The sequence below is a fragment of the Oreochromis niloticus genome, linkage group LG3, assembly GCF_001858045.2.
Source record: "Oreochromis niloticus isolate F11D_XX linkage group LG3, O_niloticus_UMD_NMBU, whole genome shotgun sequence".
NCBI lineage: Eukaryota > Metazoa > Chordata > Actinopteri > Cichliformes > Cichlidae > Oreochromis > Oreochromis niloticus.
In genome coordinates, this window is record NC_031967.2 from 60,635,687 (window position 1) to 60,707,775 (window position 72,089).

At 40.8% G+C, this 72,089-nt stretch overlaps 1 protein-coding gene and 1 long non-coding RNA gene across 9 annotated transcripts; one reads left to right on the forward strand and one right to left on the reverse strand.

Moving 5' to 3' along the window:
- Positions 1-215: 215 nt before the first annotated feature.
- Positions 216-36,814, reverse strand: LOC102082785 (uncharacterized). Of its 8 annotated transcripts, XR_003219201.1 has the most exons (4): positions 34,299-36,814; positions 28,055-28,147; positions 27,548-27,639; positions 216-703 (listed from the first exon to the last, which is right to left on the reverse strand). It is a non-coding gene; the product is annotated as an uncharacterized LOC102082785 (long non-coding RNA). The 8 variants fall into 8 exon arrangements; XR_003219207.1 differs by lacking the exons at positions 28,055-28,147; positions 34,299-36,814 and adding an exon at positions 27,785-27,803; XR_003219206.1 differs by lacking the exons at positions 27,548-27,639; positions 28,055-28,147; positions 34,299-36,814 and adding exons at positions 1,046-1,493; positions 5,445-5,476.
- Positions 36,815-48,380: 11,566 nt separating this feature from the next.
- Positions 48,381-50,054, forward strand: LOC112846318 (butyrophilin-like protein 8). Its single transcript, XM_025905836.1, has 2 exons — positions 48,381-48,472; positions 49,658-50,054. Exons 1-2 carry the CDS (start codon positions 48,397-48,399, stop codon positions 50,002-50,004), a joined length of 423 nt encoding a protein of 140 aa, XP_025761621.1. The 5' UTR covers positions 48,381-48,396; the 3' UTR covers positions 50,005-50,054.
- Positions 50,055-72,089: the final 22,035 nt, after the last annotated feature.

Genomic DNA, 72,089 nt, shown 5'->3' on the forward strand with positions numbered 1-72,089 from the left:
AGAAAATAAATAACTTGGTCATAAAAAGGTGTCGGTGTAACTGGCTCAACCAGGAAATGCACGAGGGCTCAGACAGCTGTGTTCATGGTCGTACCTCAGTATTTATAGAGACAGTGACCAATCTAGGACTGGTTCTATGTTCCCATCAGGAAAAGAAAACAACTCACGTTTTCCATCAGACATCTTTGTGAAACCCACAGAAGCACACGAGAAGATCAAGTGAGACCAAAGTTTATTGAACCTGCAGAGAAACCAGATCACTGCTGTGGAGACGACAGCACACTTAGAAATAACATAAATAACAGCAAAGTTACTGAAGACATGAAAACATGGATTACATCTACATTTTAGACATTTATTACTGTTTATGTATAAATCATGTCTTGGTCATGCTTTTATTCTGAAAGGCCTGGTGTAGAAAATGTTATTTTTTAATATAAAAAGTTTAAGAAAGTTAAATTTTCCCAGCTCCTTTCTAAAAGAAAATAATAATAATTCTCCATTTGAACTTTCTGGCCTCAGTGGTTGTGTGAGGTTTCCTTCATGAGGAGAACAAACAGAATATAAACCAGTGTGTTTACAGTGAATGTGTCAGGTCTGAGCTGCTGTGTGGACCAGTTAGAGAGCAGCAGCTGGATCCCAGTGGTTGGACTGGTGGACGAGTTCAGTGAGGAGTCGATGACATTTGGCTCTGGTAGAAACTCTGCACACACAAACACACAGGAGGAGAATATCAGCACAAAGCAGAGCCTCTCTGTTCTCTTTATATACAGCAAAGCATGAGGACATGTCAGTGAACGCATCACAGTTACAATAATGTAACTTATTGAACTTTGACACATTTTGTGCTGCTGTGTCAGATCACACAGCATCTGCAGAGACACACAATCTTGTTTTGACACATTTTAACTGCAGGATGAAAAATAAACTGATTAAATAAGATTAAATTGCTCCATCTTAACAGTTTACTGGCACCAGAATATTTACTGGAACTGGTGCTTGTGTCCCAGTCAGTGTGTACATCCTGAGATGCTGCAGCACAAACCTGTTCACTGTTCCCAGCTCACACTTAAAGACGACTGAATGTTTGCTGTGAGGACTCCTCGATCCTGGGATGACCTGCCTGAAGAAATCTGGCTCGCCTCATCAGTGTCTTCTTTTAAATCATTGTTAAAGACTAATATATAAACTTTAACTCATCTTATTCATCCAGCTGTTGGAAGTTATTCACTACATGACACTTGAGTCTGTGTGGCCGTAGTTTGATTCATAATTTACTCTCTGCTCTTTCACTCATCGTCTCTGGGAAGCACTCGTAACCATGGTTTGAAAAGTGACACAAACTTAAAAATAAAGGAAAAGTTTGATTGTGAGCAACAGATTTATGGTGTTTGTACTGAAAGAAGAGCAGCTGTACCTCTCAGCTCTGACTGTTTTTCCTTCTCTTTGACTGACGTCTTCAGTTCTCACTGCTGAGCAGACTGCAGCTGCATCTGCACAATAAAACACACACAGAGGACGTCAGTGCACGATGGACTTTTCCCAGAATCCTCTGCAGGAGAAAATGGAAGGTACTCATGTTTAGCTGGATAGAGAAAAGTTACAGGAAGTCATGATGTCGCTCTGATGTTGTTCAGTTTGTCTTGTACAACATTTTTCTGAAGTCTCATATAAAGACGGTCGTTTCTCTGTTTTCTTAACAAAGTGGATTTTCTACAACAGTTTCAATGATAAGAAACAAAATGAATGACATTAGTTATGGAGCCCTTTGGTAAAATATTTAGAGAACAAGATGGAAAAACAATCAGTTACAGGAGCAAACATCATGTTGGCTTGAACACATATTTGTTGTTGAAGCTTCTCAGTATTTGAATCATGAAGATTTGTTAGTGTTTTTTAATGAGTTCATCTTTTAAAGCATTTTAGCTTTGATTGTCCTGTTAAACACTATTTAAACTTCTGTCTCTATAATGCAACAAAGAGTCAAGTTGAGCCTTTCTGGTAACTTGAGGATAAAAACACTGATGACCTCCAACGCTGCCCCTCAGCCTCCTGGTAGAGGCTCCTATGGACCCAGCAGGGTGACAACAACACCCCATCACAGGGACAAAGACACTGAGCAGCATGCAAAGAAGTCCACTCACTATAAACATCATGTAACAAATAAGAACTACAATGGGATCATTGATGGAGCTGGACTGTTGTCAGAGTGCAGCTTAGAGGAGAGTCTGAGTTTAAAAAACCTCCTCATGGCTTAAAAAGTATAACAAGTGTTAAGATTTCCTGTGAATATTACTGTGAACACTGACACGCTCACCTGTTTTCAGAGCAGCTCACTTTGCTATTGTTACTCAGATAAAATTAAATAAAATATTCAAATAAAAAGTGTAAATATAGACTTTAATCAGCCAGTTTGTTACGCTGCACAGAACAAACGCACTACTCTCACATCTGGTGTGAGTGACGGCTGTGACGGGACACGAGCTCCAGCTCAGCCTCTGACTTTACTGATGAACGAGTGAAAGTGAATTCCTTTGTTTAATATTAGAATATGTTTGTGTGTTAGAATGTGTTATAGATGCTATGTTATGTCCTACAGAGCAAATATTTCATATTCAGCCTTCATGAAGCAACCAGTTCAGTATTAAATCTTCTATATCAATAATTCATCTTTGAAGTTACATTATTTATGTCATTTCAATGTATTCTTCATTTCACACATTTACATTGTTCAAAATATAATGTTTAAATAATTTCATTAACCTGTGTTCTTAATATAGTGTCCTATTAATATATTTGGTACCATGTATTTACAACATTTTAATATGTATGCAGTGTAAGTTACATGAATCTATTTGCCATGTCCAACAGGATTAGGTGAGGACAGTTCAGGTAAGAATGCTGTGCTGACATTATAACAGAAGGGTCACAATCATGGCCGCAGCAAAGATGAAGATGAGGCTCAATCAATATCAAATACAAACAATATTTAAAGTGACTTACTGACTCTTAAACGTGTAACTTTATTCAGTAAAAACTGTTTATTCTACCAGTGTTGTAATAAAATAAGTTGTGACATTAATAAATAAACAGTTGCTGAGGACTCGTTGGTGCAGCTAAGGACTAATGTCCTAAAGAGTAATCTAGTACACACTCCTTCCTGAGACGACTGAAGGAGGTGCGCCTCCACAAACTCATCCTTAACACCTTCTACAGAGGCTCCATAGAGAGCATCCTAACCAGCTGCATCACAGTCTCTATGGAAACTGTCACACGTCCGACCACAGAGCCCTGCAGAGGATTGTGGGAACCACTGAGCGCATTGTTGGCAGCTCTCTGCCCCGTCTGCAGGATATTTACACCTCACCCTGCATTCAGAAAGCCACTAACATCATGGCTGACCCACATCACCCTCCCACAGACTGTTTACTCCTCCTTCCGTCCAGAAGACGACTCTGCAGCAACAGGAGCAGCACCTGCTGCCCTCCTCCACACTGGACTCTCTCCACACACTTCTTGGACTACATAACACTCTCCTCTCATTTCCAACACTTGCACTGTTGACTCTGTCTGTGTTGCACACTGCTCAAAAATAAGAATCCCAGATCTGAATGAATGAAATATTCTTATTAAATACTTTACATAGTTGAATGTGGTGACAACAAAATCACACAAAAATGATGAGTGGAAATCAAATGTAGCAACCCATGGAGGTCTGGATTTGGAGTCACACTCAAAGAGGAAAAACACACTACAGTAATGTCCTTACAACAAGTCAAAGTGAAGCTCGGCAGTGTGTGTGGCCTCCACGTGTCTGTATGACCTACAACACCTGGACATGCTCCTGATGAGGTGGTGGATGGTCTCCTGAGGGACCTCCTCTCAGACCTGCACTGAAGCATCTGCCAACTCCTGGACAGTCTGTGGTGCAGTTGGTGGATGGAGCGAAACATCATGTCCCAGATGTGCTGGGTTGATTCAGGTCTGGGGAACAGCTGGACCAGTCCACAGCATCAATGCCTTCGTCCTGCAGGAAATGCTGACACACTGCAGCCACATGAGGTTCAGCATCGTCTTGCATTAGGAGGAAACCAGAGCTACCCGCACCAACATATGATCTCACAAGGGGGGTCTGAGGATCTCATCTCAGTACCTAATGGCAATCAGGCTCCCTCTGATGAACACATGGAGGGCTGTGCAGCCCTCCAAAGAAATGCCACCCCACACCATTACTGACCCACTGTCAAACCATCATGCTGGAGGGTGTTGGAGGCAGCAGAAGGTTCTCCACGCTGTGTCCAAACTCTGTCACGTCTGTCACATGTGCTCAGTGTGATTCTGCTTTCATTGCCAGTGGCAAAGTTGCCATCTTGGTGTTCTCTGGCAAATGCCAAACGTCCTGCACGGTGCTGGGCTGTAAACACAACCTCCACCTGTGGACGTCGGGCCCTCATGCCACCCTCATGGAGTCTGTTTGTAACCATTTGAGCAGACACGTGTACATTTGTGGCCTGCTGGAGGTCATTTTGCAGACTCTGGCAGTGCTACTCCTGATCCTCCTTCCACAAAGGTGGAGGTAGCGGTCCTGCTGCTGGGTTGTTGCCCTCCTCCAACCTTCTGATGTAGCGGCCTGTCTCCTGGTAGCGCCTCCATGCTCTGGACACTACACTGACAGACACAGCAAACCTTCTTACCACAGCTCACATTGATGTGATCCTGAATGAGCTGCACTACCTGAGCCACTTGTGTGGATTGTAGACTTCGTCTCAATCTATCACTAGAGTGAAATCACTGCCAGCATTGAAAAGTGACCAAAACATGAGCCAGAAAGCATCAGCACAGAGAAGGTCTGTGGTCACCACCTGCAGAAACACTCCTTTATTGGGATGTCTTGCTAATAATTTCCACCTGTTGTTTAATCCATGTGCACAACAGTGTGTGGCATTGATTGTCAATCAGTGTTGCTTCCTAAGTGGACAGTTTGATTTCAAGAAGTGTGATTGACTTGGAGTTACATTGTGTTGTTTAAGTTTTCCCTTTGGTTTTTGAGCAGTGCATTTATTCTGTGTACTATTGTATTTATGTATTATCATTCTTTTCCATCCTTACTAAGGCTGTGCGATATGACCAAACTCTCATATCCTGATATAAAACATTTATCGTCCGATAACGATATAAATCACAAAAATGTAACATTTTCTGTAAATTCTGTGAATCTCGTGCAGCTCGACTTGCGTGAAGTGTTTATCCATAACTGTATGAAAACAGCACATGTGGAGGTGCAGGGAGGGAAACCCGAGTTAACTGAGTGAGTTTTATCAACTCATATCAGCTTCATATGACAGAATATCCTGATCACCAATGTTAGCGTAAACTAATCTGAACAACAGAAATATACACTGGGTATAATAAACCTGCTCTGTAGTGCAGGAGATTCTACTTACAGAGCAGACACAGCACAGATGTTTCCTTCATCTCACTCATTTCAGCTTTTTCTCATTTCTGTCTCTGACACCAAGTAAAGTCGCCCTCTTCCTCCTTCCTGTTGGAACAAAGAGAGTCGAGGTCAGATAAAGTAAAAATATATACAACTATTAACACACTGTAATGGTTACTTTCTTATAACACGTGGTATGAACGCCCTGTTACTCAAAGTTGGTACAAAACACACAGATAGTTTTTTAAACAATATTTCAAAGATGGACGTCTGATCGACATCACGAATGTTACTCCAGTGTCCGCTCGATGAACCTCTTCAGCATCACCTGGGTACTCCTGTTAGACTTTCTAACAAGGAAATCTTTGTGTTTATGAATCGTTTTCTCAAAGAATAAAACATTTAAATATTAAGAATTTGAGTAAAAGGAGAAAAAAGAAGAAAATGCAGCAGTCCTCCAACAATTTCTTATCCTACTAGTGAAAAAGTTCCATCCCTGGATTTATAATGCTGATGTCAGGAACAGAGAAGTGACATTTGTACAAAGCCAACATGCTGATGTCTCCAAGAAACGATACAGAGTCCACATATACAGATGAACATATGAAAAGTGTTGTTTACTTCTTTAAATAACAGGCTGTGGTCTCTGCTCTGCATCCATGAAGAAGACATGGTGCTGCTTTCGCTTCACAATCACATTAGATGATAAAACTAAAATAAACCCATCCACTGTTACGACTCATCAAGCGATGCCACCGACAGCCAATCGGTGACATCACAGTTTAGTACCTGCTCAGATCTCTTGGAAACCCGGCCGAGCAGGTACTAAAGAAATACCTGGTACCAGGTACTGATGACCATTCACACTCACATTCACACCTCTGGGCGATTCAGAATCACCAGTGAACTTATCCCCACTGACTTCATGTCTGTGGACTGTGGGAGGAAGCTGGAGTACCCGAAGAGAACCCACACAAACACAAGGGGAACATGCAAACCCCACACAGAGACCCCGACCAGGCGGTGGATGCAAACGCTCACTGACACCATGTTGCCCTCTTAAAAATGTATTTAGGTACTTCAAATATACACAACATGTAAACTATACAAAATAATAAATAAAAGTTATAATGCTACTTATGTCAGCTGTAACTCTCATCTGGACTCTAATTTTTACAGTTTTGTTTTTATTATTAAGTGTCAGTGCACTTATGTTAACGATAGTGAATCCTTAAGCTGTCATCATCCATTTTCACCTGTCAGTCTCATTCTGTCCTTTCTGAAAGTCTTTAACAAATCAATTATGATGTGACTGAAAACACATTGAAGACAAAATATTAGGTATAAAATAACTGACTAGAATATTTATTCTGTTTTATCAGCATATATAAACACATTTAAGGATCTGACTGTTGACTAGCATGCAATGTAAAAAAACTAAAAAACAACAACAAATGAACAGTTATAAATAAATATACCAAACATACAGTTTTATACAAAGTAGAGCCGATCAATGCATTTATGAATTTATGAATTTAAACAGAAGTAATTTCCAATGTTTCTATTTATTTCTATGTGTAATGTCTTTACTTATATTGGGAAGTAGAGTTTAGTGAACATGATTTATTACAAGTTATATATAAAATTTAGAAATGAGCTGTTTAGCAAAGTATCTTAAATACTACGTTATATGACACGTTTCACATATAATACACCAACAAGTCATTTACAGCAGTGTCAATACGGCCAATCATTTTTATGCAAATACCGGAAACCAGTCGGGGGCACAACCGTATTTGGCACCGTTATGGGCGAAGGCTATTACACCGGGGACCGGACAAGATGGGTACCGGAGTTCGTACGTCGCTCTTCGGGATTCTTCTCCTCTGTTATTTCGCGTTTGCATCAACAGGTGAGATGTTACTCTTAGATTGCTGCTGAATTAATTTGCCGTTAGAGCCACCGAGACTTGCCGGACATCGTTTTTCGGCTGAAACCTCACAAAACAGAAAACATTCACTTCGCTCAAAGTACGGCTAGCGATAGCTAAGCGACACGTAACGTTAGCATGGCGGTGCAAACCAGAGTAGCCGGCAAAAGCGGACTGGTCCCGGATTACTTTCACATTTATAACAGGGGATTTTAGTCCGGGAAACCTGAAGTCTGTAGTAATATAATTGTATTAACATGTGCAGTGTCCTACAACGGGAGAAATTTACGGATAAAAAAAACTAGAAAGATACTTTTCGACACGGTGTCGCACTGCCGTAGCGCGCCTGTGCTAGCGATCAGTAGCGAAGGAGAGAAGCGCTACCGCGAGGCTTAATGTTCGCGGCGGGTCGGCTGGCTTCACCCCTGGCTGCACAAATCACGGTTCACTTGACCGCGTTATGTCAGGAGAACAACAAAGCCACTAAAGAAGCACTAAAACTCGAGGAGACGCACAGCTGTAGCACTGTTTGCTTATATTGTGTGTGGTTGATTTAAACATCAGAGCCTGCTAAGGTAACAGCCATTTTTTCTCTTGCATCAAGTACCTGCTGAGAACATCACTGTGGTGAAGTTTATCTGGGTCCCCATCCAGAAACCCTGGCAAGGTCGGGGGCAGATCTAGAAGGGTGGCATGTGCCACCCTAAAGTAATCTCCTGCCACCCCGAGTGCCACCCTAGTTTTGCACATGACAATGTTGTTTACTAAAATAAGATAGCACTTTGAGCCTGGCTACAGTTATCAGTCAATATAAGTTCTAAAACTGAATATATTGCTTAGTGTTACCCAATGTTCCCTCTAATGTTTCATGTGTCTGAGCGAACACACAAACTCCCTGAGCGGTCCCTTGGACCACTGTGAGCAACAGCAGACGTGTGCACTGTGGTCACACCGGCATCGAATCCATGCAAGTTACATGGTTTATTAAAATAATCAAATTACAACATTCACATTTATGTTAGACTACTTTTAATTAACTGCTTTAGAAAGAAATTTAAAAAAAAATCTTGTTCATGGTGTAGTATGTTAACACTATTGAAAGTAAAAATAACTTGAACTCCAATTTTGAAAACACAACTTCATTTTTTTTTTTTTAAACAGCTCTGACTTGTATTATGAGTCTGTGGTCTGGGAGAGAGTCCTGTAACTCTGTGTGCAAAATACAGCATATAATGACCAATGTTGGGCAATTAATAATATAGTTACTTCTTCAAAAAAGTTACTGAGTTTTGCAAACAACAAAGTTTTTTGCAGCTGTTTACCTAAAAATGCAGCCAAGGAATTTTTTTAAATAAACATTTCAAACTATTTACAGAACAATCAGCTGTTCTGCATCAAATCTGATGCCACAGAAATTATTTGTGCCCCTCCAAAAAATAATTTCTGTCCACTAAGATAAATGAGAACATCACAAACCTGATACCTGCAGGCCTGACAACAGGAGATGTATCACTCCTGTAACACCTGTAACATTCAACAGTCGCCTCATTGTTCTGACACACACAACAAAACTATTGACTACACTAGGGCTGTACGATATGACCACAATTTCATATCCTGATATAAGACATTTATCGTTATTAACCCTCTGGGGTCCACGGACACGCTGCACCTCCAAATCACATGACTAATTTAAGCTGACATAACAACAAGCTGCAGCCACGCTGAGTCTCTATTTCAGACAGTGTTAAAACTTATTGCAACACCTGATTGTTCTCTCATTTTAGTGATAGTAGTATTTTTAAATGGTTGTACAAAATAAAAAACAGCAGGTGTATTGGCTGCATTTTTAGATAAATAGTTGAAAATGTTTACAAAATGAACAATATATATTTGCATTTAAAAAATAGTACTCGAATTTTATGTTTTTTGCGTGATTTCAGATGAGTTGTGTTAATACAGTATGCCAATTTAAAAAAAAAGAAAGAAGCTAAATTCAGACACATGAGGTTGAGCTGAGAAGAATGATACCAAGCAAGACACGGGGAAAAATAAACATTTTAAAGGTGAAATACACATGTTAAATCAACAGCAGTTAAAATGGCCAGTTATATGTTGGACCTCAGAGGGTGAACACAACAAATCATGAAAAATTAGGTTTAAATCTTTGTTCATGACAATGCAGATTTCTGACATTTTGTGTAAATTCAAGGTTCTTCATTAGTCAGATGCATAGTTATACAAGTATAACACAGTGAAATGTAAACCTGACACGCTCCTTGACTTGTGCAAAAGGGGGGAGAGGAAGAACATTATAAATAAATATATATACATTTGGTGAATGTGCAGTAGTAGCATGTATGCAGCAAGCATCTCGCAGTGGGGATAATCTCCTCCGTGAAACATACTGCTTCTTCCGTAAACTCGTTGATGTCGACTGCGCATGCTCAGTCTACATCGTTGAGTGCGTCCTGTAGCGTAGCTTCTGATTGGGCAGACCAACGTTTCACCTCCCTCGTGGTTACTTCTTCCCTCCGTATGTTTTGTTTATACTGGGGGATGAGGAAGATGGCGTTGTGGTCAGACTTCCCGAAAGCCGAGTGTGAGACAGCTTTGTCGCCCTGCTTGTACGGCATGTAGCAGTGGTCCAAAATCCGATCCCCCCTCGTTGGACACGAGACATGCTGGTAGAAATTCAGCATGACTTGTCCGAGGTTCGCTTTATTAAAGTCTCCCGCTTCAATGAGGGCTGCGCCCGGGTCCTTGTTTTGAAGCGAACTCAGCACATCGTGTAGTTCGGACAAAGCCATACCTGTGTCCGCTTGGGGTGGGATGTAGACCGCCGTGGCGATGACCGAGGTGAACTCACGGGGCAGATAGAAAGGGCAGCACTTAATGCTCAGGAATTCCAGATGTGGCGAGCAGCTGCTGGAAAGAGTAGAAATGCTCCTGGCATCACACCACTTTCTGTTTACCACACTCCTCCACCTTTGGTTTTGTTTGACTCTACCGTTCTGTACGCGTGGAGCACAAAGAATGAATCTGACGGAGTTACGGCCTGGTCCGGCACGGTGGGGGTTAACCATGTCTCCGTGAAGCACACAATGTTGCTGTCCCTCATGTCACGTTGGAAGGTGACTCTTGCTCTTAGGTCATCGAGTTTGTTCTCCAAAGCAGTCAGGAAGGAAAAATCGCCCCATGTTGTTAAGCTTTCAGGATTTTATATTTATTGGGCTACAGATTTATTCATTATACGGACTAAACTCAAAATTTCACGTGTTTATCTAAACTGTATAGTTATGGACTACAGAAAATAATTAAGCTGTAGACTATATTTATATGAATAGCATGTATATTGAATCATTTAACCATCCCTTTGTGTTTGAAAAAAAAGGCTTTGATTTTGCCGCACATTTGATTTCTTTGCCACCCTAAGAAAATTTCTCTAGATCCGCCCCTGGGCAGGGATAAAAGAAAATAGGTCCTGTTGATATTTGGGCTTCGTTCCGCCTGTTCTGATAGAAGTAATCCGTCACTAAGAGAATGCACTCAAACTTTACCATTTCCGCAGCAATTTGCTGAAACAACCTCTGAACCAACAACAAGGATGTAAGACTTCCCAAAACGATAACTTCTTTTTCTAGGAGCTTCCACTTTATGGTGATGTAACGACATCCATCTTTAACTTTGTCACCAAATTAAAACATCACTACTTGACTAGCTGGTTGTAAAGAAAGCGGAGTAACCTGGATCCTGACCAGTGCGCGCTCCCGACGCTGGGTAACGCTCCGTCGGCGATAGATGGCACAACGCTCGACTAGAGCAGCAGCCATGTTTCAGCGCTACAACCAGACGACCTTCTTATGACTCTGTGTCTGTGTTTGACTTACCCCGACATGCAGAGGCTCTAAAAACATACTAGCAGCTCCTTTGTGCCTGATCCCACACGTCAGCAAACATGAAGACGGTGAAAGCTGCTGATAAGCTTCATTTTTTCGACGTCACGATTAAAAACAGGCTCCAATATCCAAAGTTAAGCCCACGTCGTCTTCGAGTAAAGAGCATCCTTGTTTAAAGATCCCAGCAAAGCTGTTTTCCACCGTCCACGAACGATAACACAAACCTTAATAACACAAACAGCTTCTCTTCTCACGGAGAGAAACCGTGTAGCGAGCTCACAAAGACTGCAGCGGAAGTGCGTTCCCCGTGTGCCTGCAGAGTGAGCCGACGACCGATAGGGGGCAGTGTACAGTGTGGTACATACTACAGCGCCCCCACGGTCGGACACACACAGATGCAGGAATGTTAACTTCGTTATTTCTCTGGTGAAATGTCTGGTTTGGCATGCAGTTCTGCTTCCGCTGGACTGTAGTTATGGCTCCACCACCTCAGTTATGCGTTTTTATTGATGAGCTTTAAGTTCACAAGTTAACATTATGATTGAATCGATGATTTATCAATGATAAATCAAAGTTTTACTAATGAAACTTTGTAGGATCTACTCATAGCATTATTTAAAAAGGAAGGCATTCTCCCTCTCATACACACACTTTTTGTGCGCAACTGTAGTGTTGTACACTAGTGACACAAAACCCTATAGGCTAATATTATTATGTATGTTTTAAGTTGAGCATTTACACACATTTGGCCCAGATATTTTTTAGGTTCTCTATTTTAATTCATTAGTAGTAGTAGTACACATAGGCACATCCCAAAACATTGTCAATGTTAACTCTGACTGTGTGCCAGCTTAGGTGTAAACCACCACGAGTTTCACACGCATTGTTATTGGATCAGCCCAATGTCCTTCATACTTTTTTGGGTAAATTGTGACAGCCGGGGTTCAGTGGGCCTGGTGTATGAACTGGGAGCTTATTGCATCATTTAGTCAGCCCCGTCACCTGCATCTATCCAACACTGATTTCGCAGAGTGAGCAGTGAGCTTGGCCTTGTAGTAGCTGAAGAGCTGATGGTGAAATCAGGAGGAAAAACTCAGGAATGTTGGCCTTGTCAACACAAGTCCAGGAAGTTCATGTTGTGTTCACAAAGATGATCATTATGTGAACAGAGGTGGACCTACAACCTGCTCAGTGGCTTCATGTCTACAAACCCACAAAGTCTTACAGCAGTAAGGATGCACCCATGTCATCCATGTGTGGATTCAAACCCCTCACCTTCCCAATATAAACCTATTATCATTATTTCATTCTGTGGTCACTACTTCATAACCTGACAAACATTGCATATTTCTGAGCATAAAAACAAAGACGACAAATATGCAGCTGTTCAAAGGTGTTTGCAAAACATCTTTTTCTTAAATCCTTTCAAATTGCACTGAGATATGTTTAGACTTTGTTCTTTATCAAGAATTTATTGCTTTGTTGTTCGTCTGAATTCTGTGATTCCTTAACAGATTTTAACAGGTCTGTGGTCACGTTTGTGTGATTCAACCAGCATAAACCAGAGAGCAGTTGTGTCTGTTCCTCACTCTGATTGGCTGCTGTAGAAGTGACTGTTTCCTCTCTGCTCTGTTGTTACAGATCACTCTGGACGGATCATTCTGCACTGTCGAGCTCCAAACAAAAACTTCACACTTGTACAGTGGAGCAGAGCTGGTCTGGAGCCAGAAGATGTTGCTGTTTACAAGGGTGGACAGTTCCTTCCAGATCACCAGCATCCATCTTTTAAGAACCGGGTGGAGCTGCAGGACAGACAGATGAAGGATGGAGACGTGTCTCTGATTCTGAATAATGCGACGAGTGCTGATAGTGGAAAATATGAGTGTCGTGTGTTCAAGAGAGGAACAGTGCGCAGGAGGAGAACCCTGTCAAGGATTCCTCCCATCAGCATCATCACCCTGAGTGTTGTTGATCCTCCAGGTGAGTGAGTAGAGTTGAGTGTGTGTGTGATCAGAGGTGAAGCTGCTTCCTGGTTGTTGATGTTTGTTTCTAAAGATGTTGTTGATGAGACTTTGTAGAAAGCAGCTGGTCTGAGTGATGTGATCAGAGTGCAGTAGATAATGTCTGACAGCAGTTTGAAGAGGAAATGGATTCTGTTCTGTTCTTCACTCATCACCTACCTGACAGCTGACACCTCACACCTGTTTCTCACCTGCAGGTCAGACAGGAGGACACACAGAGGATGGAGAGAAGGAGGCTGGAGGGAAGGAGGCTGGAGGGAAGGAGGCTGGAGGGAAGGAGGATGGGCCGATACCTTCTGGGTTGTTACTTCTTGTGCTCGTTGTTGTTTTTGTGAAGAAGTTGTTGACAGTGGGAGCTAAAGTGATGGCGCTGGTGACTAGAGCGATAAAGTTGTTTAAGGAGTTGTTTGCGCTGGTGACTAGAGCGAGGGAGTTGCTTTGGGAGTTGGTGGAGGTGGTGTTTGACCTTTTGGAGTTGGTGTTTTGATCTACAGAAAGCTTAAACCACAGAAGCAGGGTTCATACCAGCTTCCATTTAAACTTGAGTCTGTTTTAAATGTTTCAGTTTTTTTCCAGCTGATCTGAGGTTTAATCATGAAACCTAAATGCCTATTAATTAATTTTAAGTTGTATACAAATTGTCCAAAGAAGAAGTTGTACCTTTAGCTCCTCATTGTCCGTCTAGTCTGTGCTGAACTGCGCCTTCCGCTTAGCCTTGTCAGGGTCACGGGGGCGCTGGAGCCTATCCCAGCTGTCTTAGGGCAAGAGACGGGTACACCGTGGACAGGTCACCAGTCTGTCAAAGGTCTAACACAGAGACAGAAAACCACTCGCACTAAAACCAATTAACCTAACTCTGGAAAGAAGCCTGAGGACTCGGGAGAACCTGCAAACTCCACACAGAAAGACCCCGACCTGATGGTGTCATCAGGGCCTTCTTGCTATGAAACAACAGTGCTAACCATCATGCTCCACACGTCTTAACTCTGTTACAGCACACTGTTTTTAATATATTTATTTCTAAAGCAGATTTTATGAGGGATGATTATTTATTTTGTAAAAGTGAATTTTTCATCAGAATCTTTCTGAATTGTTGGCTCAGTTCAGTTTTTAGGAGTTTGTGGTTCTAATGTTTCTACTGTAAAGATAAAGTGCCTTTTGATATGACTGTTGTTGTTTCCTGAATAAAACTGAGGCTGGAATCAAAGTGATCCATGTTTTGTTCTTCATGTTTGTTTCTGTTTTTCTTGCAGTTTTCAGACAATTTGACTACAAATATTATTTTACCAATGAATATTAAGAATACATAATGAATCCCATAAAGTGTGTGTTAAGGGTCCGAAATTGAGGACGAGAGTAAAACAATCATGGTCCAGAAAAGGTCAATCAAACAATTGATTTTAATGAATACACGCAGCGTGGGGAGATGTAAACTGGAAACCATCAGTTGTAAATCCCCAACCAAAAATACACTTCAGATTGCTTTTATAACATCAGGGTATTATGACGCCCCCTCATGCGTTTACAAGCACATAATTTGCATGTACAGAACATTATTTGCCTCTTCTACAGACACTGATCAATCTTAAGAGATAACTGCAGAGACAGGAGTTCCCCTTTCTGGCATCTTCTCCAAATAAGGCGATGGGGTCCCCATGGACTTGTCCTCCTCTCTGCGTCACCTGTTGCTAGGCAGACTCAAATGCAACAAGAAGCTGAATACATTCAGGCCTTCACTCAGCCACTATTTTTTACTGTAACAATATACTCAGCATATGAGTTATGATATATATATATATGTTTAACTCAATCATTTTAAAGTAGTTATAACTGCACCTGTAATAAACATGTTAATATTTGATTATGATAACCCCTATAATATAAATTATAACATAATGCCAGCAACTTCAATAAACACTTTGATGAAATGATAATTAATGCAATGATAAGATGATGGTTATGTAAAATAATCCCTGTAATTCCACAATTCCCTCTCTTGACGTCTTCCAAAGACGTCACTACACTATTCCCAGGTCCACTACCTTTGCTCTGACCCTCTCTTGCCGTCCCCTGACTCAGCAAATCAGACAATAACCTCATGTCATCTAGGTGGTCCAGTAATAAAAAACGCCAGCTCCCACTTGAAAACACTTCATGCTTAAGTGGTCTCTGCTCCTTTCCTGGGTCCCTCTCTAGTGGAAATTTAGTGGAATGGACCCTTGTCATCAATCACTAAGTAAACTGAATTGGCGCAGGTCTCAAATAAGAAGTAGAAGACACTTGGGCCCTCGCTCAGGCCTACTACTAGATTTATGTGTATTGTAAGCATGCATGCAATTAACCTGCTATGTTCTCATCTTCCCTCAACATGTATCACCTGGACACTCTCACCAGTGAAGCTTAAAACCCTCTTGGATAGAACATCAACTCTAAACAAGCACAGATATGCAATGTGTATAAAATGAACTAAACCTGTGAATAGAATGAATGTGATGACAAACATATTCAATGCAATATGAACCCTGTAAACAATATTACTGATAAACAATGCTGTAAAACATGTTCTTAATGCAATCATAATAATGCAGATTATATAGTAGGAATAAAAGAATTTCTGAATCCCCACATTCCCTCAGTGCCCACTGTAAAGTGTAAAAGATACAATTAGCTTTCTCCTGGTAAAAGGTCCTACATTATTTTCTCAACCTTTGGAAACATCCTCTATCGAGTTAACCCATTTCATTTTTCAAACTTAGGCCTGATTTCTTCGCCCCCTTTAACGGGTAGCGCATATCCGGTCTGAACACTGTGTTTGGGCAATTTACGAATTGTTGCAGGATTTCTATGTTATGTAAATTTCCTCTCATCCCTTTTATGCTTCCATTATAACCTGTGTCTAACAAGCTTTTGACCTTCTTTGTAACATAAACAACTAGGTGTATTTGTGCTCTGTTTTTCTCCTTTCTCTGGTTGGTTCCGTTCGATCTGGGGCTTCCAGGATTCTCGCCCCCCTATGGTCGCTGTGGTCCTGAAATCTTCTCCTGTAAAAGATAGAAAACAAAAAACCTCTCTCTGCTACACCTCACTAATCTACTGTGTTCATCCAATGTTCCTTTAATTATTCAAACTTGGTTCACAATATCATGTTCTGGGCTTTATCCTTTTTATTAACTTTACTTAATCTCAATACTCTTTATGTGTGTGAGCAACGCTTTTAGTTTTATTAAACACACCCCGGGTAAAATATACACCATCCCCATGTCAGCCTAAATCTGCGCTAGAAAGCACGCTTCAAAATTTCTATCAGGATTTACACCTCTTTTTGCTTCAGGCATATACAGTTAAGCCCAAAATTATTCATACCCCTGGCAAATTTTGACTTAAAGTTACTTTTATTCAACTAGCAAGTTATTTTTTGACTGGAAATGACACAGGCATCTCACAAAAGATAATAAGATGATGTACAAGACGCATCATTGTGGAAAAAAAATATTTCTCAGCTTTTATTTACATTTGAGCAAAAAGTATCATGTCCAGAATTATTCATACCCTTTACAAACTGTCACAGTCTCTGGGAAAATCCAAAGTTCCATACCATTCCAAATAGTCAAAGCTGTTCTAAAGCATCCTAATTACCCTGATTAATTGGAAATAGCTGTTTTGATCAACCCAACAGGTGAAAAACAGCAGCTCTCTGCAGGTGGTCTGTGGACATTCATGGCTAAGACAAAGGAACTCAGTGAGGACCTGCAGCTGTGCATTGTGGCTGCTCACAAGTGAGGAATGGGCTACAAGGCCATATCCAAATGTTTTCAAGTTCCAGTGGCTACAGTGCAAAGTATTATTAAAAAATACAAGATGTTCCGCACTGTGGAAAATCTCAGAGGACGTTGTCGGAGGCCAAAAGTGAAACCTGTGCTGGCCAGGGGATAGTGAGAGAGGTGAAAAAGAATCCAAGGATCACCACCAAGGCCATTCTGGTGAATCTGGGCTCTGCTGGTGGCAATGTCTCAAGGCAGACAGTCCAACGGACACTGTTGGGTTCCACGGATGTAGACCAAGGAAAACGCCACTTCTCCAGGCACTTCTAAGGCATGCAAAAGCTCATTTGGCCTTTGCAAATGCTCATCTGGACAAAGAAGAAGGTTTCTGGTCTTCAGTGTTATGGTCAGATGAAACAAAAATTGAATTATTTGGTCACAATGATGTTGCCTTCATTTGGCATAAAAATGGAGAAGCCTTCAACCCAAAGAACACCATCCCCACTGTCAAACATGGTGGTGGGAACCTAATGCTTTGGGGGTGTTTTTTAGCCAATGGACCAGGGAACCTAATCACAGTAAAAAGCACCATGAAAAAAGAGCAATACATGAAGATTCTCAACAACAACATCAGGCAGTCTGCAGAAAAACTTGGCCTTGGGAACCAGTGGACATTTTAGCACGACAATGACCCAAAACATACAGCAAACGTGGTGAAGAAATGGTTAGCAGACAACACCAGTAACGTTTTGCAGTGGCCTAGCCAGAGTCCTGACTTGAATCCAATTGAGAATCTGTGGAGGGAGCTAAAGATCAGGGTGATGGCAAGAAGACCCTCCAACCTGAAAGATTTGGAGCTCATTGCTAAAGATGAATGGGCAAAAATGCCTGTGGAGACATGCAGAAAGCTGGTCTGCAATTATAGGAAGCGTTTGATTGCTGTAATAGCCATAAAGGCTTTTTTCTATTGATTATTGAGAAGGGTATGAATAATTCTGGACATGATACTTTTTGCTAAAATATAAATAAAACCTGAGAAATATTTTTTTCCACAATGATGCCTCTTGTACATCGTCTTATTATCTTTGGGGAGACACCTGTGTCATTTCTGCTCAAAAAAGAACTTGCATATTGAACAAAAGTAACTTTAAGTCAATATTTGGCAGGGGTATGAATAATTATGGGCTTAACTGTACATAACATGCAAAAATGACTGTTAATGCCAGTTACACGAGTTTCCATTATTTACAACATTTTGTTTCACCCGTCTCAGCCTCACATGTTTCCTGTTCACTTATTACATACTTATCTTTAACACCGTCTGCCTCACTAGTTGCTTAGCAGAAACAAAGCACCATGTGTTCCACCTTTGCCCTATAAAATAAATCTATGTAATATCTGTATGTGTAAGCCTGCATTATAACCACTTATTCTAGAAATAAAAAGAAATCAAACATTTTCTACTCCTAAAATCTTCACTAGTTTTCCCCAAAGCATATCTTTTATTCAAAAATGTCCCACAATTTCCCTTTAAATTTGGTGTACAGCTTCTCATGAACACCGGCATTTTATCTTCTAAACAGGATTCACTTCATTTTACTTTAAAAATAACTTTATTTAAAAATAACAATTTCTGCCTCAATTTTACCATATCTAAATTATCAAAAACCCCAAAAGTCATATAATGATCCTAGAACCCATTTCAAATTACCTCTTAAATTCCCCCTTTATATTTGGACACACCAGATGTGTCCAAATAAATAAAAACTCAAAAACTCAAAATGCATCACCCTGGCTTAAGAAATTAAAGGAAAAAGGTTAGTCATATCATCTCTCAGAACAGCTCAGCAATCCTCCTCTCCGGTGGATCTGCTCCGGCCCTGAAAACCTGTGCTTAAGGAATAAAATCAATTTAATCATCATGTCAAATCTTCTCAAAGTCCTTGCTCCATGCAAAAGTCTGGATCCTTAGAATTTCCTGGAAACAAAACCTATACTTTACATTTCATACTCAACTCTCCCCAGTTATGATCCAATCTGTGTTACAACAAAGAAAACTTAAAACAGAACAGTTATCAATCATGTGTTTCTTCAGTTAATGGTAACATGAGCTATATCAAAAAATGTTTCCCTTTTAGCCTTTAGCATTTTATAATGTAATAACATAATCCAACCCCAGTAAATAAAACAAAAATTCCCTCCAAGCAAACATCAGCATCCCCAGAATTAAATCTTCCACTTGTCCTGCTCATGGCAAAAGCAAAACAAAGCATCCCCTTTCTTTTCCTCACATGGTAAATTGTCTGTCCACATTTACTCGTTCCCACCTTCGTCCAGTCATTCACATTCACTCACATGCATTCACACATGATATTTTTTGCTGATCTGCAGCCTTCCGCGCACGTCATCAGATGCTCCACATCAGCAAAATGAGCTCAATCATTTGTTTTATCTCGTTTTCCTTTTTAGGAAAATAGTTCTCTATACTTTTGACTGGATTGACTCGCTGCAATCCTTACTTGGTAATTTGTCCGCGCCGTCAGTTCACTCTCTTCCAGGCCTGCTTAGAGCAAAAATAAGAAAAAAGAGAGCTGATTGTTAGCTCATCAAAGTACAAAACAAAATCACCTGACAGGTTTTTTCTAAGTGCACTGTTATAAAAACTATGGGCCCTTTTAGACATGTCCATGTTTATCAAAACTCCCTCTATTAAAATGAAAACAACAGCCCCACAAAATTTCAAACAATCTTAAATTTCACCCATTCAACTCACTGAAAACCTTGTCCAAACTGCACCGTTTTACACACAACCATGTCCCCTTAGACACTTCACCATACTTAGATTCAGCCTAAAACCTTACAACAATGTGTCAACACTAAATTATAAATTTCCTGTCCAAATCTGCACCTCTGAACAGTCCACTTTGCTTCCTTTCCTCAAGGCCTCAATCACACACACACAGCAAGCTCCTCTGTCGTCACTCACTCGAGCTAATTTGCATAGTGACTCACAGCTCAACAGCCAACTTGACAAGAGAAATACATGTTTAAACTTATCATATTATTCAATTATTTTCATTTTCTTTCTATACTAATCACTTACTTTGATCAATCAGTGCAAAAGCACTCCTAAGTCACCCTTTTAAAAACTGCTTTAATAGTTTTCTTGTGTTTTTCCATCTATTTTAAATCTTTCCATCAATTTTATTAACCATTCACACCATTCTCTCACTCATACAAGCAGCAAGCAGATCTTCATTGCATATGCTTATGTTCTTAGCCAGGTTTTAAATCAATATCTCTATGCATTAAGCTTTGATTAGACAAGCTTCATGAGCTTGTCTTTGTACGGTTAATACATTTTCTGTTTGTGTGTGGTATTTTGCATCTATGGCTTCGCAGTCTGTCAGACACCTTTCCAATTCTCCAGTTAAGCAGTCAGTTTTCTTTTTCCCCGAATTACTAACCCTCTGTTTTGATTTCCCACCTTAAATAAAGCACTCCTAGTCTTCAGCCAGGAGCTAGGGCCTGTTTTCCAGGTTCATGGACACATGATTCTGTGAACAATTCAACCAGAAACTTGCCTTAACTTATCCAGTGATGTTAACTTCTAACTTTCTTCCGACTGCTGCTGTGGAGAGTTGGTACGGTTCTGCTTTACCCCTGAAAATAACAAAACTAAGACATTTTCATTATTACCACAAGTACTTAAATGACCCATTTCTCTGTCTCTAGTCAGAAATACCAATTATGCCATGCATGTAAGCGTGTTCTTCCTTGCATTTTACGTTAATTGAGTGTAAACTGCTTCTTCATTGAATTAATTCATTGAGTTTCTCATTGCATTTCTATGTATTCATGTTAATGTACACTACGTGTCAGCTGTTTCTTCATTGCATCCTATATATTCATATTTAATTTATGCATTTCACCACTGAGCTTTAGATTCAAACTATCTCACTTCTGATTCATTTCAAAAATAATCTCACATGTAACAATTTGTATGTGTGTTTTCTATTCATTAAGGTAATGACAATTATTTTCTTTCATTATTCTCACCTTTTCTAATGTTTACCTCTTTGTTATGCTGTGGTGGACATCCCTAAACAATTCATGAGTTCAGGTTTCAATTTTCAATCCAATTATATCCTATATTCTCGCAGTCAAACTCGTCCAGCTTCATCTCTCACTGGTCCTCTCTGCACAATGTCCTGTTCGGGCTTCAAAGCTCCAGCAAACACAGTCTCAACTCAGCTGTTGTCTTCTTCTCTGTTTCTTTACAGTCTTTCTTTTAGATTAAGGCCCAGCATGGCAAAATATCACTCAATGTCCAGTGCTCTTCCACAATTCTTTATCCCACTGTTCAACTGCCCAGCCTGTATTTTCACAGTACATCTTGCATTACTCTTACATGCTGCTGCTGGTCGTCAGTCGTCATCAGTGTTAATGGATCAGTGGCACTGTCGTTTGCCTGCTGTATTCAAGTCCACGATGTTCTATCGGTCTTCATCAGGCGATTGACTGTCCTTTGAACTTCTTCTCCGCTTCAGGGACAAAGTGAGAGATCCAGCCGCACAATTTCGAGCCAAAGCCTGGCTTATTTTCTCCCAATTCTATTAATCTGCTCTTCTGCTGCTGAACTCAAGGTTCCAAAGTTGAGAGACGCCCACCTGTATTGACACACTAGAGCATACAATTAGTATTATATTCATTTTTTTTCATCTTAAAACCTCGATTTGCTTCATCTTCTTAGAATTTAACTCTGTCCATTTCTCTGGGTGCTCCCCTGACATCATCAGTCACACACACACCTTCCTCTCACACACACAGCAGCACAGTATTTCCTGTTTCTTTTTCCTGTTTCTACAAATTAATCAAACACTTGTTTTTTCATATTTACAGTCTACAAACCCTCTTTTAGTTTTACTAAGTCTTGGTCTAAAAACAATACACCCTCTTCTCACACACACACTTTTAAATATACTAAGTTTTTGCATTTGTCAGTTTTTTGTGACATCATTCAAACAATACTTTCATAATCATTTCACACACACTGCCTTTTCTCTCAAACTTCTACCTTTTCACTCATTCTACTATAAACCTCCCTAGTGTTATTATGACTTATTTACTATTTGGTACAAATCACACAGAGTCACTCAAATCAAATACTGACAGCATTCACACAGTTACAATCACTCAAAATACGCTTTCATACGAGTATTTTGGACATGCCTTCCATAATCAGAAAGAGCAAGTCAAAAGAAAAAAGAAAAAGAAAACTGAAACCTCTCATAACATCACTGAAGGTCAAATATCTTCATAGACCCAAAAGTAAGCATATTATTTCCCTAGTCAAAAGTCAAACCGTTACTCACAGTAATTTTAATCTCACAGCCTTTGTGTTTTGAGTCATGGTCAGTGGCCCCTATTTCACAGCAAACACGCACCTCTGTTTCAACCAGCCCTGTCTGACCATCCGTTATTGGAGTCAACACAAGACTAAACGTAAAGCCAGTCATATCTCTGCTATCTTCTTCCGAAACTCCATGGTCTGTTTCCTCCATGGAGTGTACAGATTACATTACAAAACTACATTTAAAAGCCAATCACACACATGCAAAATGAGACAGCAATTTATCCCGTCCACTGGAACTGAATTTCAAAATCCCTGAATGCACTTGCACAGAAGTCCGGAAAGTCCCGTTCGGCGTCAGTGGGATTTCTATCCTGCCTACAGTATAGTTCCAGGGCCCGAAATATAACAATACTACTACATGCAAAATCTAATAATGATAAAATGTTAGTCAAAAAACACGGTGTCAGTACAAAGAGTCAATAAAACACAAGTCCTATTACTTTCAGCAAGTATTACGTCGTTCAAGGACGTGTAAGCAAAACCCATACTCCAATTCTACATGTATCATAAAGTAGTCATCGTATTTAACAACCGTAATGCCAACAAAGTAGAAATAAAAGCAATTCTTCCCTTAAAACACCAATATAAGTCGTCCTTCACCCAGGCTCTGCAGTCAGTCATTAGTTACTCATTAGTAAACAGGAAATGTCACTCTAAATAAGTCACAGGCATCTCATTTACATAGACACAGACACACAATCTCAAAATAACCAGCCTGCTGCAGTGCCCGTGGCAGACAGAGCCTATATACAAACATAGAAATTATAACACAGAGACGTCTGATAAATTAATTAATATTTACAAGGCCTTAAATTGCATAACCTACCGAATTTAGACAAAATTTTAACTTAACCCTCCAAGGGACAAACTCCAAGTTTTTTATTGTCAATTACCCAGTATCAGGTCCAACCTGTCTCTGGTCTAATCTCTAAAATCCCTAACTCAATTTAAAAGCGTCCAACGCCCAAGCTCCAAGCTTTGCTACCCAAAAAAGCGCAAATACCGTTCCAAACGGTCAAGTGGTCCAACCACTAGTTATTCTGGAGTGCCCCAAGCTCCACAGTGACCAACTGACTATCCCTCGTAGAGGACGAAGGCCCGCGTCCGCACCTTCGGCAAGCGTTACCTCTGGACAATGCGCTTCTTAGCAGTCCAACTGCCGTTCTACAGAAATTTGTAATACTTTGAAACAACAATCAACACCTCAGAACAAGTGTATGACCGACGCAGGTCCAACCTTATAACCAATTGGGAGTGTAACCCCCAAAACGGCCAATTACCTATTATTCTAAATTCTCTTTAGCAGTCCAACTGCTTTTAAATTCTCTTAGCAGTCCAACTGCATTTCCTTTAATCAGTACTGTCACTTAACCTTATATTATCATTACTTCAACTTCAATTCTCATGAGATTTTCACCAAAATCAAAACAGACATTTAGCAGTAGTTTCAGTGAGTAGACTTTCAATTTTGTCAGAACCAATTCAGCACTGTTTGGAAATAATTCAACAGGTAGTGCCTTACCTTTGAATAAGCCGGCTTATGTCCACTCACTTCGACCACTGACTCGTGTCTGCTCGTTCGATCACCTCGGACCCTCTCGGTCTCAATCTCCAAGTGTCTCTCCCCTCAACCCAGGCCAATGCACCAAATGTTAAGGGTCCGAAATTGAGGACGAGAGTAAAACAATGATGGTCCAGAAGAGGTCGGTCAAACAATTGATTTTAATGAATACACGCAGCGTGGGGAGATGTAAACTGGAAACCATCAGTTGTAAATCCCCAACCAAAAATACACTTCAGATTGCTTTTATAACATCAGGGTATTATGACGCCCCCTCATGCGTTTACAAGCACATAATTTGCATGTACAGAACATTATTTGCCTCTTCTACAGACACTGATCAATCTTAAGAGATAACTGCAGAGACAGGAGTTCCCCTTTCTGGCATCTTCTCCAAATAAGGCGATGGGGTCCCCATGGACTTGTCCTCCTCTCTGCGTCACCTGTTGCTAGGCAGACTCAAATGCAACAAGAAGCTGAATACATTCAGGCCTTCACTCAGCCACTATTTTTTACTGTAACAATATACTCAGCATATGAGTTATGATATATATATATATGTTTAACTCAATCATTTTAAAGTAGTTATAACTGCACCTGTAATAAACATGTTAATATTTGATTATGATAACCCCTATAATATAAATTATAACATAATGCCAGCAACTTCAATAAACACTTTGATGAAATGATAATTAATGCAATGATAAGATGATGGTTATGTAAAATAATCCCTGTAATTCCACATGTGACAGAGTTTATAAACACAACAGCTGCTATAAATGTTGTAAAACACGGTTATGTTTTAATGTGTTAACCTGGTCGTTTATGACCACAGAGAGAAAGAACAAAGGATTTACCAAGTGCACTGATGCTCTGATGTGCAGACATGTAAACACTGAAACCTCATCCAGATGTTTCACACATCACATGAAACTGATTTGGATGTTTTCTTTTCCACTAACGTGACAAAAACATACTTCAATGCATGTTTTCCTCTGATCGGCTCCCAGATCTACAGGATGTTAATTCTCCTGAGTTAACATCCTGTAGATTTGGGACCGGTTCCCCTTTTCCATGGATGCACTGCTGGTGACCAAACTAGAACTGGTTCTGTGTTCCCATCAGGAAAGTCTGGTTCTGCTGAGAACAGGAAACTGAGGCTGTGATTCACACAGGCTCACCAAAGGCTGACAACAGCAGACTGGAGAAACATTTCCAGGTCTGATGAGTTCAGATTTCTGCTGTGACGGTCACATGGATCCACCCTGCCTCGTATCAAAGCATCGATTGAACACCACAGCATACCTGAGTGTTGCTGCTGTCTGCGTCCATCCCTTTATGAACACACTGTAACCATCCTCTGATTGCACTCCATGTCACAAAACTCAAATCATCTCCAACTGGTTTCTTGACCATGACGATGAGTTCACTGTACTCAGGTCGCCTCCACAGTCTCCACATCTCAAACAAATGTGTTGGAACGAGAGATTCACATCATGTCTGTGCAGCTGATAAATCTGCAGCAGCTGTGTGATGCTCTCACATCAACATGAACCAAAGTCTCAGAGGAATGTTTGCAGCACCTTGTTGAATCTCTGCTGTGAAGCATTAAAACAGTTCTGGAGGCCAAAAATCAGTACTATGAAGCTGTACTTAATAAAGTGGCCAGTCAGTGTATATTACTATAATTACATTTTAAAAACTGTAAACACAAATCTGTGGTCATATATTTTGTGGTATTCAGTGTCGGTGAAAACATAGTAATCTTGGTACAGTCACACTGCACTGACCTGGTGCTCCGACTCAGTTTATCTGTTTAATCAGCTTCTCATTAAAAATCAGACTTTATTCAAATGACCACCAGCAGGGGAACTTTCACGTAAACAGATGCATCTGTGATGCATTTACAGTCAGTTCCTTTAAAGTCACCAGTCCGCTCAGTAGAACTCAAACACATTTTACATAAACATGTCACACAGTGGAAAACTGTGTTTTTATGTTTTGTTGTTTTGGATCATACTGTGTATTGGTACATAGTGTTGATTTTATTTGCATGGTTTTATCCTGATATTTATATTGTGTGTTTTAGTGTTGCTGCATAATATTCTTTTAATCCACTGTGGACTGGCTGCACATGGGATAAATTAGCTGATAGGGATCACCTGCTGAGGCCTGGGTGTGTCCAGAGGTGGCCTATAAGCTGTGTAAAGACCTTTTAAAAGCAGGCTAGCTGAGCACTGAAGGAGGGAGGCCCCAGACTGGAAGAGGAATGCTACACGGCCAGCGTGACATGGCGGCCCAGTCCTGACAGCAAGGAATGGCGCCAGTAGGAGACAACACGTGTGACTGGCAGCAGGGCAGAGGTTTACCTCTGCCTGCATTTGTAAGGTCTCCACTGTTGTTTACTGGTTGCAGTGGGTTGGGAGAGGGTCACCATGGCTATAAGCCAGGGCTGCTTCTGGGACCATTGTTCTGGCCCCTATTTGTTATTTTACAGGGCACAGACGCAACGGGAGCTGTGGTGGCATCGCAGGATGGATTCGGATGCAGAACGCAAGCTGGGCAGGGATGTGATGGGCCAGTGGAAGGACAACAGGATGGGAGGCTCCTCCTCGTCTGCCGAAGACGAGGCTGGCGTGGATCCAGCTCTGAAGAAGGAATTCCTGGACTGCTGGTGGACCCATATTGAACATGTGGTATAATTATATCAGGGGGTTTAGCGAATGTAGAAAATGGTAGTTTTAGTAGATTGACAACATTTTATTATGTACGTTTTAAGGGTGTTTTTATTTGTGCTTTCTGGCCGGGAAATTAACTGTTTCTGATCAGACCTGCTTCATCTCTGTGCCCTTGGTATCTGACTCGCTTGTATTTTGAAGAATCTTTCTTTTTAGCACGACATTCTGGTGCGACCGCTTTGGTGTCTGTGTGTTACAAACACAGTTGTGAATTGTTCCTCCAGCTTTTAGTTTGTGGCTGACGTTAACCTGTGTGTTGTCTTTATTGTGGAGGAAGTAACTGAAATTTTCTGCTGACGCATTTGTAGAAAATAACAAAGTTTCAGATCACAACATCCACAGAGACGTGAAGCTTTGTGTTTGACACACTTTAACCACAAGATTAAACACATGAAATCATGAATCTGACTGTCTGCTGACACTTCCTGCAGAGTGAGGATGATGAAAATCCCTCCATCCTCACAGTTTATATAAAAGAGAAATGTTAATTTTTTTCCCCTCTTCCTCATACCTTTACTTCAGTCTCAGTATTGCTGTGTAGTATTCTACCTCCCACACCCGGGGTCACAGAACAAAACAAGGAGGGCAAGATTTCATTGTTTCATATATTAATTGAAAATATTTTAGGCACTAACATAAAATCAAAAAAATATCCAAATGAATTTCAAAGTAAAGGTTTCACATACATGTGCACAATGTTTAAAATACATGCCTGACATATTTGGTGGCCTGAAACAGGCAGAGTCCATAATTACAGAGAGTCCAACGATGACTTTCAGACCAGCTCTGATGGAAGCTGCGTCTCCTGTCCCCCATTAATGTGACTGGAAATGTCCTCAAACTGGGCAGCACTGGTGGATCATCTTTGTACGTCTGATAAGAGATGAATGCAGAGTAAACATGAGGCTGTAACTGAGGACAATAACTGATCATTGTTAACTTATTACTTTATTCTGTCATTATTGTTCATCACTGTCAGTTACATTGACTGTATGAATTGTAATGACACAACACTCACAGACACACAGGTCTGTTCACATCACAAACCGCTGGTTGTCCCTCTTCCTCTCCCTCACAGCTCGTCTTCCTCCTCACTCTCAGGACTGTCCCTCTCTGCATCCTCTCCAACTAACTCCTCTGTCTCTCTGTCATCCTGCTCCTCAGCTCCTCATCATCTCCATCCTCTCTCTACATCGTTCTCTACTGGCCCCTGTCTAAAGCCACCTATGCACAGGGGGGTTATGTTCAGGGATTTATGATGTTTGTAGTAAAAGAAGAGCAGCTGAACCTCTCGTCTTTGTTTTTCTGCTCTTTGACGATGATTCGTCCATCACTGACGTCTTCCTTTCTCACTGCTGAGCAGACTGCAGCTGATCGCTCTCTGCACATGAAACACAGAAAGATAAATAAACCAGGTTTTTGCAGGTAGAGCAGCTGTTAGCAGTGCTGCCACACATGTGATATAAAGAAGAGTCGTAGCATCACAAACATCTTTCTTAGAAACTGGCAGCAGTTTTCAGCAGCTCTGTTGGATTCAGTGATTTGTTATTGACACCACCAGAAGGAGAAAAGCGCACACATTTTACTACAAGGTCCAAAACCAAGACTCTTTCTAACGTTACACACACACTACAATCAGCACTGTGATGAGAAATGAGCTTCACACATCAGTCCTGTGGAGCTCAGGGTCAATGTTGTAGCTGAGATTCATTTACATGATGCTTGGATTCATTCACTGAATTCTACTTTTACTCCACCTGTTTGCTGTCTGGTATAAACACACTATAAACAACATGGAGTGAAGACGCTATGGCAGGATAGCTCGTGAAACATCTGCTCACATCTGGCTGAATTCAGTTGTGTACATCCACAAAGAGCAGCAGGTCAGCTGATCACAGCCTGGATACTGAAAACCTGAAGCTCACGTTAGAAACGACTGTGATTATTTTCCTGTGCTGAGCCACTACAAGCACTTTGAAGGTTCCCCACCTGCTGAATCCACTTTAACCCCGACTGTACATATAAAACATATTTGTTTTCCTCTGTTTCCTGTTGTTTTCCTCTGCTGTTCTACGTCACTGATTCAAACTAAGGATCTATATTAGAATGAACATTTAGACTGAAAGAGTTCATCAGAAATCCAGAAATGTGTGTGTTGGACCAAACAGTGAACCATCTGCATGTATTCTTTCACTACATCCATGATTCTCTTCTGTGGTCTTCCTCATTCATCCTGTTTGGAGCTTAATGTTCAACATCCTTTATCTATTAAAATTACAGAAGGGTAAGAAAATAATCATCAGAGCAGGAATCATGATAAATGATAAATAGATTACCAGTACATAAAAATATATAATTTGCATAATTTCTCTGATAACGCTGCATTGGATGGGTTTATTAACGGTAGGCTGAAATTGTACTACAGTCTGCTGATGAGGAACTATTTTTAGTGTTGAATAAAAAGTCCTCCACAATCTGTATATGAATTGTCATTAAAACCATAGAGATTATTACTTGTAAAGGAAAAAAAGTGGGACAATGCCCATCAACATATAGTGTATATTTTTGGAAACATTACAAAGATACAGGTAATTCTGGGTTCACCGGAATTGCAGATTAGACTGGTGGACAACTGGTGACAGCATCAGTGACAGGGATGCCAAAGGAAGAACAAATTAATCATCAACGCTGGAAGCAGAATTAGGAGGCGTCAGAGTCAGCGAGGGTCAGAGGTCAATGAACAAATTGCCCACCTTCATGGATAATGCATCACCCTCAAAAGGATTCAAAATCTTGGCCATGAAGAACAGTTCAGGAAACTTATTTTATTGTTTTGTCTGTGAAACTGTATAAATGAAATGTAAATTATGTTAAAGGCAAACACATTTGTAAGCCATAAGAAACAAACATGCTTTGCATTATGCCTTTAAACATCTATAGATATGTATAGATTTGATACAGTATTTATTAACTGAATTTGCTAACATGTCTTACATAGTGAGAGTATTTCTTTTACTGATGATATTTCAATGATATGTATTTTTTATGACTAATTAATGCTCTACTGAACACACGGCAATGACAACAAATGTGGAAATTTTGTAATTTCTTGTTTAAATTTGATATTATTGTAGGCAGTATATTTTCTTAACCTCTGTCATACTCTGTTAACACAGCAATCTGAGAAACCGTACAGTAAATTTGTCTGTGGATCACAGGGTGAAGAGTGGAGATGGCCTAGAGTCAGAATCTAGTGAAATATCTGTGTCACCTCTTACAGTTTTCCTGTAATTCAAGGTCAAAGATGAAGATATTAAAAGTACAGTACTGTATATTAGGCAAATTTTATTGTTAATTTTCTCTGATTCGTACAGTAATCTTGGCTGTGGATCACAAGGGGAAAAGTGGAGATGAACCAAAACGGTGTGGATTGTGAAGTTAAATAGTGTCAGGACACAAAAGACTGCGTTTCTAAGCCAGTCGGCATCCATACCGTAATATGCGTAAGAGTAGTGCAACCACATTTTAGGTGCGGCTGGCGGGACGGCTAGCTTGACTGTGACTTCGCAAGTGAGGGCTTGACCGCAGTGAATTGGAGGCTGGCTTGACTGCAGTGCTGGAATTGGAGGCTGGCTTGACAGCAGTTCCAGCAGCAGCACCGCACCAGACAGTTTCATGAAGAGGAATGGAAATGTCAGTGCATGGAAATTCAAAGTCTTAGTTTGTCTGTTACGTTCGGACTGCAACACTGACCGGATACATCACTTCAAAACATCTGCAGTGGGAGTTCAACAACAACGACATGGATGCTGTAGCATCTGCGTCGCGCCTCTGTGCTCTGCTGTTCTGCTGCGTCATTTTCATGGTTTCAGCATCTGCAGGTAATCTCTGAAAACGTTACTGTATGTACAGTAGCAGCATATAATCATGAAGTCCCAGAGCAGCTGTAATGCGGTCTGTTACACGGTAAGAGATTGACTTTTCATCTAAATCATCACTGACTGGAATTAAGATCTTAATGCTGAATAAATTATTAAAAACAGTGAACCTGTTTAATAATACTGACACTGGAATAACGTCGATTCTAAGTTGCTCTGTTACAACGTATTAATAGTTATTGTTAGTCATCGCCCTCTTCCATCAGTATTATATACAGTCATACATGCTGTAGATGTGTGACTGTCACAATCATCATTATTAGACAGTAAAGTCAGAAAATAATATTTTCTTTTTTTAAATTTAGTGACTCAACAGCTGCAGTCATCAGCGCCATGCTGCTATCCTGGAAGTCAGTCTCATTTTGGATTTCAAAGTAAAAACAATTTAATAGCAAACTTATATGTAAAGACCTCGATCTTTTTCTCCCTCACAAGAAGCTTCTGTTAACCATGTCTCAGTGCAATCCTGTGCATGTTTTGGTTTCTGTCACCACGAGATCTGTTCCTTTATGTTATTGATATGTTATGTCTTAATTTGCATTGCTTTTGACCTCTTGGGGCCACCATAGAAAGCCCTATACGAACTTTTTAGTTTATGTATTAATTTTCTTATTAAAAAAAACAACAACAATCTTCACCCTCCTGTTTGAGGAAACCCTGCAAAACTACTCAGTGACAACCCACTCAGACATGGAAAGAACATGTAGACTCCACACAGAAGGTGGATTCAAATCCTGGAACAAGAATAAACCAGGAAATAAATTATTATTTTCCTATTTTGTCTTTAAATGTTTCTTTTTCTGTTCTTTCTTTGTAAAATATGAAAAGACTGTGTTTTCTTTTGTTTTTTTATGATATTTTGAGTTTAAATGGAGGTATTCCTACATGCAAAGAACTGTTGCTACAGTGCAAAATAACACTATAGGTGACTCCCCAAAGTTTGATTCTGTTCATCTGGATGTAGCGTTTTGTGGGAGAAAAGTTTCGTCACTCAGCCAAGTGACTTCTTCAGTCTCAGCTGACTGCAGGTTTATAAACAGTACATTTGCATAATGACTGAAACCAGCCCACTGAAGGAACAATGGGCTGTGAGGTCAGATCCTTAATCATAATTATGCAAATAGAATAGAATAGAATAGAATTCAACTTTATTGTCATTGCACATGTCACAGGTACAGGGCAACGAAATGCAGTTTGCATCCATCCAGAAAGTGCTTTAGCCGTGATATAGATATATTACAATATATATTAGCAATAATATAGATGTGTAAGTATATTACAGAAATGGGTCTATTATGTTATGTTGTAATGTACACAGTGTGAAGTATGTTATGAATATTCTATAACTATAAGTATGTACAGGCTGTAGTGAGTACAAGCTATGTACAGGCTATGAACAGAATATAAATATGAAATAAAAACTATACAGAAATCTGAGATATACAGTTATACAGAAATGTGAACTATGTAAGTTATAAACAGTTGTAGGATTAAAAATTATCGTATGTACAGAATGATTATTTACACAGAACTATACAGTAGTGGTAAAGTGCTAGTGGTTGTGGGTGTGTGTATGTTCAGTCCATGACCATTGATCAACAATCACTGACCATAACCCACTGATCAAAGAACACTGATCAATAACCATGAGTACCATTCACAGAGAGTTGGGGAATGGCTGCAATCACAGCATTGTAAGATGGTGAAAGATGTACCCTTAGGCCCCCTCCTCGATTCAGAGATGGTCTTTCCCTTTTCACGTAAATGGCCTCCTTGACTCCGCGCTCAAACCAGCGTTCCTCCCTGTCCAGGATGTGTACATCCTCATCATTGAAAGAGTGTCCCTGGCCTGTAGGTGTAAATACACTGCAGAGTCCTGGCCTGACGAGGTTGCTCTTCTGTGTTGTGCCATCCTCTTCGCCAGAGGTTGTTTGGTTTCCCCGATGTATAAATCCTGGCAATCCTCCTGGCACTTAACAGCGTACACTATGTTACTCTGTTTGTGTCGGGGGACCCGATCCTTGGGGTGGTCCAGTTTTTGGCGCAGCGTGTTTTGGGGTTTAAAAGCCACAGAGACCCGGTGTTTAGAAAAAATGCGTCTCAACTGCTCCGATACTCCTGACACATATGGGATCACTACAGGTTTTCGCCTGGGCAGCGGTTGTCCTTCTCTCCTCGATCAGCTGGAGCTTTCTTTAGGCGTCTTTCCAGCTTTGACAAAAGTCCAGCTGGGATAACCACATTTACTCAGGGCCTTCTTGATGTGCTGTTCTTCTACCTCCCTGGCCGCTGTGTCAGTGGGGATGGTGTTCGCTCTGTGTTGTAGTGTCCTGATGACACCCAGTTTGTGCTCCAGTGGATGATGAGAGTCAAACCTTAGATACTGATCCGTATGTGTAGGTTTATGGTACACGTCTCAGGAGGAAACATACAGTCTGTTTGTTCCCCTGTAACATTAAAGGTCAAAGGTCGCATGAAAAACTGTCATGCATTGGGAAAACTAATGCTCCACTGCTGCCACCTGCTGGCTGTTATCATGCAGTGACTGATGCCTCTTTCCATTTACACACAGTGCATACATTCGGTGGCCACTTTATTAGGTATACCTTGCTAATCCCATGTTGGGCCCCTTTTTGGCTTCTGAGCTGTTTTCATTCTTCACTGATTCAACAAGCTGCTGGAAACATTCCTCACAGATTCTGGTCCATATTAAAATGATTACATCACACAGCTGCTGCAGATTTGTCCATGATGTGGATCTCCTGTTAAAACCACCTCCTAAGATGTTCTGTTGGACTGAGATCTGGTGACTCTGGAGGCCTTTGGAGTATTTCTGTGAACTTGTGATGTTCAAGAAGTTAGTTTGAGATGGTTTGATTTTTGTGACATGGTGCTTTATCCTGCAGGAATCAGCCACCAGGCAACACTGTGGTTATAAAGTGATGCACACAGTCAGTCAGAATACTTCAGAAGGCTGTGGTGTTTAACAATCCTCAGTATGGGGTCCAAAATGTGCCATTAAAATATCCCCCACTGCACTACACCACCAGCGAACTGTTACGTCTCCCTTCTGCAGAAGCAACAGGATCATGCTTCAACAAAACTCATCAGATCTGTGTCGTAACTCTGAAATTATCCATATGAACCTGCTCTGTTTCTGATTTAATTCTCTAAAAAGTATTTTTAGCAGATTCTGGTTTATGAGAGTTGTTCTGTCCTTATTGTGCGTCCCTTTGCCCAACTTGACAGACAGCTAACGGTTTCAATGAACATAGCAGGCGGAAGTAAGTTTGAGGCTTTTTACTTCGTCAGTAGTTCAATGATTTACATCCTTTTCTTCCCGTAAAACTAAAAACAAACACAAAGTAAATGTCACAATAGTCTTTTCCTTTTAACTCACACTTCTAGGATATGAACTATACTGTTATATAGTATGTGTAATCAACAGCGATTCAGTATTGATCGCAATACAACTTAGCGAGTTTAGCTTCCTCAAAGATAAACATAACAGATGAAATAACTGGTTTCTAAACAAATCTCTGTAATAGAAATGCACCAAATAAACTTGTAAACATGTTATACATTAATACTCACAAGCAATAACTCTCCAAGGCAGAAATGTTTTAAAGGGCATCTAAGGCGACAAACAGCATATTCTGCAGGCTAACAAGCGACCAGCTTCCTGTTTCCTCTACCCACAGGAACACAGAAAAACCCCACCAAAATATAAGCTTGTGAGTATTCCCACTATGACCAGCAGAGGGTGCTGAAGAGAAAGAACCTATGCATGTCATAACACTCCCCGTCTGGTATTATAAAATACCACTATGAACCAACTGAAACATCATTAACTGCAAGATTTTACAGATTATATCTGAATACAATGTTTACCATCATGACACACATACTTCTCAGTCCTTTGGGGACATCAATAACACTGTCTCTGACACGGGTCTCAGGTAAGTATTAACAGTTCCATTTCTTGAGACCCTCACTTCAATCTTCCTGACCCTGCCATCCTTATCCGGGAAGATCTGGTTGACAAGTCCCATTGGCCATTCATTGCGCCTCACTTGTGCGTCTTTGATGAGCACCAAATCTCCCACCTTGAGGTTTGCATGGTTACGTTGCCACTTGTTCCGGCTTTGCAGTGTCCCTAAGTACTCCCGTCTCCATCTGGTCCAAAATGTGTTTGCAAGGTGTTGAACTTGCCTCCACTGCTGTCGATGGAGATCTTTCTCAATAAAACTTCCCGGAGGGGGGAGAGGAGTGCACACCTTCTGAGTGAGAAGCATGGAAGGCGTCAACAGGAAGGGTATGTCAGGATCTGTTGTGATAGGAGACAAAGGTCTAGCATTAATGATGGCTGTAACCTCTGCCATTAGAGTGGAAAGCACCTCATGAGTCAAGTGAGCGTGCGTGGTTTGGAGAAGCATTGCATCCAGGATACGTCGGGACAACCCTATCATACGTTCCCAGCTTCCTCCCATATGAGAAGAGTGAGGTGGATTAAAGATCCAGGTGCATCCCTCTTCTCCCAGGTATGTCTTAATGCTTGACACGTCGGGGTCTGTCAGTGTGAAACCTAGCTCCCGGCAAGCACCAACGAAATTAGTCCCACAATCGGATCGAATCTGCTTAACAGGCCCTCTCAAACTGAAGAATCGACGCAGGGCATTGATGAAACTTGATGCATCCATCGACTCGATCAGTTCAATGTGCACAGCACGTGTGCTAAGACACGTAAAAAGAACAGCCCACCTTCTGCTATTTGCCTGGCCTCCTCTTGTGCGCCTTGTGACCACAGACCAAGGGCCAAATACATCCAAACCCACGAAGGTGAAAGGGGGTTCGGTGCTGACACGATCAGAAGGCAGATCTGCCATTCTTTGCTCAGTTGCTCTCTTCCTAAGTCTGTTGCAGGTGATACAGTTGTGGATAATTTGTTTGATCAGCCTCCTTGCTCCTGTAATCCAATATCCAGCAGTACGGACTGCACCTTCTGTGAACACACGTCCCTGATGCATTACTCGCTGGTGATGGTGTTCTATTATCAACTTGGCAACGTGGCTACCACCTGGAATAATGAGAGGATGTTTCTCCTTGTAGTCGATGTTGGCATGTTTGAGCCTTCCTCCTATCCTCAAGAGTCCTTCATCATCACAGTAGGGACTGAGGTTTTGTAAAGAGCTGTGTTTTGGTATGTCTTTACCATTGGCAATACAGGCAAGTTCCTCCTCAAACATTTCCTTCTGCACACTTTTGATGACGACAATCTCAGCCTTTGTCAGTTCCTCTGCCGTGCGAGACTGTTTGCAATGATGCCATGAACTGCAAGAGGGACCTTCATCTTTGCTCTTGAAGACCTTTGCAATATGAATGAGCAAGCTAAGGGCCTTGAGGAGTTTCTTCAAAGAGGAAAAACGTTTGAACCTTTGCGATCCAAGCAAAGACCCATCATTACTCGTGTGAGTGACAAAGCTACGTACTTCATCATCCAACTCTGGGTCCACAAGGTCATAGGTTTCAACTTCTCTTGTAACACTAGCTTGTAACAAGAAGGCAGGTCCTTTAAGCCAGGCACTGTGACCAAGCATGGCAGCAGGCACCGAGCGTGTGCCTATGTCAGCAGGGTTAGAGCTCGTATGAACATAGTGCCATTGTTTTGGTTCTGAAATCCTCCTGATTCGCTGCACCCTGTTGCCAACATAAACATAGAACCTCTTTGTCTGGTTGCTTATATAGCCTAAAACCACACGACTGTCTGTGTAGAATTCAACTGCATCGAGATTTAGGTCCAGTTCACTTGTGATGACTTCGGCAAGCTCTGTAGCTAACACGGCAGCTCCCAATTCCAGTCTTGGAATTGTATGAGCAGATTGTGGGGCCAATTTTGCTTTCCCTAGAACAAAGCCCACCTGATGGTTCTGATTTTCGCCAGTGGTCTTTAGGAAAGCAACCGCTGCAATGGCTTTAGTGGAGGCATCTGAAAAGATGTGTAACTCTTTTCTGATTGCTGTTGACATCGTAGCAGAAGCGTAGGTTCTTGGAATATGTACATTCTTGAGATCGACAAGAGATTCTTTCCATGTATCCCACTCGGCCTCCCTTTCTCTAGGCAGTGGACTGTCCCAGTCTAGGGCCTCACTTGAAAGTTCTCTCAGCAGCATCTTTCCCTGGATTGTAACCGGTGAAGCAAATCCTAAGGGATCGAAAAGACCATTGATTGTAGCTAAGACACCTCTCTTTGTAAAAGGCTTCACTGCTTCTGCTACTCGAAAGGTAAAGGTGTCTTTCTTTAGGTCCCATATCAGACCAAGACTTCGCTGTGTAGGTGTCACATCAGTCTCCAGATTTAGCTCCTTAAGCCCCTTTGCACGGTCATCTGGAGAAAACGCATCAAGAACCTCAGAGCTGTTTGATGCTATTTTATGCAGGCGAAGGTTAGATGTGGCAAGCATTTCCTGTGCTCTCTTCATTAGATCAATAGCTTCACTGGCTGTGGGCCTTGACATAAGCGCATCATCAACGTAGAACTCCCTCTCAACGAAGCGTCGTGCATCTGATCCGAATTCCTCTTCACCATGAGCTGCTGCACATCGAAGGCCGTATATAGCTACGGATGGTGAGGGACTGTTGCCAAACACGTGAACCTTCATTTGATACTCACAGATGTCATTGGCAGGATTGTTGTCTGCATGCCAGAGGAAGCGCAAATAGTTTCGATGGTCCTCTCTTACAATGAAACTGTGAAACATCTGTTCAATGTCAGCGGTTACTGCAACAGTTTCACGTCTGAACCTCAACAATACTCCCAACAAGCTATTATTGAGGTCAGGTCCAGAGAGGAGAACATCATTGAGAGAGACGCCATGGCACTTTGCACTTGAGTCAAATACAACTCTGATCTGACCCGACTTCTGAGGATGGTACACCCCAAACATAGGTAAGTACCAGCACTCCTTGTCCACCTCAAGTGGAGGAGCCAGTTCAGCATGGTCGCGTTCAAATATGTTCTGCATGAAAGCAAAGAAATGCCTCTTCATTTCAGGCCTTTTTTCAAGGGTGCGATGAAGACAGGATAAGCGTTTGACCGCCTGGTCGCGATTGTTGGGCAGCCGCTGGCGAGGTCCCTTGAATGGAAGTGGCGCCACCCAGCTGTTGCTGTCATCTATGAACATCTCTCTCTTCATGACCTCTAGGAACAGTTTGTCTTCAATAGAAAGGCCGATTTTGTTATCGTCCTCAGATGTATCAAAGATAGTGCTTCCAAGAGTGCATGACTTAACTCTAGGTGTTTCGGTGGTAGGGAAGGCTTTACGCTCAGACTTGGACCCATTATTCTCTTTGATATGAACCATATTTGGACATGGTCTGAAATAGGATGGGCGATTGTTCTCAAGCACATTAGTGTGATAGGCATCCACAGTTGCAGGCTTGTGAGCATCACCTAAACAGACATCACCAATGATGACCCATCCCAGGTCCAGTTTCTGTGCATATGGGGCATTGTGAGGACCATTTCTATGCTGCCTCGCTTTGTGGACACTAAGTAGGTCACGTCCAAGTAAGAGGAGGATCTCAGCTTTGTGATCGAGTGGTGGGATGAGATGGGCTATTGGCCTTAGATGAGCATGTTCTGCTGCCACCTCAGGGGTAGGTATCTCAGCTCTGTTACTCGGAATGTTATTACATTCAATTATTGTCGGCAGCATGACTGATGTGGCTCCATCTAGTGACTCCACTACAAAGCCTGTAGCTCTTCTACCCATCATTTCTGTCGTTCCCGCACATGTACGAAGTGTGAATGGAGACTCTGATCCCTCTATGCCATAAACATCAAAAAACTCTGACCTGGCAAGTGACCGATTACTCTGATCATCGAGCACGACATAAGCCTTTGTCACTCGCTCTGGCTGCGCTTTTGGGAAAACCTTTACCAAGCAGATCTTAGAACAGGATCTTCCTCTCTGAGCCTCTCCACATACTTCGGTACAAGTCGATGTTATAGCAGGCTGAGTTGTCTCTTCTGTGCCCTCCCCGCCATGACCAAAGAGAGTTGCAGGAGGTGGTCCTGGATGAAGGGCAGAGATATGATTCCTGCTTTCACATTCTGTACACTTGATTGTTGTGTTACAGTTCTTGGCCATGTGACTAGTGGAAGAACAGCATCTAAAACAGATACCGTTGTCCTTGAGGAAGGTCTTACGCTCCTCAATGGGTTTATTGCGAAACCCTCTGCAGCGCTTGAGGGGATGTGGCTTTTTATGAATAGGACACTGTCTTTCCACATCACAGGTTTGCTCTCTCACACTGTCTTGGCCAGCTTTCTCCTGTGATATTTCCGTCTTGTGAGCAGAGACCAAACCCTTATAGGGCTTCCTCACTGTAGTATCTGATCTAAAGTGGTCTGTAGTAGATGCTAAGAGCCTGAAGCCTGGGTCATTGCGGGCTTGTGCCTCTCTGCAGACAAAGTCACAGAGAAAGGAAAATGGCGGAAAAATGACATTATGGTCAACTTTATACTTAAAACCCTGAGAGAGCCACTTTTCCTGGATATTGTGTGGTAACTTGTCCACAATTGGAGCGACACCACGTGCAGTGTCAAGATAGCTTAGCCCTGGGAGATAACCCTCTGATTTTGCTGCCTCAACCTCTTGCAGCAGGTCACTAAGCTCTCTTAGCTTCACAGGATCCTTGCTACTGACCTTTGGGAAGTTTGTAAGCCTGTCGAACAGTGTTTTTTCAATTATCTCTGGAGAGCCAAAACATTCCTCCAAGCGCTCCCAGGCTTTGTCCAGTCCAACTTCGGGACGACAGACATGCACCGTCTTTATTCTTTTCACATGCCGTGCTGAGTCGTGCCCCAGCCACTTAATAAGGAGGTCCAACTCTTCACTGGGGCTGAGTTTTAGTCCACTGATTGCATTCAGAAAGGAGGATTTCCACGCCCAGTAATTTTCAGGGCAGTCATCAAACTTTGTGAGACCAGCATTAATAAGATCCCTCCGTGCCAAGTACCTTGCTATATCACCCACCTGAGCACTGTCATCTGGTAGGAGTTGTGGTGTGACTCGATCAGGCGACCTTTCCCTTGTGCTCTCTGGTGGGTGCGGTGTTGAGTGGGGATAAATACCAGACTTTGGTTCCTGAGATAGCCCTGATGTTGGAATGGCTTTGTTTCTCATTTTGAACAAGTGGGATTCAACATATGGAGTACCAAAGCTTTGCCTGGAAGGAATCGTGGGCTTCAGCTCATGAACAGTTGACTCTCTATGCTCTGCCTCTGGTTTAGCACTCTTGGTTGGCTGTAGATGCTGCTCCACATACTGGCGTGTCCTTTCAGCAGTCTCTTCAAAGGCTGGTTTCCTTTCAGTTTTGACAGACTCCTCTGCTGCAACCTCAAGGATGCTGGCTTCAGCCATAGCTGCTGCTACCTCCTTTTCATACTGTAAAGTGTTCAATTTGGCTTCTATGCGAGCCTTCTCAATCATCATTTCTGACTCTATTTTGGCATAATCGGCTCGTGCACGAGCTGCCTCCAGTTTAGCACGAGCTGCAGCAGCGGCTCGACTGGCTGATGATCCACTAGATGCTATAGAGGCCACTGACCTGGTCTCTAGAGCCGACAGCTGCGTTATTTCTTTTGCGGCTTGTGTGTCCTCCATCCCACAATGCTGCTGTGTGGCAAGCGTAAGCAGTAGTAGAGATGAGACGTGCTGGCAGCCGAAGCTACTGTCTTTGATTATCTCTGCCCGCTGAGAAGCTGCTTTTTTACTGTTCTGTCCTTATTGTGCGTCCCTTTGCCCAACTTGACAGACAGCTAACGGTTTCAATGAACATAGCAGGCGGAAGTAAGTTTGAGGCTTTTTACTTCGTCAGTAGTTCAATGATTTACATCCTTTTCTTCCCGTAAAACTAAAAACAAACACAAAGTAAATGTCACAATAGTCTTTTCCTTTTAACTCACACTTCTAGGATATGAACTATACTGTTATATAGTATGTGTAATCAACAGCGATTCAGTATTGATCGCAATACAACTTAGCGAGTTTAGCTTCCTCAAAGATAAACATAACAGATGAAATAACTGGTTTCTAAACAAATCTCTGTAATAGAAATGCACCAAATAAACTTGTAAACATGTTATACATTAATACTCACAAGCAATAACTCTCCAAGGCAGAAATGTTTTAAAGGGCATCTAAGGCGACAAACAGCATATTCTGCAGGCTAACAAGCGACCAGCTTCCTGTTTCCTCTACCCACAGGAACACAGAAAAACCCCACCAAAATATAAGCTTGTGAGTATTCCCACTATGACCAGCAGAGGGTGCTGAAGAGAAAGAACCTATGCATGTCATAACAAGAGTCATCTTCTTTTCAGAGCAGAATGGCAGGAATATAAAAAGGTTCTCACTTTGAACTTCACTGGATCCACTTCATCATGTCTGCATGCCAATGGGTAGTGATTTGTGTCATGTGATTGGCTGCTCAGATCTGTATCAATATAATGGTTTCACTGGCAGTTGAATAGACATGCCTAATAAAGTGGTGAGTGAGTGATGCATATTTCTAAGTGCACATCTCTGCCCATTTGGAAATCTGCAAATCTTCTGCGGCCCACCCAAAACTTTATTCACAGCTCTGATCATTAAATAAACTTCAGATGAAAATGTTCTTCTTTATGTTCAGGATTTTTAAAATGATCTGAAGAAAATAGTAAATCATTTATAAATAATTTGTACTAACATGACTTCTTTAAGTGAACTGAGTTGCTTCTTTGTATATAAGTTTATCTACGTGATCTGTTCTTTACCCTGCTCTACTGTTGTTCAGTTAACTTACATCCTGCCATTTCAGTGAACTGACACTATTTTAATGTTCTCCTGTTAAATTATGGGACCACGTGCACCTACACGTACCTGCTAGTTCAAAGAAATAACTGAGTGTCCTGACCAGCACTCAGGGGAAAATGACAACCAGCCACCAGTGCAAACCAACTAAAGAAGTAATGTGGATACAGAGGTGTGCCTTATAGTTAGTGTCTTTGATCACATTTGATTCTCTCTCTTCTTCTTCAGTCAGCAGTGAGCTTGGCAGATGCTTATTGCTCTTTCTTTCACTTCAATAAGGCTGATTAACTGGCCATTGTCAATTTGAGCTGTTGAAGTGATCATTTCTTTGTTATACTGTAGTCCATCCATGACTTGCTGTTAGAAAACACTTCGACGACTGGTCACTTTATTAGGCACACCTATTCAACTTCTAGTTAAGCCATTGAATACATGCAGATATCTCTGAGCAGCCAACCAGAATCTGCTGAAAAAAATAACTTTTCAGAGAGTCTTAAGTCATCACCAATCAAAAACTCTGAACGTACTTTAGTGTAATCGACACCCGCGATCAGCAGGAGGTGTTTGCTCTTACAGTGCAGTGTGAGTGTGAGGAGGCCTACACACACACTCAGTGATTATGCATTCATAGACTATTGACGTCTTTATAACGTTCCATTATGTCCCAGAAAACATTTTGCTGAGTGCAAGTTTTCATGGGTGAGCGTTTGTGTTTATGTGAGTGACTGAAACACTGTGACCACTCATATGTTAAAATTACCCACTCGTACTGTAGCGCACTGTCTGCGTGTGTGTGTGTGTGTGTGTGTGTGTGTGTGTGTGCGCGCGCGCGTGTGTGAATGACAGTGAGAGTAAGAGAGAATGCGAGCTGTTTGGTGGCAGTTAGTACCAAAGAAAGCTCCGGGGAACAGGAAACACAAACAGGCTGTGGCACACTAATCACTGAATGTGGAAAAGTCACTGTGTGGATGTCTGTTCACAATCACATACTGAACATATTCATTGTTAGTGTTTACTAAAAATAGTAAAGGCAAATAAATGATCTGATCTTTATTCCTCACTTTGTAAGAAACGGTCAGACCGTCAGCATTAACGATAACTTACTGTCGTGCAGCGACCAGCTTCAACCATGTCTGGTGGCTGGATGCTCTCTTGATGTTGCATTTTAATGTAAGATAAATTAGGCAAATATTTCATTTGAAGCCTGATGGCTTTTTAATCATGGTTATTAAATATAAACACTTGTGATTAATTTTTTATACATGCAAAGCAAATATTTTGTCCCATCTGGGCCACTGTATTGTTGTTTTTCTGACTTTGTCTGACTGGACCCAAAGTGTGGAAACACGTTGGTCTTCACATGTTGCTACCTGACAGTTTTATTATTTTAGACTTTAAACTTAGGTCATTGTTTTTATAATCAGCTTGAGTATCAGTCTGTAAGCTCCACCTCCTGCTCACAGTAGACACTGCTGTAAAGCCCGCCTCCAGTTTGAGGGCATTTCCTGTCACTTCCCTCAGCAGTGCAGCATCACTCCACTTAGGTTTGATTGGTTTGTCTTTCAGTCTGTCCATTTGTTTGTTTGCTCATATTTCACAGCAGTTAAAATAAAGTGAGCTCAAAGAAGCAGACATGTTTGTTGAAACGTTTTACTCTGTCTTGTGGACGTATTTGGTCTCCTTCACCTGTTTACAGCTTTCTGCCTCTGTGGGTGAGTTCATGAAGTTCTTTATGTGGAGCTTCCTAAAACCTGGTTAGTGCTTCTGTAAGGTGGAGTTAAATCTTTAATAAATCTTTTTCTGGTTTTAAACTATGGACTCCTCTCTCATTACTTTGTTTATGAATGTTTTCTGTAACTAATTATTATAATTTAATTGTTATATGAGAGAAATGTTTGGTATTAAAGTTTCAGTGCTGATATAACGAGTTCTGACTTATTCATCAGCTTGATAGAAAAATGCAGAGATATATATCATGGATCCAACCTCTACTCACAACAAAGAAACTGGTGGATTTCTTTACTTTATTCTGTTTTCCGTTGTTTCCAGGTGTCAAAATAACATCCACTGTCTGTTCTTTCACTGACTGATCTGCTCTGTGTTGTTTCCTCTTTCAGACCAAAAAATCATCACAGCTGAGTCTTTCAGTTCAGATAAACATCACAGCTGGACAGAACGTCATTCTGCCATGTCGAGCTCCAAACAACAACATCATAGCTGTAAAATGGAGCAGAGCTGACCTGGAGTCAGAATATGTGCTTTTTTACCTGGATGAGCAGTCTGTTCCAGATCACCAGCATCTATCTTTTAAGAACTGAGTGGATCTGCAGGACAGACAGATGAAGGATGGAGACGTGTCTTTGATTCTGAACAATGTGAGGACTGCTGATAGCGGAACATATGAATGTCGTGTCTTCATGGGAAAAAAACGCTGTCCACTTTGGACATTATCCTCGCATAACAACTGTGCCTTCAGCCCCTGGTGTGTCTTTGTCCTCCTCCTTGTTAAACTCCACTTTCTCTGGTTGGTTAACCAGCAGCTGCTTATCACAGGCTCAGATGCAGGTCAGGACTGTTTTAGAGAGCTGAGCACTTCTGATCCTGAGTGATGTCAGAAACTGAGCAAGTTGGACCTGGTTAGTACCTGGATGTGAGACTGTGAAGACCAGGCGTGAACAAACCTGCTAAAAAAGTATTTACAGGAGACATTTTATGAATTTCCTGTTAAGTTTCCTCAGATACAAAACAGCTGCTGCTCCGTCATAAAGTGGAGACATTAAAGTTTCAGTGGTGCACTCAGTTGGAGGACCCGCTGTTGCACATTAGTGCCAGTAGAGGGCAGAAACACACCATGGTTTTTTAGTGCCAGTATTCAATTCAATTCAATTCAATTCAGTTTATAAACACCCAGCACGCCCCTACGGGCGGTTTATCCTTCAAGCTCGGGTCCTCTACCAGAGGCCTGGTAGAGGGTCCTGCGCAGTATCTTAGCTGTTCCCAGGACTGCGCTCTTCTGGACAGAGATCTCCGATGTTGTTCCCGGGATCTGCTGGAGCCACTCGCCTAGCTTGGGAGTCACCGCACCTAGTGCTCCGATTACCACGGGACCACCGTTACCTTCACCCTCCACATCCTCTCGAGCTCTTCTCTGAGCCCTTGGTATTTCTCCAGCTTCTCGTGTTCCTTCTTCCTGATATTGCTGTCATTCGGAACCGCTACATCGATCACTACGGCCGTCTTCTTCTGTTTGTCTACCACCACTATGTCCGGTTGGTTAGCCACCACCATTTTGTCCGTCTGCATCTGGAAGTCCCACAGGATCTTAGCTCGGTCATTCTCCATCACCCTTGGGGGCATCTCCCATTTTGACCTTGGGACTTCCAGGTTATACTCGGCACAGATGTTCCTGTACACTATGCCGGCCACTTGGTTATGGCGTTCCATGTTCCATATATATATGTATATGTATATATATATATATATATATATATATATATAACATTCTCCTCCAAAATGTGAATGAACACATTAAAATAACATCTACATTTTAGTTACATAACATTATTATTGTTTATGTATAAAATATGTCTTGGTCATGTTTTTATTCTGAAAGTATGAAATATAAGTTAAATTTTAATGGCACCATCTTCTTCTTCTGCTTCTTTATTAAAGAAAGAAAAATATCTCTCCATTTGAACTTTCTGGCCCTCAGTGGTTGTGTGAGGTTTCCTTTGTGAGGAGATCAAACAGAATCTAAACCAGTGTGTTTACAGTGAATGTGAGAACCAGTTAGAGAACAGCAGCTGGATTCCAGTTGTTGGACTGGTGGACAACTGGTGAGCACAGCCTCTCTTTTCTGTTTATATACAGCAAAGTGAATGAACGAGGACATGTCAGTGAACGCATCACAGTTATAACTTTCTGTGTTTGGGTCACATAAATATTGAACTTTGGACACATTTTCTGCTGCTGCATGAACAGTACATGACAAGTATCAGATCAAACAGCAACTGCAGAGACAAGCAGCATTGTTTCTGATATGTTTTAACCACAACCTGGCTCGGAGTGAAATCTAAATACTGCTGCGCTCACTCTGAACCCTGATGGAGAAAGAGGAGGAGTCCCCAGAGCAGAACCAGGACACGCTGGAGAGATTACATGTCTCAGCTGGCTGGGAACACCTGTTCCCTTGGAAAGGCTGGAGGAGGCGGCCTGGGAGAGGGAGGTCTGGTCTGTGTTTAGGCTGCTGCCCCACTGACCAATGTTCCCTCTAAGCTGTGCACGTGCGCAATTGCGCACTGCTGGCACGGTCTCTGCGCACAGAAAATCTGCGTTGCGCACAAAAAAAATCTAACCTGAATTGAAATTAAAATTAATACTTTAACAATTATGTTTTGCAGTGTTAGTCAGTAAGTGACTGGCTGCTCCCATATTGTATTAGAACGATGCCACCTTATCCCATAGTCCAGCCAATGATGCGATTCACATTCGTATATACGCAGCTAATCAACGTCGCTGACAGGCTATGGCCGTTTCTCAATATGCGTACTTGTGTGTACTTGCGTTCTCGTGTACTCGTGATACGTCATCAGTCGGAGACCAAGTACTGTTCCAATTCGAAGTACGCATCAAGCCGAGAACGCGAAAAAGTCCCGGGTGTGTTCTCGCTCCGCCCGTTTTATCGAGCATGCATCGGTGTAGACTTGGGACAGCTAAATATCCCAGAATGCATTTCGCAAGACCCCTGTGTTCTCGGTGAGTACGTACTCACCGAGAACGCGAGTACGGACTCGCGTACTTGAGAATTGAGAAACGGCCTATGACAGCGTCCTTATGTGCCGACACCGGTGTTTTAGCTAGCAAAACGGCTGATGTGGAGTGAAGCCACGTTAATGACAAAGTGTACAACCATTGGAGATGTGAGCAGGACAGACGGAACAATTGACGGAAAAAGTGTGGACTTTATACCAGTTTTTAAATTGTGTTGCGCTCTCCGCCTGTGAGCAAAAACAAAACCAAAAGAACCCCACCCTTTCCTATTGGTGGAAAAATGTACCATGTCGACCAATCAAAAATGATATGGCAACATGATCATCTGTTGTTAAGAAACGGAGGGAAGTTTTAGGAGTGACGGCGGTGTTTTGAGATGTGAGAGATTTGTGACGTTTAGCGCAAATCTTGTGTAGTTAGTGTGTAGTGTAGTCAATAGTTTTGTATTTTAAACACACTCATATTTTGTATTTTAAATACGTGAAAGTATTACATGTATTTCGTTACTCCCAAACACTGCAAACATATCTGTATTATTATTAGAATCATGAGTTTACAATACATTTACCTCTCCTCCACTTCTTTGAAGTTTCTCCCAGTCCCAGCGCACTTGTTAGCATGTTTTGGTTCGTGCAATTGGTCCATCGGGTTATTGTCTCTTTTGCAGGTGTTTTCTGAAGTTGTAGTGCAGCGTTTTTTACTTTTTGCAGGTGTTTTCTGAACTTGCAGTCCATTTGGCCTCTCAGGGCCACCGTTACAAAAAATGTGCTTAAGCCATCAGAAAAAACTGCAATTCTTAGGTTTTTACACTGAAAGCAGCATCATAAACCACATGTGGACAAATAATTTACGCCACTAAATTTTTTGTCCACATGTGGTTTATGATGCTGCTCTCACTTGGAAAACGTAAGAATTACAGTGACATCTATTACTCGTTCCAAATCCAAGAACAGCGGAATAGAGGAAGTGAAAGTGGAACATGGAAGTGAAACATGCAGAGGATAATAATGACAACCTCGCTATTTATTTTGGGGACTAACTTCTTGATAATACCCTTTGTATGCTTGTCCTTCAATCTCGTGTCCAATCGTAGCTGAGCTCGGTTTCAAAACATCAGACACGATCTCTGCAGCAGTTTGTTTGTTGTGCCTTCTTACAAATAAATTATACAATAAATAAAATATGCCACAGAGTCATTTCTTGTTTACTAGATTTAACATATTAATAATGTTAACTCTATTTATTAAGTTAATCCTTGAGCAGTTAAAGTATACCCCGACGTAAACTGTTAGTAAACCACTAAAATCATCTTAAATATAAATCTGTCCCAGCGTAGTCTGATTGATCTGTCACAACACTGGCCAAGTGCCGATAATATAACCCGTATGCTCTAACTGTGCGTAACAGAACAATATTGGGGCGATTGTGGCTCAAGAGTTGGGAGTTCGCCTTGTAATCGGAAGGTTGCCGGTTCGAGCCCCGGACAGTCTCGGCCGTTGTGTCCTTGGGCAAGACACTTCACCCGTTGCCTACTGGTGGTGGTTAGAGGGCCCGGTGGCGCCAGTGTCCGGCAGCCTCGCCTCTGTCAGTGCGCCCCAGGGTGGCTGTGGCTACAATGTAGCTTACCATCACCAGTGTGTGAATATGGGTGGATGACTGGATATGTAAAGCGCTTTGGGGTCCTTAGGTACTAGTAAAGGCGCTATATAAATACAGGCCATTTACCATTTACCATTTACCAATATATCTAAAAGACGTTTGCTAGATAAATTATGAGCAGGCATATGAGTATCTTGTGTCACCAGTAAAAAAAAAAACTTTGTGCCAGCAGTTACTTGTTGTGTTCAAAAACATAAAGGAACACATTTCAGTGAAAAGTGAAACTAAAGTCCTGATCACATATGTTTGACTGTCAGCTGACACAGCCCACTCCCTTTGGTTGGAGCTTTGAGTCTCTCTAGGTGAAAGGAGGGGCTTATTCAACAACATAAAGTCAGGCATGCGTTGATCCACCTGCAGCGGCACTGAACATGTTTAAGCTTCAGAAAGATTTTATTTCAGGCACGATGAGTGGTAAACACGTTTTGACGTTTATCTTCCTGCTTGTCTTATCCATAGCTGGAGGGAAAGACACTCTTAGAGGTGAGATGTTGCTATTTCTTTTTCTTATTCATTCGTTTATCTGTAACATTTTTGCGTGACACTGGAGTATTTTATTCGTTTTTTCTCTCTCTGGCGTATCAAATATAAAAAACATGTGCCGCGTTTTGATTTAAAGTTGTTCGCCTCGGGTGCTGCAGTCTCAGTTTAACAGCTGGGGAGTGGGGCTTGACAAATATGACCCGCGATATTTACTATTTACTAACATCCACTTAGACCAGAATGCTGCGATCTAACAGTACCATTAAAACATTTTTATATTTTTATATTATTTTAGATTTTATTTCAGTCACGATGAGTTTTACCACTCATCGTGCCTGAAATAAAATCTTTCAGTAAAAACGTTTTGACGTTTATCTTCCTGCTTGTCTATCCATAGCTGGAGGGAAAGACACTTTAGAAGTGAGAAGTTGCTACATTTCTTGTCATTCATCAGTTTCTCCCTAACAAATGTCCCACTTTGCGTGACACTGCGGGTGTTTTATCAGGGGTTTATTTTCTCTCGCGAATCAAATGTGTAAGCAGTGCATTTTGGTTAAAAGTTGCAGTTGGCAAGAAAGTAGTGGAGTCTGACTCCCCGTGGTTTATGCATTTTTTGCTGGCCTCTTGGTTAGATTACTCTTTAAAAAAGCAAAAATTTTTATGACAATGAGACTTTTTAACTGGATAAATACATTTGATTTACTATTTAAATCAATAGATTTGATCTGTTGATTGAATACCAATAGATTGTTGGCTTCTACCTTGTGACAATAAAGTCGTCTGTGGCTCAAGATGAGTTGATATCATTGATGAGGGATATACTTTACAAATAACGTCCTGATCTGTGTGATGGTCTTGGTAAACTGCTGTGTGTGTTCACGTCTGTTGCTTGATAAAATATCGGAAGAGTCACCTAAATATAATTTTGAATTTCTGGTCACCTCTTTTTACATTTGGGATGTGCAGCATAACAATAATCAGAAGAAGGGATGGAAGTCCATCTCTGATAACTCAAAACAAAAAGAAAATAAAAACAAAAACAAAATGAAGGTTTTTTAATTGGCATGGTAGAAATCTGGAAATGAATCCGACAAAGCTTCTCAGATTCATGTTTTTCTAATGATATAATTTGGTTGATCTAAAACACTTTGACTTCGAACCTGTCTGCTCTGTTTTCTCTTTTAGACCAGAAAAATATCACAGCTGAGTCTGGACAGAACGTCACTCTGACATGTCGAGCTTCCAACAACAACATCATAGTTGTAGAGTGGAGCAGAGCTGACCTGGAGTCAGAATATTTGCTTTTGTATCGAGATGAGCAGTCTGTTCCAGACAACCAGCATCCATATTTTAAGAACCGGGTGGATCTGCAGGACAGACAGATGAAGGATGGAGACGTGTCTTTGATTCTGAAGAATGTGACGATTAATGACACTGGAACATATGAGTGTCGTGTTGTCCAAAGAGTCAGAGAACCTATGAGGCTCATCAAGACCATCTTCCTGAGTGTTGCTGTTCCTCCAGGTGAGTGAGTAGAGTTGAGTGTGTGTGTGATCAGAGGTGAAGCTGCTTCCTGGTTGTTGATGTTTGTTTCTAAAGATGTTGTTGATGAGACTTTGTAGAAAGCAGCTGGTCTGAGTGATGTGATCAGAGTGCAGTAGATAATGTCTGACAGCAGTTTGAAGAGGAAATGGATTCTGTTCTGTTCTTCACTCATCACCTACCTGACAGCTGACACCTCACACCTGTTTCTCACCTGCAGGTCAGACAGGAGGACACACAGAGGATGGAGGGAAGGAGGCTGGAGGGAAGGAGGCTGGAGGGAAGGAGGCTGGTGGGAAGGAGGATGGAGGGAAGAAGGATGGAGTCAGTAGAGGACGTTATGGGCTGATAGCTTCTTTTTTGTTACTTCCTGTATTCATTGCAGCTTTTTTTGTTGTTGCAAAACTGCAAAAAAGAACATTATCCAAGGATCTTCCTTCTGATGAACCAGCTGCCAGCTGTTCTGAAACCATAGTGTCACTGAGATGATGCAAACAGCAGCCTCATACAACATCAAGTCTTACATGAGCCGTTACTTATTTAGCCTCACACATTCTCACACTCAGATCGATGCATCAGGGCAAATCAGGCTTCTGTATCTGACACTCCAGAGGCCAGAAGTCAAACCACCAACATTTCAATTTGCACAAAACCCACTCTACCTCCTCCACAGATCGAATTGCACAGAACTCTGGTGCGTCTTTACTGAATAATCTTTAACTGTGATTATTGAATGAATGACATTTTGAAATTTGTCTTTATCCTCTATTCTGGTTGTTGCAGCTCTTCAGTTTGTCTTGAATATAAAATGAAAGCAAAGTGTTCTCGCCTTTTGTGAAGCTGAAGAGTCACTGTCAGAGTTTTACTATAAGTCAGCATGACTGCAGGATTAGATCCAGATCAGATCTTTCCTGATTCTGATTGTGGGCAGGTTATTTCAATGAGTAGAGCTCTTAAGAAGGAATTGAAATTGAAAATGATTCATTGAAGTACAGAATTTAATTTGAAGTATTTGGTGCTTAGACTTTGATGGCCCATCACTGTTGACTTCAGACCACAGATGTGATTTCTGCTGGAGTTTTGCATTTAAAACCTGCAGACTTTGTTCCTTTAAGCTAACAGCAACACAAATCATGTTTCTTACTGAGACTTTTTGAATGTTTTATGACGATTGCAGCCTTCTTGTTTCTTCTGTGGCTGAATGTGAATGTAATGACTATTGTTAATAATTTGTGATAATTACTGCGATTGTTCCACCAGCACATTTAAACAGAGCAGAGAAACAGCACAAACATACAAACACGTGTCTGTAGGATGGTAAATATTTGTTTTGCTGTTGAGGTTCAAATTATTATTCCAGATGTTTTGATGTTCAGATGTTTTATCATTAAAATGTTTGGGAACTGAAAAAATAAAATATTTTAGCTAATTTAACGTCTGCATAATGTTCTGGCTTCATGTGATGTTTATAGATGTGACTGCATGTTAACTGCAGTTTGATGTATTTGCTGATTTGTTGACTTTGATCTTTCAAATGGGGCAGAATTGGAAAAACAGCCTGAATAAACCCACTAACTCTGAACATGATGAGGAGGAAGTGGGAATTCTTCTTTTTCAGTTCACAAGATCACAAAAGCAAGCACGACACAAATCGCACCACAAAGTGACGATTTGTCCGGTTCTTAAAAGATGCTGCTCATCCCGGTGTTGTAACAGGTCACTGCTCTGCTCCACTCTGAAACTGGGATGTGTTTATGTGAAGCACATCAGAGTGATGTTCTGTCCAGCTGTATTTATTTCTAGAAGAGGAGACAGAATACAGAGAAAGTAACGCGGCCTGCAGGACTGATCATCATGATGAGGTACAACAGAAACCACTGATTCCTGTTGAACCACAGGATGTAGAGCTCAACTGTGGTGTTTGCTATCTCAGAGTTACGGCTCTCTCCCTTTTCGTTTGGACAGACTTTAAAATAACTACCCAGATTATTACTGCATTATTTATTTACAGGTTCACTTGATGAGATTTGCATCTATGCATCCATTTTATTTTAGTTTTCTTTTTATTTCTGGATGGGAAAAAGAAAATATATATCAGGATGCCTGACTCCATGGTTCCAGGGTTTGGTTCATGGGGCTAGCAGTCATAGCAAAGAAGCCAGACTCTGCCACCTTATCAGGGAGAGCACAGAGGTGTTCTTGTACCAGACAAGAGATAAAATGCCTCCAACATGTCCCGAGTCTCCCCAGGGCCTCCTCCTGGTAGGACAGGAGTTGTTCTGGACATTTAAAAGAGTATTTGAAAGCTCTATGAATGCTCAGTAGGAAAGCCCTCATCATTAGTCCCTCTGAATGACCGAGATCTTCACCCCATCTCGGAAAAAGAATCAGCCCATAAAGAAACTGAGTGCTGTTGCTTGTATCATCCTTGGTCACTACCCAGAGCTCGTCACTATAGGGGAGGGAAAGGAGTACTCTTACTGAGCACTCATAGTCAGTTTGCTTATTCACCCACTCTCACACACACACTTGAAAGCATCATCCCATACCTGACTGCCTTGCTTTACATTTTACACACTCACACTCCAATAGATGCATCAGGGGAAGCTCAAGGATTCATCACTATGCAGGCCTATGAGTAGGGAATTAAACTACTGACTCTGTTATTGTTATTATTATTAGTAGTAGTAGTAGTAGTAGTAGTAGTATTATTATTATTTTACATGATTATGGGCCAAAAGGGGCCTCAGGTGTGTGTGTAGTGTCATGTTGCATCTTTACTTACTTTTTAATGTAAGTTTTGTTATTTAATTGTAGAAAGTCAAAATGTAATTTATTTAAACAGCACATTTAAAACAACAACTCTTGACCAAAGCGCTGTACATTTGAAATAATCAAAACAGTTTAAAACATTTGAAGACAGGTAAAAATGTAAGAAAAGAAGCATAAAATGAGAACATCTGAGTATGAAATAAGACAAAAGTAGTAAGAACTTATTCTGATTTAAAAACTGAAGAATAGAATTTGGTTTTCAAACATGTTTTGAAAGTGTCTCATGTTGGGCAGGTCCTGATGTGGAGCAGTCACAAATGTCTTATTTCTCACTGAGATTTTCTCGGGGGCGTCCCTGTTAAACAGCACATAAAACAAAACAGAGAACTTCAAATATCATGATCAGTTTGTGGTTTGACGGTCTCACATACTGACTGGAAACATGTGTTCTACCCAGGACCACAAATGTTGTATTTGTTAAGAAAGCACTGAGTCATTTGTTCTCCGAGAGTTTGTGGTTTATCGGCAAACCACAGCTGAATCAGGAAGCTGCTTTCCACAACAACAAACTTCCTCTTTGCTAAGAAAACACAAAATGATTTGAATCAGACTGACGGAGCTCCAAGAGTTACACCAACATATTTTAAATATTTTGCCACAATCTCTTTTCTCAGTTAAATTCATGCATAACTTCCTTTTGTCTTGTTCTGTGGTGTCACCTCCAACCAGCATCAAACTATCTACGAGACACACCCACTCTGTGCTTAGATTAGAGCCACATTATGACACCCTGATGTCAACAACATGGTAAACATGTGTGTTGGAATATAATAGAGTATAATGGCTTTTTTGATAACAATAGCACAGAATTTAAACAGGTTGAATAAAGGGAATAAATAAAGTCAGAGTGTGCTACTGGAGTTTTGTTCCCCCAGTTAAAATGAATCTGGGACAAACTCTCTGACAGGAGACCCTATCCTTGAAGGAGCTTTCAAACCAGCATCTCAGAGATCTCCTCTCTGACAACAAAGATTAAATTAACATTTTCAGAACAGTTAAATGTTTCTTATATACTTATAAATGTCTCACAGTGTTAACCTGTGTGCAACAACAACATGGGGCCTTTACACTGGGTAACAGTTGGGCTTAATGTGCTTGAATGACTTCTTCACATCAGCCTCTGTGTGTCAGTTAGACAGACAGCACTTGGTTGTAGCTGAAGAATCAAATCTGTGGATGGAGACTAAATATTTCTCTGGGAATCTTAAACTGATTTTAACAAAGTTTATTGTTATTTGTACATTTTTATTAGATTTATATCAAACAAAATGAAGTCTGTGTTGTGGACAATCAGCTGTATCCACATGAACTCTCACCTCTGTCCCAGAATGACTCACAGTGAAATGAGGTCATATATATTCTGAATGAATGAAAATAAATAAAAGATCAATGTTATGGCTCTGAATATGACAAGTATTTATCAAAAGGCTTCATGCTGTTTATTTATTCCACCCTTCTCCTCGTGTCCCACCACATACGACGAGGTGAGGAAGAGACAGGAGTCAAAATGAGACGTCCTTGCTTCAAATCTCATGTTAAAGTGATGTCAGTGAAATGTTTTACCAACTGCATCACAAACAGTTTTGTTAAAGCTCCACTAAACCTCAGTGTTCATGATCTCAGATATATCAGTGTTCATGATCTTTTTTTAATATTAATAGATTATATTAGATTCACGGCAGTGATTTTGGAGTTTGTTTTCACTTCTAACCTCGTATCTACAGTTTTGGTCCTCCTGTGACCTTTAAGGTCAGATGAAAACCATCTGTGTTGGGCAAACTGACGCTCCTCTGCTGCCACCTACTGGCTGTTATCTCTTAATGAGTGATGTCAGTGATGTGCAGCGCATTCACTAACTGGCCACTTTATTAGATACACCTTGGACGTACGTTTTCCTTCAAAACTGTCTTAATTCTTCATGGAATAGATTCAACACGGTCCTGAAACATTCAGAGTTAAGTTCATGCTTCAATAGTCACTGAAAGTTGATCCCTGACAGCAAGGGCGTAAATTTGGCATGGACAGAAGGGACATGTCCCCACCAATGTGAGTTCACAGGTGTTTAATAGCGTTTTATTTAATGAAACCATTATGTGTTTTAATTAAACTGTTTTTAAGGACTGTATAGGTCTCAGCGCTCTGTTATTTAGACATAGATGATTTAATTTAGCTAGTTTAGGGGTATTTCACTTTTCTTTTGTGCTCTGAAACACACAGAGGCTAATAGTTTTTTAAACAGAGTACCACAAATAACAGGTGTCCCTTTAGAAATAAACTTTTCTTGTGTTACTTCTAAAAAACACATATTCACACCTAGCCACACTAGCACTGTACAGGGGCGGATCTAGAGAAATTTTCTTAGGGTGGCATGAGGGTGGCAAAGAAATCAAATAGGGTGGCAAAATCAAAGTCATTTTTTCCCCCCAAACACACATGCAGGTGGTTACATATGGTTAAAATGATTCAAATGCATTAAGTATACACGTTTTTCATATAAATATAGTCTATAACTTAGTTATTGTCTGTAGCCCACATAATTACACACTTTAGTTACATAAAACATGTGAGTTTTGATATTATGTACGGTATAGCCTGTATAATAAATAAATATGTAGCCCAATAAGTATAAAATCCAGAAAGCTACACAACATGGGGCGGTTCATTTACAAACACAAGTCTAACTTAAGTTTCACTGTTTTTTGTTGGAAAACAATCACATTGTTACAGCTTAAATTACACAAAATGTCAGAAATCTGCACTGTCATGAACAAAAATTTAAACCTAATTTTTCATGATTTGTTGGATTAACCCACTGAGGTCTGAAATACAACCGGCCATTTTTGACTCCTTTTGAGTTTACATTTGTATTTCACCCTCAGATTGTTTCATTTTATTTTTTTCCCCTTGCCTTGTTTGGTATCATTCTTTTCAGCTCAACTGAATTTAGTTGTTTTTTTCACTGACATACTGCATTAGTACTACTATTACTATTAATAGTACTATTACTGATCTGAAATCACACAAAGAACTTAAAATCCTAGTAGTATCTTTTTACTGTAAAAAAAACCCACAGACATGTTGAGTAAATTTTTATAACTTGAAATGCAAATATAAAATGTACATTTTGTAAACATATACAACTATTTATCTAAAAATGCAGCCAATACACCTGCCGGTTTTTTTTTTTTCATTTTCTACAACCATTTAAAAATATTACTAAAACTAAAATGAGAGAACAATCAGGTTTCGCAATAAGATGCCCCACAAATGATGTGTGCCAGTAAAAAAAAAAAAAGTTTGTCCACCAAAAGACAGAACAGCACAGGGATAAACCTGCAGGCCTGACAACAGGAGGTGTATCACTCCGCTGGTTTTCTACTTAGTGACAGTGTTTACAAATGTGCCTTAGTGACATTCATTAGTGCCCTCACTGACACACAAGACAAAACAACGACTACACAACAGAACAACTACACAAGACAACACAACACACTAAGTATACACTCCACACTAAACGTCACAAATCTCCCACATCTAAACTCTCTCTCTCGCTCGCTCTGTCTCGCTGCCGTTACCGTCACTCCCAAAACTTTTCTCTCTTCCTAAACAACCAAATCCCACATGTTGACTTTTTTTTTAAATTGGTCGACATGGTGCATTTTCCACCGATAGGAAAGAGGTGGCATTTTTCCCTTTCTTTACTGTTTTCGCGCTGTCCTTAGAAAACGCTTAAAACACACACACACAAAAACGTGACGACAGTATTTAGAAAAAAGCATGGCTTATATATATCATCATAACTCTGGATTTACTGGCCTGTAATTAAAATTAAAAAACTTTGAAGTCCGAACTTTCAATGTGGGCTGAAACAGAGACTCGGTGTGGCTGCAGCTTGTTGCTATGTCAGCTTAACATAGTCATGTGATTTGGAGGTGCAGCGTGTCCGTGGACCACAGAGGGTTAATAACACTCACCTTCCTTCCATTTCCAGAGTGTAACATCCAAACACCTGTGTAAAATCCAAAATTCCCATGGTGTTGTTCAAAATGTGCTCTGGCACAATCATAAACATTGCTTGCTACTGAAAACAAGAAAAAAGCCGGTGTTCTGCGAAACCATCCTACTCTGACAAAACGTCCTACCCGTATTATAATTTCACGGTGACTTGCGACTAAACCTAACCCTACCCCTAACCATAACCATAACCTTAAGAAGTATTCTGGATGGGTGAGAGAAAAAGAAGTTAATGCGGCGTTAGTGTTGTGCACATGCGGCGCATCTGCGCAGAAACATTAGGTAGGATGTTTTTTCAGGTAGGATGGATTCCCAGAACACCGGTCCTGCTATGGGCTGAACCATTTGTTAATGGTGGAGGGGGGGAACACTATGCAATATATTCAGTTTTAGCATTTATATTCACTGTTGACTGTAACTACACTCAAACTGTTAATGCTATCTTATTTTAATAAACAACACTGTCATATGCAAAACTGGGGTGGCAAGGGATCATTTTAGGGTGGCACTTGCCACCCCATGCCACCCTTCTAGATCCGCCCCTGCACTGTATCAACCCCCAATGTTCCTTTAATGCAACCAGCCCTATAATTATATACTAGTCACATTCTGCAACAGTAAGACTCAACTAGAAAGCGAAAATTTCAGAAGAAATTTTATGTGTGCCTATGCCGCTGCTATTCAGTGTAGTTTGCCATTCATACAGCTACAGAGAGCAAAACTCAGAAGAGCACCCATTCTCCACCATGAACTATGGTAAAAACAAACACCGCTCACGCTTCACAGATAACAGCTTACAGTTTTGTGTAAAGATGAAGTTACTTCGTACAGCGCCGATTTGCAGACGCTGTGCACACAGGTTCATGAGCAGAAGTCCCATTGTACCACGGCAGATCCGACAATGTTTGCATGAACACGCTTTGAAGCATTACGTTATGGACCACTTTTCACACATGGTTGGTGTACCCAAACAGCCGGCTGTAGCTTTTCAACTCACAGCCCGACACACACCCAAAAACAGCCGAGAGAGCACAGACTACGCCCGAGAGGCGTGATTGCAGGTGCCGCTCAGGTGGGTCCACCTCCCCTGCAGCGGCACTGCAGACCACGCCCCGCCACACACATCAAACACGTAAAATAAATATTTATGCACTTTTGCATTCACTTTTTGTTTTTTGTTATTTTTACACAGTGTTCTGAATGATGAACAATGGTCTACAGCCAATCTTGTGTATTATTATACAAACTTTGGTTGTAAGATTCAGATAACTATTTAATAAAAGCTAAATATTTTATATGAGAGTAAGAAAGAAAAGTATATCTTTGTGTCCACCTTTCTCTGTTAATGCCCTACCTGGCCCCCTGGCAAAAGCTTTGCTAGATCCGCCCCTGCACAGTTACCAGCTGTCAGCTACACAAAAAAAGGAGCTTGGTGTATATTTGTCTGTCAGAAACAGTTCATAACTTCCCTTCAACTCATTCATGTCACCTAAGGGTAAACCTGTTTCTCCATCACCAGTTCAGCTCTGATGATTCAGTAAGGACATCTCCTGATTTCATCTTCATGCTCCAGCAAACATCAGCTGATACTAGAAATTAAAATCAAAAGAATTCTAACAACAGCTGATCAAGCTTAAACGTGCTGCTGTTGTTTAGCGCGATAAACAAACAAGAGAGAAAAGCCGATCATTGATCAGTTTCATGACTGAAGTTTCAACAGGCGAGAGAATGACAGGGGAGGCTGTCATAAAGTTCAACATCGGTAACATCGGTAACTTAGCGCGCACACAGCTGTATACAAACTCCGTAGTGCTAGCTAGCACGCAGTACGAGTCATTGTAAGTGATTGAAAAAGTCAGCACAACGAAAATAAACTACACCTAAACTCGGTTTATATCTGACCCAAATACAGTGCAGGTCACAACTTCTTACCTGAAATTCAGTTCACCTCACGCTCCTGCCTTCGCTTTCCCTGATCCACGATTGACCTCCGCGTTAGCAAACACCAGACGATCGGCGGTAGCCTCACCGCCTTGTATGTCTCGTTCGCGGCATGTCCTTTCTGTCACACACCGGTGGATAGCTGCCCTCTGTTGTAGCTCCACCACCAAACAACTCAGTTATTTTTTCCACATCGACCAGCATCATCAGCCCATATAAACGAAAAATAAGTCCAGCTAAGACACAGACCCTTGCTGAGCGATATGGGCGATTAAACAAATTTTAGCCACCTCACTATCAGCCAAGCCTGGGTGGTTATTCACGAAGGGTCGCTAGCCGCGCTAGCTAGCTAAGCTAGCGGCGCTAGCTAGCTAGCCAGCCGGCTATCAGCAACACGTAAGAGAACTGTTGCTAAATAAACTACACCTAAACTCGGTTTATATCTGACCCAAATACAGTGCAGGTCATAACTTCTTACCTGAAATTCAGTTCACCTCACGCTCCTGCCTTCGCTTTCCCTGATCCATGATTGACCTCCGCGTTAGCAAACACCAGACGATCGGCGGTAGCCTCACCGCCTTGTATGTCTCGTTCGCGGCATGTCCTTTCTGTCACACACCGGTGGATAGCTGCCCTCTGTTGTAGCTCCACCACCAAACAACTCAGTTATTTTTTCCACATCGACCAGCATCATCGGCCCATATAAACGAAAATAAGTCCAGCTAAGACACAGACCCTTGCTGAGCGATATGGGCGATTAAACAAATTTTAGCCACCTCACTATCAGCCAAGCCTGGGTGGTTTTTCACGAAGGGTCGCTAGCCGCGCTAGCTAGCTAAGCTAGCGGCGCTAGCTAGCTAGCCAGCCGGCTATCAGGAACACGTAAGAGAACTGTTGCTAAATAAACTACACCTAAACTCGGTTTATATCTGACCCAAATAGAGTGCAGGTCATAACTTCTTACCTGAAATTCAGTTCACCTCACGCTCCTGCCTTCGCTTTCCCTGATCCATGATTGACCTCCGCGTTAGCAAACACCAGACGATCGGCGGTAGCCTCACCGCCTTGTATGTCTCGTTCGCGGCATGTCCTTTCTGTCACACACCGGTGGATAGCTGCCCTCTGTTGTAGCTCCACCACCAAACAACTCAGTTATTTTTTCCACATCGACCAGCATCATCGGCCCATATAAACGAAAAATAAGTCCAGCTAAGACACAGACCCTTGCCGAGCGATCGGGCGATTAAACAAATTTTAGCCACCTCACTATCAGCCAAGCCTGGGTGGTTTTTCACGAAGGGCGCTAGCTAGCTAAGCTAGCGGCGCTAGCTAGCTAGCCGGCTATCAGCAACACTTAAAAGAATTGTCGCTAATATGGGATGTCTTGATAAAACGAGCAGATATTTGAAGTTTACACACCTACATTCTCGCCTGAAAATATCTTAAAAGTGTATTTTGTGACCTAGAAACACGAATAAAAGACATATAAAACGAAGTGGTGTCCGCCATTGTTTGACTCGGTAGAGGCATGCTATGAATTGTGGGATATGTAGTTTTCACCAAGCATGGCACCCTTTAGGCCGTACTACTCCCGGTATACCACTAGAGAGAGCCAACACACCACAAATGAAGTCTGTTTCTATGGTGCCAAAAGCAGAATCTTTCTCAGGAGCCTAGAAATTGGCCTAAATTTGCACTAAAATCTAAATATTTCAAAAACTATAAAAGTTATGAACACCAAAAGTCACACCATACTAGCCCAGCTCCAGCCGCACAAAATGATGTAACATATGTACCCCTATTGTCAAAACTGTTTGGCAGAGGAGCGCGGGAAAATTTTCACTAAAATATTAATATTTTAAAAACTATAATAGTCATAAACACCAAAAGTCATAGCACACCATTCCAGATCCAGCCGCACAAAATGAGGTAACATATATGAAGCTTTTCTCAAAACTGCGGGGCGTGATACGTGCCGAAATTTAGGCGGAAGATGGAGAATAATAATAACTAGAAAGCGAAAATTTCAGAAGAAATTTTATGTGTGCCTATGCCGCTGCTAATCACTGTAGTTTGCCATTCATACGGCTACAGAGAGCAAAACTCAGAAGAGCAGCCATTCTCCACCATGAACTATGGTAAAAACAAACACCGCTCACGCTTCACAGATGACAGCTTACAGTTTTGTGTAAAGATGAAGTTACTTTGTACAGCGCCGATTTGCAGACGCTGTGCACACAGGTTCATGAGCAGAAGTCCCATTGTACCACGGCAGACCCGACAATGTTTGCATGAACACACTTTGAAGCATTACATTATAGACCACTTTTCACACATGCATTCACTTTTTGTTTTTTGTTATTTTTACACAGTGTTCTGAATTATGAACAATGGTCTACAGCCAATCCTGTGTATTATTATACAAACTTTGGTTGTGAGATTCAGATAACTATTTAATAAAAGCTAAATATTTTATATGAGAGTAAGAAAGAAAAGTATATCTTTGTGTCCACCTTTCTCTGTTAATGCCCTAGCTTCCCCCCCCCTAAAAGCTTTGCTAGATCCGCCCCTGCACAGTTACCAGCTGTCAGCTACACAAAAAAGGAGCTTGGTCTTTGTCTCTCAGAAACAACTCATAACTTCCCTTCAACTCATTCATGTCACCTAAAGTGTAAACCTGTTTCTCCATCACCAGTTCAGCTCTGATGATTCAGTAAGGACATCTCCTGATTTCATCTTCATGCTCCAGCAAACATCAGCTGATACTAGAAATTAAAATCAAAAGAATTCTAACAACAGCTGATCAAGCTTAAACGTGCTGCTGTTGTTTAGCGCGATAAATAAGAGCGAACAGCCGATCATTGATCAGTTTCATGATTGACGTTTCAACACGCGAGAGAATGACAGGGGAGGCTTCGTAACGACAGAATAAATCATAATGTTTTCTCTGAATGTGGGACGATTCCGTTTGTACGGCAACTCTATGAACTAACCCTAATGAATAAAATAAAGTCCAACGTCAGTAACTTAGTACGCACACAGCTGTATATAAACTCCCGTGGCATTACGATTGTAAAAGGTCAACGAAAATAAATTACACCTAAACTCGGTTTATATCTGACCCAAATAGAGAGCGACCGGGTGCTGACACGAGTTTCACCCGCCTCAATATAAGCCAAGCCTGGGTGCTTTTTCACGAAGGGTTGCTAGCGGCGCGAGCTAACTATGCTAGCGGCGCTAGCTAGCTAGCCGGCTATCAGCAACACATAAGAGAACTGCTGCTAAATAAACTACACCTAAACTCGGTTTATATCTGACCCAAATAGAGAGCGACCGGGTGCTGACACGAGTTTCACCCGCCTCAATATAAGCCAAGCCTGGGTGCTTTTTCACGAAGGGTTGCTAGCGGCGCGAGCTAACTATGCTAGCGGCGCTAGCTAGCTAGCCGGCTATCAGCAACACATAAGAGAACTGCTGCTAAATAAACTACACCTAAACTCGGTTTATATCTGACCCAAATAGAGTGCAGTTCATAACTTCTTACCTGAAATTCAGTTCACCTCACGCTCCTGCCTTCGCTTTCCCTGATCCATGATTGACCACCGCGTTAGCAATCGCCTGCCCGGCCTCATATGTCTCGTTGGCGGCATGTCCTTTCTGTCACACACCGGTGGGTAGCTGCCCTCTGTTGTAGCTCCACCACCAAACAACTCAGTTATTTTTTCCACATCCAGCTGTAACTCCGATTCTATGCGAGCATTTGCGAGAGACCAGGGAGGTGAAACGACAGAGAGAGTCCCCTCGCTATCCATTTGCAGCCAAGTGCGGCAGCTAGCTAGGTAGCCAGCTAGGTAGCCGGCTAGCTGTCAGGCAGGACCGACGTAGTCAGAGCACTGTCGCTAAATATGGGATGTCTTGATAAAACAAGCAGATATTTGAAGTTTACACACCTACATTCTCGCCTGAAATATCTTAAAAGCTTATTTTGTGACCTAGAAACACGAATAAAAGACATATAAAACGAAGTGGTGGCCGCCATTGTTCACTCTGTAGAGGCGTGCTATGAATTGTGGGATATTGAGTTTTCCACCAAGCATTACCGTAACTTTTGAATGATTTGCGCAACCTTAAAAATTCCAAGGGCTCCTGAAAGCAGCGACGCTGTGCGCACCGTTGAAATTGTCATCATTACGGTAATCCAAATAAGGGTACACAGGCTGTACCACTCCCGGCATACCACTAGAGAGAGCCAACACACCACAAATGAAGTCTGTTTATTTGGCGCCAAAAGATGAATTGGCCTAAATTTGCACTAAAATATTAATATTTAAAAAACTATAAAAGTTATAAACACCAAAAGTCATAACATAATAGTCCAGCTCCAGCCGCACAAAATGATCTAACATATGTAACCCTAATGTCAAAACTGTTTGGCAGAGGAGCGCGGGAAAATTTTCACTAAAATATTAATATTTAAAAAACTATAAAATTCATAAACACCAAAAGTCATAGCACACCATTCCAGATCCGGCCGCACAAAATGAGGTAACATATATGAAGCTTGTCTCAAAACTGCGGGGCGTGATACGTGCCGAAATTTAGGCGGAAGATGGAGAATAATAATAATAAGAATAACTAGAAAGCGAAAATTTCAGAAGAAATTTTATGTGTGCCTATGCCGCTGCTAATCACTGTAGTTTGCCATTCATACGGCTACAGAGAGCAAAACTCAGAAGAGCAGCCATTCTCCACCATGAACTATGGTAAAAACAAACACCGCTCACGCTTCACAGATGACAGCTTACAGTTTTGTGTAAAGATGAAGTTACTTTGTACAGCGCAGATTTGCAGACGCTGTGCACACAGGTTCATGAGCAGAAGTCCCATTGTACCACGGCAGACCCGACAATGTTTGCATGAACACACTTTGAAGCATTACATTATAGACCACTTTTCACACATGCATTCACTTTTTGTTTTTTGTTATTTTTACACAGTGTTCTGAATTATGAACAATGGTCTACAGCCAATCCTGTGTATTATTATACAAACTTTGGTTGTGAGATTCAGATAACTATTTAATAAAAGCTAAATATTTTATATGAGAGTAAGAAAGAAAAGTATATCTTTGTGTCCACCTTTCTCTGTTAATGCCCTAGCTCCCCCCCCCCTAAAAGCTTTGCTAGATCCGCCCCTGCACAGTTACCAGCTGTCAGCTACACAAAAAAGGAGCTTGGTCTTTGTCTCTCAGAAACAACTCATAACTTCCCTTCAACTCATTCATGTCACCTAAAGTGTAAACCTGTTTCTCCATCACCAGTTCAGCTCTGATGATTCAGTAAGGACATCTCCTGATTTCATCTTCATGCTCCAGCAAACATCAGCTGATACTAGAAATTAAAATCAAAAGAATTCTAACAACAGCTGATCAAGCTTAAACGTGCTGCTGTTGTTTAGCGCGATAAATAAGAGCGAACAGCCGATCATTGATCAGTTTCATGATTGACGTTTCAACACGCGAGAGAATGACAGGGGAGGCTTCGTAACGACAGAATAAATCATAATGTTTTCTCTGAATGTGGGACGATTCCGTTTGTACGGCACGGCAACTCTATGAACTAACCCTAATGAATAAAATAAAGTCCAACGTCAGTAACTTAGTACGCACACAGCTGTATATAAACTCCCGTGGCATTACGATTGTAAAAGGTCAACGAAAATAAATTACACCTAAACTCGGTTTATATCTGACCCAAATAGAGAGCGACCGGGTGCTGACACGAGTTTCACCCGCCTCAATATAAGCCAAGCCTGGGTGCTTTTTCACGAAGGGTTGCTAGCGGCGCGAGCTAACTATGCTAGCGGCGCTAGCTAGCTAGCCGGCTATCAGCAACACATAAGAGAACTGCTGCTAAATAAACTACACCTAAACTCGGTTTATATCTGACCCAAATAGAGAGCGACCGGGTGCTGACACGAGTTTCACCCGCCTCAATATAAGCCAAGCCTGGGTGCTTTTTCACGAAGGGTTGCTAGCGGCGCGAGCTAACTATGCTAGCGGCGCTAGCTAGCTAGCCGGCTATCAGCAACACATAAGAGAACTGCTGCTAAATAAACTACACCTAAACTCGGTTTATATCTGACCCAAATAGAGTGCAGTTCATAACTTCTTACCTGAAATTCAGTTCACCTCACGCTCCTGCCTTCGCTTTCCCTGATCCATGATTGACCACCGCGTTAGCAATCGCCTGCCCGGCCTCATATGTCTCGTTGGCGGCATGTCCTTTCTGTCACACACCGGTGGGTAGCTGCCCTCTGTTGTAGCTCCACCACCAAACAACTCAGTTATTTTTTCCACATCCAGCTGTAACTCCGATTCTATGCGAGCATTTGCGAGAGACCAGGGAGGTGAAACGACAGAGAGAGTCCCCTCGCTATCCATTTGCAGCCAAGCGCGGCAGCTAGCTAGGTAGCCAGCTAGGTAGCCGGCTAGCTGTCAGGCAGGACCGACGTAGTCAGAGCACTGTCGCTAAATATGGGATGTCTTGATAAAACAAGCAGATATTTGAAGTTTACACACCTACATTCTCGCCTGAAAATATCTTAAAAGCTTATTTTGTGACCTAGAAACACGAATAAAAGACATATAAAACGAAGTGGTGGCCGCCATTGTTCACTCTGTAGAGGCGTGCTATGAATTGTGGGATATTGAGTTTTCCACCAAGCATTACCGTAACTTTTGAATGATTTGCGCAACCTTAAAAATTCCAAGGGCTCCTGAAAGCAGCGACGCTGTGCGCACCGTTGAAATTGTCATCATTACGGTAATCCAAATAAGGGTACACAGGCTGTACCACTCCCGGCATACCACTAGAGAGAGCCAACACACCACAAATGAAGTCTGTTTATTTGGCGCCAAAAGATGAATTGGCCTAAATTTGCACTAAAATATTAATATTTAAAAAACTATAAAAGTTATAAACACCAAAAGTCATAACATAATAGTCCAGCTCCAGCCGCACAAAATGATCTAACATATGTAACCCTAATGTCAAAACTGTTTGGCAGAGGAGCGCGGGAAAATTTTCACTAAAATATTAATATTTAAAAAACTATAAAATTCATAAACACCAAAAGTCATAGCACACCATTCCAGATCCGGCCGCACAAAATGAGGTAACATATATGAAGCTTGTCTCAAAACTGCGGGGCGTGATACGTGCCGAAATTTAGGCGGAAGATGGAGAATAATAATAATAAGAATAACTAGAAAAATTTGCATTTCCTGCGAAAATGCTGTGTGGATGCCTTAACGCTGAAGCTGTCTGCTGAAAAGCTGAAAAAGATGAAAAGTTGCAAAAAGTTGTATGGTGGTGAAGAAACTGAAAATTCCGCTGAAAACAAGTGAAGAAGGAGAGATTTTTGCTTAAAAGTGGTGAAAAGCAAAAAATTCTACTGCAAAGGGGTAAAGACGGCGAAATTTTGCTAAAAAAGTGGTGAAAGAAACCCGTCCTATGTTGCCATGAGCAGAATTCGAACCCGGCCCTCCTGGTCTCAAGGCAGCTACTCATCTCACTGAGCCAAACTCATTCTCCCAATGAAGAGGTGGAGAGACTGACACTTTTGCTGAAATGAGCAGAAGCTGCTGAGAATTGTGCTGATAAGAGGAGAAAAGGCTGAAAATTTTGCAGAAAAGAGGTGAATCAGCAGAATTTCTGCAGAAAAGAGGTAAAGAAGCAGAAAGTTGCACTGAAAAGAGATGAATCAGCAGAATTTCTGCTCAAAAGTGTTTTTTCTGAAAACAGCTGAGATTTGTGCTAATAAGAGGTGAAAAGGCTGAAAATTTTGCAGAAGAGGTGAATAAGCAGAATTTTCAGCAGAATTCTGCCGAAAAGATGTTTTTGCTGAAAATACCTGAAAAAGCAGGGACTTGTGCTGAAAAGTGGTGAAAAAAAAATACTGCCGTGAGCAGGATTTGAAACTGGCCCTCCTGGTCTCAAGGAAGCCACTCATCTCACTGAGCCAAACTCACTCTTGCAAAGAAGAGGTGGAGAGACTCATAATTCTGCTGAAATGAGCAGAAGCTGCTCAAACTTCTGCAGAAAAGAGGTGAATCAGCAGAATTTCTGCTGAAAAGAGGTAAAACAACCTGTTTCTGCTCAAATTCACCAATCAGAGGTACTGCCTCTGTCTGCTTCATCAGGTGGGTACTTGTATGTATTTCTGCCATGGAGCATTAACAAGAATCTGAGGTCCATATTAGAAAAGCTGCTAAAATCATAAAACGTGCGCTGAAAAGAGATGAATCAGCAGAGTTTCTGCTGAAAAGAGTTGGGTTTTTTTTCTGAATACAGCCAAAAAGGCTGGAATTTGTGCTGAAAAGGGGTGAAAAAAATGAAAATTTTGCTGAAAAGGGGTGAAGAAGCTAAAGTATACAAAATCAAAGTATTTGTGCCAAAACATAGTGTTTCTGCCATATGGTGGTACTACTACATTACAACATGAATACGGATTAAAGATGAAAGAAACTGGCAACAAATTCCTCCACTACAAACCAGTCTGATACCACTTCTTTGCAGTGTTCACATTTACTAAGGCACTATCCAAAAGGCGCCACAAGAGGGCACTCCAACACAACAGATGACCTATGTACACTGATGCACTTAGTAACAGTCAGCCTCCTTGAATTGGCAGAAATACTGTGATTTAGTAGTAATACTATAACGTAACAGATATACTGTGATGTTGCAGACAGACATAGTATGTTTTTGCACTACTCATTTGTAGTGAAAGAAATTAGCAATATAAATTAGAGGTCTGTGATAGTGTATAAATTTGTAGGGAAAAAAATGTTGACCAAGGTGGGATTGAACGCACGACCTTTGAACTGCAGAGACGTGTCATTACTTACTCTGCTGAAATTAGCAGAAGCTGCTGAGAATTGTGCTGATAAGAGGTGAAAAGGCTGAAAATTTTGCAGAAAAAAGGTGAATCAGGAGAATTTCTGCAGAAAAGAGGCAAAGGAGCAGAAACTTGCGCTGAAAAGAGATGAATCAGCAGAGTTTCTCCTTAAAAGAGTTTTTTTTTTCTGAAAACAGCCCCAAAAAATGGAATTTGTGCTGAAAAGGGGTGAAAAAAATGAAAATTTTGCTGAAAAGGGGTGAAGAAGCTAAAGTATACCAAATCAAAGTATTTGTGCCAAAACATAGTATTTCTGCCATATTGTGGTATTTGTGCCACAAAAGTTACTACATTACAACATGAATACGGATTAAAGATGAAAGAAACTGGCAACAAATTCCTCCACTACAAACCAGTCTGATACCACTTCTTTGCAGTGTTCACGTTTACTAAGGCACTACCCAAAAGGCGCCACAAGAGGGCACTCCAACACAAGAGATGAGGTGAATGAGCAGAACTTCTGCAGAAAAGAGGCAGAACAAAAGAGAAAACTGAAAACAGCTTTTGTCATGACCGGGATTTGAACCTGGCCCTTCTGGTCTCAAAGTAGCTGCTCATCTCACTGAACCAAACTCATTCTCACAAAAGCAAGAGATGGAGCAACTGACAATTTTGCTAAATGAGCAGAAGCTGCTGAGAACTGTGCTGAGAAGAAGTGAAAAGGCTGAAAATTTTGCAGAAAAGAGGTGAATCAGCAGAATTTCTGCAGAAAAGAGGTAAAGAAGCAATAAGTTGCGCTGAAAAGAGATGAATCAGCAGAATTTCTGCTCAAAAGAGTTTTTTTTCTGAAAACAGCTGAGATTTGTGCTGATAAGAGGTGAAAAGGCTGAACATTTTGCAGAAAAGAGGTGAATCAGCAGAATTTCTGCAGAAAAGAGCTAAAGAAGCAATAAGTTGCGCTGAAAAGAGATGAATCAGCAGAGTTTCTGCTCAAAAGAGTTTTGTTTTTCTGAAAACAGCCAAAAAAGCTGGAATTTGTGCTGAAAAGGGGTGAAAAAAATGAAAATTTTGCCTACAGGGGTGAAGAAGCTAAAGTATACCAAATCAAAGTATTTGTGCCAAAACATAGTGTTTCTGCCATATTGTGGTACTACTACATTACAACATGAATACGGATTAAAGATGAAAGAAACTGGCAACAAATTCCTCCACTACAAACCAGTCTGATACCACTTCTTTGCAGTGTTCACGTTTACTAAGGCACTACCCAAAAGGCGCCACAAGAGGGCACTCCAACACAAGAGATGACCTATGTACACTGATGCACTTAGTAACAGTCAGCCTCCTACTTAGCCATTACGTAATACAGCGATATTACAGTGTACAAATTCACATAAATTTGCAGGGGGAAAAAACAAAGCAGGAACAAGCCCAAAACAATAAAATAACTGGGCTGCCATAGCTATTGCTAACTAGCGCATACGCTAAAGGTAACTAAAACCAATACCAACCAATGTTTTTGCAGAAACACTGTAATTTCACTCAAATACTATGAAATAGCAGTAATACTATGATTTGGCAGAAATACTATGTCTTTGCAGAAACACTGTAATTTCACTCAAATAATATGAAATAGCAGTAATACTATGATTTGGCAGAAATACTATGTTTCAGTACAAATACTATGACAAAGCAGAAATACTATGACTTAGAAGTAATACTATAACAAAAGGGATTCCTCAAAATACTATGAAATTGCAGTAATTCTATGATTTGGCAGAAATACTGTACTTCGTACAAATACAATGCTTTGGTACAAATACTATATTTTGATTTCAATACTATGATTTGGCACGAGTAGTATGATTTAGTACAAATACTACGAATTGGCAGAAATACTGTGACTTAGTAGTAATACTATAACATAACAGATATACTATGATTTTGCAGACAGTCTATGTTTTTGCACAACTAGCACAATATGGCAGAAATACTATGATTTGGCACAAGTACTATGATTTAGTACAAATACTCTTATTGGCACAAATACTATGTTTCAGTACAAATACTACGATTTGGCAATAATACTGGGTTTTAGCACAACTACTGAGATTTGGGTGAAATACCATGATTTAGAAGAAATACTATGACTTCGTACAAATACAATGTTTTGGCACAAATACTATGATTTGGCAGAAATACTATTATTTAGTAGAAATACTATGATTTACCAGAAGTACAAGGTTTCTGCAAAAATACTATGATTTTGCAGAAATACTATGCATTAGTAGTAATACTATAACATCACAGATATATGATGATTTTGCAGACATTCTGGTTTTACACAAATACTATAATGTGGCAGTATACTATGTGTTAGCACAAATACTATGATTTGCTATAAATACTATGATTTGGCACATATACTATATTCAGCAGAGATACTATAACAAAACAGAAAGTCTATGACTTAGTAGTAATACTATAACATAATAGATATACTATGATTTTGCAGACAGTCTATGTTTTTGCACAACTAGCACAATGTGGCTGAAATACTGTGATTTGGCACAACTACTATGATTTAATACAAATACTCTTATTGGCAGAAATACTATGCCTTAGTAGTAATACTATAACATAACAGATATACTGTGATTTTGTTTTTTCACAAATACTACGATTTCGCTCAAATACTATGAAATTGCAGTAATACTATGATTTTGAAGAAATGCTATGATTTGGTAGAAATGCTATGGCTTAGTAGTAATACTATAACATAACAGAAATATTAATTGGGCACAAATACTATAATTTGGCACAAATACCATGTTTTGGGAAAATCCCATGATTTGGAACAAATACTATGATATAGCAGAAATACTATGATTGGGTACAAATACTATGATTGGACAGAAATACTATGATTGGGTACAAATACTATGATTGGGCCGAAATACTATGTTTCAGTACAAATGACAGGAATACTATGATTTAGCAGAAATACTGTGTTTTCACATAAGTACTATTTTTTGGGTACTATTTCTGCCTTTTGGCAAAAATACTGTAATTTGGCATAAATACTATGATTTGGGGTAAATACTATGATTTGTCAGATATACTATATTCAGCATATATACTATAACATAACAGACATTCCTCCACTTAGTTTTAATACTTTAACATAACAGAAAAATTATGATTTGGCCCCAAAACCATGATTTGGCACAAATGCCATGATTTCGCAAAAATACTATGATTCAGCAGAATTACTAAGATGTAGTAGAAGTACTTTGATTTAGCAGAAATACTGTGATTGAGGAGTAATACTTTAACATAGGAGAAATATTGATACACATATACTATATTCAGCACATATACTTTAACAAATGATTTAAAGAAATACTATGACTCCATACAAATACAATGGTTTGGCACAAATACTATGATTTGCTATAAATACTATGATTTGGCACAAATACTATATTCAGCAGATATACTATAAAAGAACAGAACGTCTACGACTTAGTAGTTATGCTATAACATAACAGAAATGTTAACTGGGCACAAATACTATAATTTGGAACAAATACCATGTTTTGTCACAAATACCATGATTTGGCAAAATACCATGATTTGGCGCAAATATGATGATATGGCACAAATACAATGGTTTGGCACAAATACTATGATTTGCTATAAATACTATGATTTGGCACATATACTACATTCAGCAGATATAATATAACAGAACGGAACGTCTACGACTTAGTAGTTATGCTATAACATAACAGAAATGTTAACTGGGCACAAATACTATAATTTGGAACAAATACCATGTTTTGTCACAAATACCATGATTTGGCAAAAATACCATGATTTGGCGCAAATACGATGATATGGCACAAATACAATGGTTTGGCACAAATACTATGATTTGCTATAAATACTATGATTTGGCACATATACTACATTCAGCAGATATAATATAACAGAACGGAACGTCTACGACTTAGTAGTTATGCTATAACATAACAGAAATATTAATTGGGCACAAATACTATAATTTGAAACAAATACCATGTTTTGTCACAAATACCATGGTTTGGCACAAATACAATGATATGGCAGAAATACTATGATTGGGTACAAATACTATGATTTGGCAGAAAAACTGCTTTTTAGCACAACTACTGAGATTTGATTGAAATACTATGATTTAGAAGAAATACTATGACTTCGTACAAATATGATGCTTTGGTACAAATACTGTTTTGGTTTGAATACTATGATTTGCAACAAATACTATGATTTGGCACAAGTAATGTGATTTAGTACAAATACTACGAATTGGCAGAAATACTGTGCCTTAGTAGTAATACTAAAA

What these genes read in the sequence shown, in the direction of transcription:
- LOC112846318 (XM_025905836.1), top strand. Translation starts at nt 48,397, where the DNA reads ATGAGTGGTAAACACGTTTTGACGTTTATCTTCCTGCTTGTCTTATCC. An exon ending in AGGGAAAGACACTCTTAGAG is followed by an intron (nt 48,473 to 49,657) that starts GTGAGATGTTGC and finishes TTTCTCTTTTAG; the next exon opens with ACCAGAAAAATATCACAGCT.